Genomic DNA, 72,089 nt, shown 5'->3' on the forward strand with positions numbered 1-72,089 from the left:
AGGCTCCCACAAAGCCAGAACATGAAGTAGGATCAAAACCCTGTGCCATTGTCCTTGGCCTCTCGTCAGTTCTCATTGTCCGCCATGTTCAGAGAGTCCGGTTTTATCCCATGCTTTTTCAGTCGCAGTCCAGCTGGCCTTGGTGAGCTCCCAATAGATCGGCCCCACTGTCTCAGTGGGTGGGTGCACCCCTCGTGGTCCTGACTTCCTTGTTCATGTTCTCCCTCCTTCTGCTCCTCATTAGGACCTTGGGAGCTCAGTCCGGTGCTCCAGTGTGGGTCTCTGTCTCTATCTCCATCCATAGCTAGATGAAGGTTCAGCTTTTGTTGAGATGAACAAACTGATTCTGTCATTCGTGTGTAAATGTCAGATCAGAGTGATGCTTGACAGGGCTTACACAGCAGTGCCATGTAGAATCAACAGCTCCTTTACCTGGAGACTTTAATCCAGATCTTGAGACACACCTTTAATCTGGGCCACACTTTCTGCGAGAAGCCATTAAGGACATGACAGAAGGAAACTTTTGCTCTTTGCCTGCATACTTTCACCTTGATAGCTTTCAGGTCACAGCCATCCATTGTTGGATTAGCTGGAGCACAGCCTGTAAATCATTCTAATAAATCCCATATAAATATATGGGATCTTAGATATGTATTTGTACATACAAATATTTATATAATATAAATTACAAGCAATATTTATAGTATATAAATATAGTGTTTATAAATTACATATAAATATTTATATAAATATTTGTACATTTATACATTTTAGGTATAAACACAAATTTATATACAATATATCATGTTATATAAATATTTATATATAATATTTATGTTATATGTTAATATTATATATGTGTATTAATTCTCTCTAGAGAATGTTACTCTAGAGAACCATGACTAATACAGATTTTGGTACTAGACGTGGTTCTAGAACAACAGAAGTATAAGGATGAATCTTTTAAGTATCTAGAATAGGCTTTTCAATTCAACACCTACAACTACTGAAGCCTCTCCAGTCCCTCTCTTGGGAGCTCAGAGAGCTCTCATGGTGTAAACTATATCACAAATTTATGAGATAAATGTACTTGTTATTCTGATTTCACCAATTGTGAGTGACAATGGATTTGGTGAACCTGTATATGGAGCTCTTGACAGTTTGGGGGAAAATAAAGAAAGAGATGATACTGATTGGTTGCTCTTAGCATCTCTAGATAAATCAACAAAAGAAAGGGATGAACTCTGTGATAAAATTATCAGTTTCTAGCATCTCAGAATCCAGTGAAAGACAACAATGAGCTTAGTGATAAAATCGTTCAGCTCCAGATGCACATGAACATTCTAAAGCAGTGTTTCTTAACCTTCCTAATGATGAGATCCTTAAATACAGTTCCTCATATTGTAGTGACCCCCAACTATAAACTTATTTTTATTACTACTTCCTAACTGTAAATTTGCTATTGCTATGAACTGCAATGTACATATCTGTGCTTTCCCATGATCTTGAGGGTCTTGGTCCAAAGATTGAGAACCACTGATCTAAAGATTCCTAAGGGTCCTCTGGAAGAGAATATTCTCTCCAGCAGCCCAGAGCTCAAGTTGCAGAAAATCAAACTAAAGCCCTTATTAGAGTTTGGCTGAATGGCTGTGAAAATTCAAGTCCCAACCTGGGAGCATGTCAGTGACTAAAGTAAGCATACGAATTGGTACAGGATGAGATCCTGTAACTTGGGACAGGGATGTGTGGGAGGATCCTACTGAAGCTGAGAACTCAGCGTCTTCAGGTTCTCAAGGGTTTATCTCACCTGAGGAAGTAGTGTATCATCACTCCCACTCCTTGAAACGTTGCCCTTTTCACCTTTGACTGCAGAAATCAACCCCTCGTTATCTACTAAACCAGCTGTAACTTTCTCAGAAGGAAATTCCAGGAAGACAACACTGATGTCTTCATCAGTACCTATAGTTGCCTTTAGATCTCCATTCAGACTTAAGGCACAGCAGGCTCCTAGAAGGGACGTAGAAAGTGGAGTCATGAAGAGGTACAGTAGGCTACCGAAGAGCTTAATGAGTTTGCTAATTCATTCAAGTGGAAGTTTGGGGAAATGGGTGGGAATGCAATTTTAAGGGTATGGGGTAATGATGGAAGGAACATGAAACTAGATCAGTCTGAGTTTATTGATGCAGGACCTCTGAGTGGGGTTTCTGGGTTTAGCATGGAAACTCCCACAGTTTAAAAAAAGGTGTCAAAATGTTTTTGAATGGTTGACTGAAGCATTTGTCAAAAGATGGTCTACTGAAGAGGAATCCGCAATGCCTGATATCCCTCAGCTTGGTGTTGATGAAGGGATTTGAAAGCTCAGGGGACTGGCAATGCTAGAGAAGATGCACTATGTAAAATCTAGTCCTCCACAGTGGGAAGGTCCAGCAGACACGACCTTTAGTAATCCTATAAGATGCAAAATAGTGAGGGGACGCTAGTGCAGTTGAAGAGTTTTGTTGTGCCTCTTTTTCTTGTCCCAGATCTTAGGGTTGGTGATGCTGCTGTTCAGCTGGATGGATTTTAATTGGATGCTGAGGTAGCAGGAGTCAAGTGGCAGTACTAAAATGACAAACGCAAGGTGATTGTAGCTATCATAAAAGGTAACCTAGACAAAGTCATGTTCATAATGGCCTAACCAGTAATGGTCAGCACAGGCAAAGTGAATTTATAGTGTCATGACTCATCTGGTTCTTTAGAACCAGCTAATCAATCATGGTGTTTCCAAGCATGAAACAGATAAGAAGCCTACTGAATTTTTGTTTAATCTGCATAAGCGGAAAATTTCTGCAACAAATGAAAGAAAGGCTACATTGGATCATGGCAGAAGAGAATCTTGTCCCATGAATCAATTCCCAGACTTGAGTCAGTTTGCAGATCCAGAACCCTTCGAATGAAGGACAGCTAGGTTCTCCGGAGGAAGGGACCTTAGTAAACATCTAAAAGTTTTACACTTACTCTTTCTTCTATCCTTCCCCAGAGGAACCCGCAGCCTTTTACAAGAGTAACTGTACAGTGGGGTAAAGGAAACAATCAGACTTTCTGAGGTCATTGGATACTGGTTCTGAATTGATGCTGATTCCAGGAACCCCAAGAAATATGTGGCCCTCCATTAAAATAGGGGCTTATCAAGGTCAGGTAAATAATGAAGTTTTGGCTGAAGTCTGACTTATGGTAGGTCCAGTGTGTCCTCAGACTCATCCTGTTGCTTATTTCCCCAGTACCAAAATGTACAATTAGGGTAGATATACTTAGAAGTTGGCATAGTTCCCTGGTTGGTTTCCTGACATGTGAAGTAAGGGCTATTACAGTTGGAAAGGCTAAATAGAAGCCTGTTGAGTGGGCTCTGCCAAGGAAAATAGTGAATCAAAACCAGTATGGCATCCCTGGAGGAACTAAAAAAATCAGTCTTGAAATATGCATGGGTGGTGGTTACCACCACATCTCCCTTTAATTCTACTGGGCCAGTATGGAAGATGGATGGATCTTGGAGAGTGACAGTTGACTACTGAAAACTCAGTCAGGTAGTGACTCTGAGAAACTGCTCTACCAGATGTGATGACCTGTTGGAGAAGGCCACTTCTTGGTTCTTGGCTGTCCAGTTAGCTTAGACCCAAAATAATCACACAGAAACTGTATTAATTAAATCACTGCTTGGCCCATTAGCGCTAGCTTCTTATTGGCTAACTCTTATATTAATTTAACCCAATTCTATTAATCTGTATATCACCAGATGGCTGTGGCTTACCAGGTAAAGTTCCCAGCATGTGTCTCTGGTGGCTCCATGGCTTCTCTCTGACTTTGCCTTCCTCCTTCCATGCTATAAGCCAAGCCAGTTTTTTTATTCATTAACCAATAAAAGCAACACATAGACAGAAGGACCTCCCAGACCAATGTCCTTACTTGAACAGATTAACACATCTGGTATGTGGTATACAGCTATTGATCTAGCAAATGCCCTTTTCTCGGTTTCTGTCCATGGGGACCACCAGAAGCAATTTGCTTTCAGTTGGCAAGGCCAGCAGCGTATCTTTACTGTTTTGTCTCAGGGATATATTAACTCTCCATCCCTGTGTCACAACTTAGGGATCTCAATCATCTGTCTCTCCCGCAAAATGTCACACTGGTGCACTATATTGATGACATTATGCAGATTGGACTAAGTGAGCAGGATGTAGCTACCACTTTGACTTCATTGGTAACCAATATGCAAATCAGAGGATGAGAATCGAATCCCACCAAAACTCAAGGGCCTTTTACCTCAGTGAAATTCTTTGGAGCCCCGTGGTGTGGGGATATGCAAGGATACTCCTTTTGAAGAGAAGGACAAGTTATTGCACTGGACACTTCCACCACCAAGAAAGAAGCACAGCATTTAGTGGACCTATTTGGAGTCTGGAGGTAGCATATTCCTCACTAGGGTGTGTTACTTCAGACCATATGCCAAGAGACTCAGTAAGCTGCTAGCTTTGTGTGGGGTCTGGAATGGGAGAAGGCTCTTCAACAGGTCCAAGCTGCTGTGCAGGCTGCTCTACCATTGGAACATATGATCCAGAAGACCCAATGGTACTTGAGGTGTCAGTGGCAGACAAGGATGCTGTTTGAAGCCTTTAGCAGGCCTCTACAGATGACTCACAGAAGAGACCTTAGGATTTTGGAACAAGGTTCTACCATCATCTGCAGACAACTACTCTCCATTTGAAAGACAGCTGTTGGCCTGTTAATGGGCCTTAGAGGAAACTGAATATTTGGTAATGGGACACTAAGATATTATGTAGCTTGAGCTGCCCATCATGAGCTGGGTGTTATGTGACCTACTGTGATGGCTACTCTTGGTTGTCAACTTGACTATATCTGGAATGAATTACAATCTAGGAATGGACAACACACTTGTCCATTTTCTGTGTTGTTTGAAGTGGGTGAATCCATTTCTAGTCCAGACCTTTGGTGTAGGAAGATACACACCTTTAATTCAAATTGTGGCTCGGGAAGACAAACCTTTAATATGGACCATGTCTTCTGCTCGAAGTCTATATAAGGACATAGAAGGAAGATTTTGTTCTTTGCCTGCTTACCTTCATCTTGCTAGCACAACCACTCCTTCACTAAGATTGGAACCTACTTCTTTGGGATTCCAGCATAGACAGAAGACACATCTAGCCTTGTGGAGCTGACTACAACTAGATTCTTGAACTTTCTGTTCATAGCTAGTCATTGTAGTCATTAATTGGACTACAGCCTGGAAGTCATTCTAATACCCTCTCCCACAATCTATATATGTAGATCTATCTATCTATCTATCTATCTATCTATCTATCTATCTATCTATCTATCTATCTAATCTATACATGCACCTATAGCCTCATGAGGTGTTCTCTATGATCAGTTCACTGAGGAAGAGAAGACTAGGGCCTAGTTTATTAATGGTTCATATGTTATGCAGGCACCACCCAGAAGTGGACAGCTGCAGCATTAAAAATGCTTTCTGGGACAACTCTGAAAGACACGGGTGAAGGAAAATTTTCACAGTGGGTGGAACTTTGGGCAGTACACATGGTCCTACATTTTGTTTGGAAGAAAAAATGGCCAGATGTGAAATTGCTCAATTGATGTGGGAGTCCCCTATGTATGCTGTGAATATGTTTTATTATCATTTGTTAATAAAGAATCTGTTTTGGCCTGTGACAGGGCAGACTAGAGATAGGCAGAAAAGCTAAAGTCAATGCTGGGAGAAAGAAGGCAGAGCCAGAGAGATACCATGTAGCTACTAAAGCAAACAGATGCTCAGGTATTTTACTGGCAAACCACAAGCCTTGTGGTAAATTACAAGATAATAGCAATGGGTTAATTTGAGATGTAAGAGTTAGTTAATAAGAAGCTTAAGCCAAATGGCTGAGCAGTGCTTTAATTAATATAGTTTCTGTGTTATTATTTTGGGTCTGGGCAGCTGGGAAACAAACAAGCAGCCTCTGTCTACACTCAGTGACTAATGAGCTATAGCCAAAGGATTGACTGCACGATCAGGGACTTAGAAAGAGCATGGTTAGAAAACTGGTGAGAAAGACATCTGGGGAAGAAGCATGTGGATCTGTCCTAATGTTTGAAAGATGTGATGATACATTTGTTCCATGTAAACGCTCATCAAAAAATGACTCCAGGGGCTGGAGAGATGGCTCAGAGGATAAGAGCACTGGCTGCTCTTCCAGAGGTCCTGAGTTCAATTCCCAGCAACCACATGGTGGCTCACAACCATCTGTAATGTAATGAGATCTGGTGCCTTCCTTGCCAGCAGTACATTGTATGCTAAATAAATAAATAAATAAATAAATAAATAAATATATAGATGTAAAAAAAACTGCTTCAAAGGTGGAGTTTGACAAGCATCTCTTTAAAAAAAATGACTCCAGTTGAGGAGGAGCTCAAAAATCAAGCAGATAGGATGACTCTTTCTGTGGAGAGTGAGTTGTTTTCCCCGGCCGTTCCTACTGTCGCCCAGTGGGCCCACGAACAGGGACCACGATGGCAGAGATGGGGTTATTCATGGGCATAGCAAACAGATGAAATGGCCTTTTGGAGAAACAGCTACAATGTCAGTTAGGTGGCAGAAACCTGGAGAGTTGGTGCAGGGTTCTCCAGAAGGAGGTATACGCTTGGAATCAGCATCCAGTGTATGGCATGGTTTCTCCCATAGCCAGAATCCATGGCTCCAGAGATGACAGGGTGGAAAAGAGAATAATTCCACTCCTACTGACCCACTAGGAAAATTTTTGCTTTCTGTTCCTGTGACCTTAAGTTCTGCTTGCCTAAAAGTTTCCAGAGAGAGAAGAGCTTCTGCCAAGAGCCACAACAAGCATTCCATGGAACCAGAAGTTCAGACTTCCGCCTGGCTACTTAGGGCTTCTAATGCCCTTAAATCAGTAGGCTAAGAAAGAAATAACAGTATCAGAAGGGGTGATTGATCCAGATTACCATGGGGAAACTGGAATGCTTCTTCACACTGGAGGTAAGAAAGATTATGTCTGGAGTATAGGAGATCCTTTAGGGTTTCTCCTGGTGCTACTGTGTCCTGTGATTAAAATCAGTAGGGAACTACAACAGCCTAATCCAGGCACGATGACAAAGGGCACATACCCATCAGAAATGAAGGAAGGGTCAGTCCTCCAGGAAAAGAGTCAAGGCCTGCTGAGGTTCCTCCCAAGGGTGGAAAAAATACAGAATGGGTAGTAGAGGAAGGTAGTCATAAGTACCTGCTAAGGCCTGGCCACTTGCAGAAATGAGGATTATGGTTAACATGAGTGTTTCTGTTGTATTTTGTTAAGTATGTATTTGTACAGATATTTGTGTTTTTTCCCTCAATTTCTTTATCATGTGATGTAACATCATTTAAAAGAATAAAGTGGTTATATTTAAGTTTGAGATACTAAAATAATGTCCCTCAAGAGACTAAACCCTCAGATGAAGGATGCACCTGTGAGGGATTTTTTGCTTAATTTGAAGTAGGAAAAATCTACTTTTTTTTTGAGACAAGGTTTCTTTGTACACAAGACTACAGCCCTGGCTGTCATAGAACTAGCTCTGTAGACCAGCATGGAACTGAGACATCCGCCTGCCTCTGCCTCCTGGTGCTGGGATTAAAGGCGTGCACTGCCTGGCTGGAAAAATCCATTCTAATCTAGATTTTAGGAAGACACACACACACACACACACACACACACACACCCATCCACCATTTAATCCAGATCTTTCAAACTTGGAAAGGACATACCTTTAAAACAGTTCTTGAGGAGGGAGGACATACCTTCAATCAGGGTCACATCTTCTGCTGAATACCTACAAAGGACATGGCAGGAGGAAGCTTTTGCGCTTTTCTACTTGCCCTTACCTTACTCTGCGTTTATTCCTTCATTGGCATTAGAGCCTACTTCTTCTGGATTCCAGCATCTATTGGAGACCAGTTGTGACATCCAATCTTGTGAACTGAGCAATTGCTGAATTCTTAGACTTCCCATTCAAAGCAATCCATTGTTGGATTAGCTGGACCGTAGTCTGAAAGCTGTAAGTCATTATAATAAATTTCATATCTGTTTATCTATCTATCTATCTATCTATCTATCTATCTATCTATCTATCAAGAGTCAGTCTATAAATTCTGTTATTCTAGAGAACCCTGACCAATACCGTGTGTTTGGTTTATTAAAAGCTGAGTAAAAGTCCAGGGTCAGTGGTTCTCACCTGGATATTTTGCCTACTTGGCAAAATCTAGTAATATCTGGGCCCACTAATTGTTTTCATTGCTGGAATTCAAATTCAGGGCCTCTCGCTCTAGTCAGTACCCTACCTTTGGATAGTATCTTCCCTTATGGGGGAAGAGGATTGCTACTGGCACTTAGTGGGTAGAGCACAAGGATGACGTTAAAGGAACAGAACACTCCATCGTGACAGAAATTTGTCCAGTCCCAAATGTCAGCTGAGAAATTTGGCTCCAGTTTTCTCTACAAGGGGAATTTAGGTGGAGGTGGGGAATTTAGAGAAGGGGATTACTCTGGCGGTGACAAAAATCAAACGCTTTTTAGACACAACTCTGTCCTCTGTAAGGAGAATGGATGTGGGGATTTAGCAGCAGGAGAGGCCCTGGGCTCACTCTTGTATACTCTCTTGGGGAAGCAAAAGTCTCACAACTCATTTTACCAAAGCAGCTGCCTTAGTGTTCACAGACAAGGCCATGGATACACGGACTGTGAAACATAAAAGAAACGTGAGACCGAAGTGAGTCTCTCTCAGTGGACTAACTATATTTTATTAATTTTCCCAAGGTAGAACTATAAACACATTCTTGCAATCCTAGCAATTGGAAGGATGAATTAGGGGACTGGGAGTTGAAAACTGACATGGGATGCATAGAAAGACTTTTTCTTTAAAGTAGAAGAACCATACATTTTAGGGGGTGTATGAGCACCCAGTGTCTTCCCAGCTAACATGTGTACCCTGTAATCACCACACACAGGCTGTATGACTCCAAAAGAAGCCAAGGACTCCACCCAGGCCTCAGGGCCTTAGCCTCTTAAAACCGAGAATGGGTCTGTTCCTCCTGACTTCTTCAGAATTCAGATGTGCTCGGTCAAAAGAAAACAGTGTTGGAAGAGCAAGATGGGGGAATTCTGTCTCTGCAGTCTCTGCTTTAATGCTGTCAGCCTGAGGGAAAGGTGAGCTTGACTCACTCAGGGCCATTCGGGGAAGACTGAAGCACACAAGTACAGTACTGGAAAAGGCTACCCTGCAAACCAGGCTGGGGATTGAAGGGGAAAAATGGCCAAGCATTGTTGGATGGGTAGTCAAAAAGGTTGCCTCTAAGACATAACCCCCATCCTCAGTGAGGTCTGGAATCTACGGATTCAAGAAAGTTTGGGAATAGACTCTCCTTGGTTTCTGCATCTCCATCAGGTAAAACTCAGGCATAGGAAAAACCCAAACGTTAGAAACTGATTTTCTGGAGCTGTCTGAATTGCAGTAAATTAACGGGAGCTTGTAACTCTAGGCTTTATATATCCCCATTCTAAGTAGTTCTATGGTTTTCAGAATCGACAGGTAGTCTTTCAGACATGATATGGTTGATGTACACATTGACTCACAAGCAGCTGTGGTTGTCTGTATAAGAAGTGCAGAAGGCCAAACCAGTCAAAATTCCATCACAGAGAGAGGGATCTCCCAAAGCTTCATGAGTTACTGGCAGTTGATGGCTCCTGAGGGAGGAATTACTTTTCTTTAGAGCATGTGGGCCCAATGGATGATTCTCATATGGTAAACACTAACTGGCTGGATTCAGTAAGAAAAAAGAGGGCATTGAGTCAGAAAGAAAATGGATTGGTGGGTTCATAGGGGAATTGTCAGAAGGTAGTTTGGATGGATACAATCAAAATATGTTGCACATATATGATATTTTCAAAGAATTAATGAAATCCTTTGGTCTAAGCTTCTACAAGGGCATGTAGTGAATATTTTTTGGTCTGTCTGGCATCTAAGCCTTGCTTCTGTCTTGGTAACTTTCTAATTCATGAAAAGGTAGAGTTTGCCAGCCACCACAAAAGTAGAAGCTTCCAGAGAGTAAATTCGTAACCTCCTTTGGAGGTGTAAGATGAGGACATGTGAGCTAGGGTTGCCCATTCTGAAGCATCAAATTTTGAATTCTAAGCTAGCAATGAAAAGATGAAGGAGGGAGCAGTCATTCTGGTGGTGGACAATGCAGGAATAACAACTACTATGGTCATGTTGCTAGTGCAACAGAAGCAAAAGGCAGCAGGCTGAGCCCAGTGTCGTAGACAAAGGCTACGATAACAGTGGTGCCTTGCAATCCCTAGAGTAGCTTTGCAATTTTAGTTATGACCCTAACCACAGTCTAGTCTTCTTTTATCCTCTCACTTTTAAAGGAGGTGTGATGGCTATTCTTGGGTTTCAACTTGACCACAGCTGGACTGAATTACAATCCAGAAATGGAGGGCACGCCTGTGAGAGATTAATTTTGCTTGGGCGAATCCACTTCTGGTCCGGACCTTTGAGGTAGGAAGACACACACCTCTGAGGCAGATCTGAAGTGGGAAGACGCACGCCTTTGAACCAGATCTGGAGGTGGGAAGGTCACACCTTTTGCTGGAAGCCCGCATAAGAGCATGGCAGAAGGAAGCTTTTGCTCCTTGCCTGTTTATCCTCTCCTTGTTAGCAAGCCCATGCCTTCACTGGCATTATAGCCTACTTCTGTAGGCTACTGAAGTACAGCTGAGACATCTAATTTTGCAAACTGAGCAACTGCTGAGATCTTGTACTCTCTGTTCACAGCCAGTTCTTGCCGGATTAGCTGGATCACAGCCTGTAAGTCATTCTAATAAAACCCCCTTCTATGTATTTATTCTGTAAGTCCTGTTACTCTAGAGAACCCTAACTAATAAAGGTTTTTTCAGAATATCCTAGTAATTATTTAAAACCAACTGGAATATTTTCAACAGGTTTCCTTTTTACAAAAAATCTAAAGTTAGCTTTTGTTGATGAGCAATCTCTCTATAGAAGTTAGTACCACAAAGGAGGATACATGAAACAACAAGATTTACACTGTAAATTGTCTAAATGCAGGGCAATGGGACATCAGAGTTTCGAGCTGGGCAGTTGGTGTTCATTGTTACACAATGATATAATTGGCTTTTTTATGTGTAGGTGTGTGTATTGTGTGTGTGTGTGTGTGTGTGTGTGTGTGTGGTGTATGCATGTGAGTATGTAAGTGGTTATGCTTGAAAACATCACAGGAGGAAGCCACTGTCTTCCTCTGTCACTCTCAGGGGACTTGATATTCATGTCAGGCTGGGCCAGCTAACCAGAAAGGTCTTAGGGTCTGTCTGTCTCTGAAACATGCACACCCAGACACGCCTATCTTCTTACACAGGAGCTAGGAGTTTGAACCCAGATCCTATACTAGAATCCACTGATCCCTCCCCAGCTCCACAACAGTTATTTCTTAAAGTATTTGCCAAAGTTGTGTAAGAAGGACAAAAGGTTGACAACATGAAGATGGGACTTTACATAGAGAGACTCTTTCTGCATACAACTTTTATCTAAGCGATTGAACATCCAATCAATTGAAACTGTTTAATCAAAATAATTTAATTTTCTATCCGAAGATAAATTCAGTACAAGGAGGTATGCAGTAAATAGGAAGTGCCTGGTAGACCTGCAGTTCCTCAGTAGGCCTGGATGGTAAAATGGGTTCAGAACCAACTGAGGGGGAATCTTGAGGATCCAGGTTTTTTTCCCTCAAGGAAGTAAACAGAGAGCTTCTTTCAAAAGTCCTTTAAAGAAGTGAAAAACCTCCCTGGGGCAAGTTCCTCTAAGTATCCCAGGTTATTTTATAACAGTGTTCCCAAACACTTGCTACTTCGATTTAAACAGAATGCTGCTCGCTGAGGACGACACTTTATAGAATCTTGGATGGTTTCCAAATAACCTTGGATGGCTTCCATTCTATCACTCAAAACTTTAGACTCCACAGTCATCTTCAGCCTATTGACTTACAGCTAGCTTCAGTTTTGCAAATAAAATACTGGTTCTTTTATAGAATGACCTCCGGTCACAAAGAATTTCATCTTTCACACGTCGCTTCATTCCCTCCTCATCCGGAGAGTGAGAGGGAAACTGAGGCACAGAGCCTTGATCAGGTCTTGAGGTGACCAGGATCTGCTTCCGGAATAAAACACAGACAGCCAAAGCAACAACATCTCCAGACTTCGGGCCTTGCGCTCAGCCCTCTGAGCCAGGTGTTTCACATCCTGGCTTTTTGTCTCTGGGTTTTGTTTACCAGCACAGCATAGCGTGAGATTCTGAACTCACACTGTCTATTCGATCCGCTACAGCGAAGGTGGAACGCTATTCCAAGGGGTCTCTGCTCCGTGTCTGTGTCAGCGGCACAGCAGGCTGCCTGCTTGGGGAACCTCACTTCCTTGCTTACTTCACAGGTGGGCCTGTGCAAATCCATCACCGGGGAATTGATTGAAGAAGGGGACAGATGTGCGGTGTCTGTCACAGAGAACTCGGGACTGAGCACCAAATTCAGCGTGGATTTTGATTTTTCTATGTTCCTTCAAAAAGTCCTTTCCCTAGGTGTCTGGGGGTCAGCTCTCTGGTAACGTCACACTGGCATAAACTGTGGTGGGGTTTGATTCCTGCGGGCAAAGAAGACATTCATGAGAGAAGGAATGGAGGGACGAAGTTCACAGGCAGTGAGCAGAGCAGCCTTCCCTGGGAAAGAAGAGGCTTAGAGTTCCTGTAGTACATATAGCATGATGCTTCGAGTCTGTCACAGTCTGAACATGGCTAGGCCAGCACTCAGGTCTCCCAGTGCCTGCCTGCAAATGGAGCTCCATCTCCCTTCCAATCATAAGTGTGCCATTGGGGAGTGAGAGATTTGAAGACTGGCCTTGCCTTTGATCCCTCCTCTTCTCTTAAATCAGGACATTTGCCAGGTCATGCTATGTCTTCCCCACATGATAGGCTGAATCTTCCAAAATTGTAAGACCAAATATATCTCCCTTCAAGTTGTTCTCTTAGGTATTTTGGTCACAGCAATGTAAAAATAGGTAACAGACCTCCCATAGGGTAAAGAGAGTCAGAGAAAGAAAAAGACAAGCGAACTCACACCATGGTGGTTAGGAAACAGTAAAGAGGGATACCAAAGGAGATCAGAGCAACACATATCCTCTTTCAAGGACACAGTGGGTGGGCTTCCTCCAGCTGGGCCGCACTGCTTCCTAACGGTATGATTGTGTTATGAGCACATCATGGATCAGGAGCCTGTCAATCAGGTAAGAACCCTCACCATTTGTGACCCTGGGAATACCCTCACAGACACACCCACAGGTGTGCTTTATCAGTTTCTTAGATGCCTCTTACTCCCATCAAGCTGACAACCAAAATAACCATCACTGAATTCTTCAAGAATTCTTTTCTCCCTCTCCATCTTCCTTTTCTCCCACTTACTATCAGTCCTGGAGTACAGTTTGGGGAAGCCAAAAGAGGTCTAGATTATTGAGGTTTTAGAGGGGCTAGTGAGATCCAACTGTGGACTAGAGAAGTGGTACCTGTTTGCTGTTTTCAAAACAAGTATGTCAGGTATTTGTTGTCCTTTGACAACTCTCAGAGAAACACTAGTCAGTACGCAGTGGCTCACAGCCTATGAGCCCAGATGAAGGATTTTGTATAAGTCCTACCTAACCAAGACTACAGCTATTCCTTTCTGCATCTGGGATCTGGACCACTCTCACCAATATGATTCACTTCATCTCTCCTCTAAAATAAATCTACAACAAAAACCTTCTTCCCCTTCTTCTCAGCCTCTCACCAGACATTCAGTGAGGGGGGGGTGCAGAGATGCCTCACCTGAACAGGCTCTGGGACAGGCTCTGTGGCAGCCACATAAATGGTCGTGCAGGGACTCTGACCCGTCAGGGAATCATTGAATTTCTTCTCTGGAGGCTACAAGAGAAGCAAAGGAGACAGATTAGTTGAGCAGAAAGCTGGGCCCCATCCAACTGCTCAAATTAAAAAAACTCCTTAGTTGCTCGTTCTAACTTCCTCCCTGATGAGAATTCTCCCAAACTTCCCTGGAGTTCACTTTGCTAGTCATTCCCAGAGTGACATCTTGGGGCTTACAACCTCTCAAGGCAACTTCATCCCTTGTTAGTGCTTTAGAAAAGAGATTTTCATCTCAATTGCTGTTCATTTCTTAGATGCCATAGTTTGTAGAGATATTTAATTTAGTTTAATGACAAATGTTTGATTAGGGATGAGGGGGTGAGGGGCAAATGGAAGCAGGTTTTTAATCAGCTTTTGTTCACAGGTGCACTCTTTGCTTCTCTTCCTGGTTGGGAGAATTTTAGTGTGACCAGACCTAAATGTAGGGATGAGATGGTGTCAATAGCTTATATGTTCTGCATTCAGTTGGGGGATTTCACAAAGAAGTCTGTACTCAAAATAACCCCGAGCTGTCTTGGGACAATGGTATTGAATTTCCCTTTAAGATTTTTATCTAGGTAGAAGGAATTATTTTAAACACAATTTTAACAATGTAGCATGTTTTTGTTTCTTGTGTCTTCTGTTAGGGGCCCTGATTTTTACATCTCCAGGGATACCACATTGGAGCATTATCAGGGGTATAACTTATTTTTGCTATTTTTTTGAGAATGGGAGTCCTCGAAATGACAGTGTAAAGCAGAAACCACATAATAAGCCCTGGAGAGGTTCCTATCAGTTAACTAACACTTGTATAATTTCCCGTTATTATGTTCTGTTGTTGATTTTTTGAGACAGGGTCTCACTGTGTAGCCTTGGCTGTACTGGAACTCCCTATGTAGACCAAGATTTTGCCTCAAACTCAGAGATCCACCTGCCTCTGCCTTCTAAGTGCTGGGATTAAAGGTGTGCGCTATGACATCTGGATGCTATTATGCTTTATTTAAAGATATTTTATAGCTATTATGATGAAAACAAAAGAAATGCTGATTTTTGGATAATATCTGTTATTATCTTTGTAATGATATAATAGTATGATAAATAAAAATGAAGGAAATTGTAAGGATATAGGTAAGTCTGTACATATTGATATATAAAACAATAATGTCTTACATATTTAAAATACATATAAATTAAAAACCAATAAAAATAGAATATAAATCAAGAGGCAAAATTATAGTGTAGTTAAAATACTGTACTGGAGTACAAAGAATAAAAGGAACACATGCATGTTAGTAAGTCAGGGATATGCTGGGTGGTAGTGGGCATGCTTTTAATCCCAGCTTTTGGGAGACAGAGGCAGATGAAATCTCTGTGAGTTCGAGGCCAGCCTGGTCTACACAACTAGTTCTAGGACAGCCAAGGCTGGAAACCCTGTCTCAAAAAACAAAACGAAACAAAACTATAGCCTCCCCCCCTCACCAAAAAAAAAAAAAAAAAAAAAAACACAAAACAGACAAAGAAGTCAGGGGTGTAGTTTGTAATTTCTAGGATGGCCACTAAAAATAGAGAAAATAGTCGTTTAAATATTAATGCAATGTAGAATAAAGTTTAGTGATAAAAATATAATTGAAAATTCCTCCATCAAAGAAATGCCAATCTCAGAGACTCTCACCAATAAGTTCTGCTGAATATATAAGGGGAGGAATACGATCAATCCCACCCAAACATTTCCAGAGAGTCACAGGAAGAAAATGCATCTGTTGATGAGCTGAAAAGATGGGTGCCACCAGTGTCAGGGTGCCATTGTGTGGTGTACGGCCTAGGCAGAGATGTGGGTAAGAGAGGTAAGGTAAGAAGTTCAAGGCGAGGTCGCTGAGTCACAGTGGCCCACACTCAGGGCACGATGTCCTAAGAGATGGAAAGAAGGCAGAGTGCAGACAGGAAAGTTACCTAGAGATAGAGGCAGAAATTGTGGTACTACCACAAACCAAAGAGTGCTAAAGTTTGGAGCCATCAGATCATACTGAGATAAAGGCTTGTCCCAAGAGCTTTCAGAGGGTTTGGGGGTCCTGCTAATATGCCACTTTCCTTTTGGATTTATGTGGTCTCCAGAACTGTAGTAAGCTGAATTCTGGTCATTTAAACCACTGCGTTTGTTATGATTTGCTATGACAGTCTGACTGAAAGATTGTAAGCCTCATCCATTTGTACGGTTGACATAAGTATGATAGCAAAGCCTCACAGAGTTATTATGAGGAAGGAAGATGACAGACCAGTTTCACCCAGAAACTAAGTGCATGAGTGCGTGTGTGTGTGTGTGTGTGTGTGTGTGTGTGTGGTAGGGGTGGGAGGGGGAGCTTTTAACAAAATGTTAGAGAAACAAAATCCAGCAGAGTTTTAAAGGACCAAACTAAATTTGTTCTACTCCAGGACTGTAAAATAGATTTGACTCCTACAAAGGCAGATAAATGAGGGAAAGCCAGCCAGAAGGTTATCTCAACAGATGCCAGAAGAGTGTTGATAAATTAGGATGTCAGCTTGAGAAGGCTGGGGGTGGTGGTGTGGGGGATGAGGGTGTGTGGGGCGGGGGCAGACCGGTAGCCTAGTACTCCTAGTAGCCTGACAGAGATCAGGCCTTAGTTTCAGTTCACTAAAATGGGACAGCGCTAAACAGACAATCCTCAGGAAAACCGCAACTTAGGAGCAACCCGTCAGCAGGTGCCCCACAACCTTCTGCTAGCTTAGCAGACACCCCACAGCCCTGTCTGCCGGCTCAGCAACCCCCAAAGTCCCTTTGCTGGCTCAGCAGATGCCCCCTTCCAGTCTCCTGATAAAGATAGCTTTCCCTACCCCGCAGCTGGGAGGACTCTCACCAATCAGCCCTCAGACTAGTTGTTTCTCCACCAATCAGCTCTCAGACTCTCTCTCTCTCTCTCTCTCTCTCTCTCTCTCTCTCTCTCTCTCTCTCTCTCTCTCTCTCTCTCTCTCTCTCTGTTTTTCAAAACAGGATTTCTCTGTAGCTTTGGAGCCTGTCCTGGAATTATCTCTTCTAGACCAGGCTGGCCTCGAACTCATAGAGATCCGCTTGTCTCTGCCTTCCAAGTGCTGGGATTAAAGGTGGCGTGCGCCACCACCGCTCGGCTAATAAAGCACTCTTGTTATTGCAAATGTGGCTGTTGGTCTTCTTTGGGGGGCTTCTCTTGGACCTTAACAAAACTTATAAATTGCCTAGCCAACCAGGACTAGAAGATGATAGTGCCCCACCCCTCTCTTCCAGTGGTGGAATTGAAGCCAGGTCTTTGTGCATGCTAGCAAGTACTTTATCACTGAGTTATATCTCTAGCTCCAGATAATATTCTCTCTCTCTCTCTCTCTCTCTCTCTCTCTCTCTCTCTCTCTCTTCATTTAATTTTTGAGACAGGCAGGTAGCCCGTGTTGGTTACTTTTTACGTAGACCAGGCTAGCCTTGAATTTGCCATCCTCTTGCTACTGCCTCCTGAGTGCTAGGATTACAGGCATGGACTTACATACTTAGCCTGACAAAATTTTTCAAAATTTATCTAATGTGTGTTGGGGGTTGCTAGCTTACTGTGTGCAGTTTCATGTACACGAGAGCAAGTGCCTGCAGAGGCCAGCAGAGGGTACCACATGCCCTGGAGCTGGGGTTGCCGGTGGGTGTAAACTGTCAGACTGAGACTTGAACCCAAGTCCTCTACAAAAACAGTGTACACTCCTAACCCCTGAGTAATCTCTAGGCCCCGACAATATGTTTCTTATGGTAAAAAGCTCACTAGGAATACTCCAGCAAAATGTATGCTCAATGATGGTGTAGCAAAGTCTTTCCTTCCAAATCTGGAACTCTGTGGGAATGTCAGCGTTACTGCTTCTGTTCACCATCGTGTGCGAACAGGACGTTGTCAGTGAAAGCAGGTGGGGCTATGCGATCTAGAAACAAAATGGAGAACTAACTCTTTGGAGATGCTACAGCGGGGTAGGAAAACCCAGAAAAGCCGTCTGCAAACAAAGGCAGGAACGTGCGGATCAGCTCAGCGGTGTTTCAAATACAAGGTCAGTATAAGAAGAGGATATATATATATATATATATATATATAGTCTTATTTGAAAAACTTTGAAACGTCATTTTGAGAAACTAAATAAGACTTACAGAATGGCTAGAGAAAGAGTCAAAACAATAAAGATATTCACTCTCCTCATTGGCCTATTTGGTGCTAATTAACATTCTAGCAAGATTTGGTGAGAAGGGGTTTAACAAACTAATTGTGAACTATGTATCAGAGCACAAGAATTGGCCAAGAACTCTTGAAGGAAAAGAACAAGTGGGAAGATTCGCTTTTATCAGACATCACAATTTATGTCCCTAATTAAGACAGTTTAGTCAATGGACAATGGAACAGAGTACAGAGCATCAAACAGAACCACGCATACACGTACCCTCAAATCATAACCAATAGGACAGGGCAGTCAGGGAACAGTCTGTGCGACAATGACCGGTAAATATGTGCCAAAAATGACACCTGGCTTCTCTTAAACCAAACTCAAAAATATTTCCCAAGTATCGAATAAATGTGAAAGAGGATGCCAGAAGAGAATTTTTATTACCTAGGACTGAGAAAAATTTCTCAAATAGGTTAGAAGTGATAACCGTAAAGGAAGAGGTTACCAAATTGCTCTAGCCTGACATTAAGAAGTGTTCTATTTCAGTAGGGTTTACTGAGAAATCACAAAGGCAAGCCACACATGATATGGATCTAACCTCTAAAGGACTCACCTCTAAAACGGATTTTTTGTTTATACTAACTTGTTTTAAAAAGGGCCTAAAACTCAAAGGTAAATGGGTATGAAAGTTGGGTGATTTTAATATGGCAATAAACATATGAAAAGTTATTACTTATCAGAAAAACAAAGCCATAATAAGACCGCCTACTGGTATGGATAAAATAAAAGGGCTGATGGTAACAAGTTTTGGCCAGCACATACAGCTTTTAAAACTTATTTATTGGAAAAGTAAATTGGCACCTACTTCAAAGAACAATTTGGTCCTAACCAGTCAATTGGAGAAACCATACGCCCTATCATTCAGCAAATCTACTTCTAGGTACGTGCAGCAACAATATGTAGACATATTCACCAGAAGACAGTCACACAAATTTCATTACTGTAACTTTCATAATGACCTCAAATTGGAAATAACCAGATGCTCATTAATAGTCATCTGATAAATATATTCCCAAACAGCACATACACACATTGCTAAACCCATGAGAATGTATACAACCTGAGTTCAAAGACACACATGAATTTTAACCAGATACAAGAATAAATGCTGACAGATTTTATTTTTATGAGGTTCCTGAAAAGAAATATATAATTCTTATTTCTAGAAGCCAGGATAGTGGCTGTGGTACAGAGGTGTTCTGGAAGAACTGGCCGTGTTCTGTTGCTTCCTGAGTGGTATTTTACAGTGGAAGACTCAAACTGAAAGATGTAATTTCTTCTCAAGTCGGTCAATAGGTTTGATGTAACCCTAACTCTTTTCGTTTTCTAATACTTGAGAAACTGATTCTGAAAGACATGCTCAGCCTCCGCTAAGCAAACATTTAGGTGAGAGGGTACCATTGGGGCTCTCATTTCTTTAAATGGAAGTTTGTCCTTAATAGGCATTTATGGTGATTGTGGTAGTTTGAAATAAAATGCCCCCATAGGGAGTGGCACTATGAGGAAGTGTGGCCTTGTTGGAAGAAGTTTGTTACTGTGGGGTTGGGCTTTGAGATCTCATACATGCTCAAGCCATGCCCAGTGAGACAGTTCACTTCCTGATGCCTGCCCATCAAGACGTAGAACCCTTGGTTCCTTCTCCTGCACCATGTCTGCCGCGTGTCACCCACTATGATGTTAATAGACTAAACCTCTGAACTATAAACTAGCCCCAGAGAAATGTTTTCCTTTATAAGAGTTGCTGAGTCATGGTCTTCACAGCAATAGAAACCCTAACTAAGACAATGATGTAATAAACCCACCAGACCATTACAGGGAGCAGAAAGAGATCTGCCCAGTACTGTCTTCCTGGTCCTCAGGAATGAATTTATTGTATTAGTATGCAATTATCTTCACTCTCATAATATTTGTCCAAAAATATGTGCCCCCCCCACTGTCCTAAATGGACAAATTATGAGCTAAAAAAATCCTCTAGAATTAACTGTGTCTGGGAAATAGCAGCATCTACTGAGGATCTTGTAGACTTCCTATCCCTTACTGCTAACATATCTGTTCCCCGACTCCATCATGCCTCATATTTCCCCATCACTCCTACTTAGTTCAGTGGTCACTCTACCTCAGTTTTGTTTTTCTCTCCTCTCCCCTTTCGTTTGAACCGCGCACTGACTGGAATTCTCAAGATCCTCCTTTTCTCAGTCCAACTGTATTGTGCACATGCCTTCATTTGAATCAGGCCAGCATGCCACAACAGCCTTCTCACACCTCCCCGTTTCCCAAGGTTGTACCATTCAAGAAGGAAGTCTGAGGAGACGCATTATAGACTCTTAGAATGCCAGCGCTGGACAAGTGTCCCCTGTCGTGTGTTTACAACTTCATCTCCTTCTATGAAGAAGCAGGTTACTAGACTGCCCAGTGTTTCCCATTATTTCAAACAGTAGGAGTTCCAGGGACACAGGTTCAACGACTTTTAGGGGAGCTCTTATTCTTGACTTCTGCTTCCCTAATTTCATCTACTCTAGAACCCCTATGGAACCATGGTCGTGTGCCAGGTGGCCCAATCAGGAATCCCGCAGGAAATATGACAGACATGCCCCAAGAAGAGCATAGAACTTACCCCTGATTTCTGCACTTGGGCATAAATAGTCAGACCTTTTTCTTCCACTTGTGCCTGGCAGTGGCTTCTTTCACCTGCAAAGAATCACAGCAGTTACCTTCCTCAAGTCCTCAGCATGAGGCCCCTCCCCGAGTCCTGTCTGGCCTTTACTCTCCACTCTCTCCTCCTTTCCTGTGACAGGAGCCCAGCCTCTACTCATTTGTCGGTAGCATTGGATGGGTTGGTTACTCCATCTGTCTAGACCTGTGTTCCTAATGTCAAATGGAATTTGAAATGCCTGTCTCACAGTACTATTGTGGGAATTAAATGAGAAAATACCTGGAAAGTATTTATACCAGTTACATTAGCAGGCAGCAAATGTCCAATATGTGCTGCCCCCCAGCCTTGGATGCTATTTGACCTCTGTACAATTCAGCTACTTTAATCTCTATGTCTGTGTGTATCTGCTCTCCTCGTAGGGTTCTAGGTCTTCCGAGGCCACAGCGGGCTATTTATAGCCTGTCTCTTATTCTCCAGCTGGTAACATGTCGCTTCGCTCACAGTTTTCTCATGCCCCTATTTCTGGAGGGCTTGCTAGTGTGTGGGGTGGGGGTAGAGGTGGGTGATTCACTTGGAAGTATCTGGAAAACAGGCCAACAGTGTCATTTCTTTGTTCCCCATCTAGAAAACCAGCCTGGAGCCGGGGGTCTCTGTCAATTAGTAAGTTGTGAAACATTTTAATTTTTAGATGACATTTAAATTTTCCTTTTTAAATTGTACAGAAACTCCTAACATTATAAAAATTCAAGTTGGCTAGAAATTCTCCCTCATTAACCAACCCCATTATATTCCCAGAAGTAACCAATTTAAAAAGTTTCCTGTATGTCCATCTCTGGTCAATCTAGTACTTTCTGTGAAGACATAAATGTTCCCTCTGCATAGACTAATAGCCACAAGTAGTGAGCACTCGAATGTGTGACTAGTGAAATTGAGAAACCGCTACTTAATAGAAGTTCAATTAAATATTGGATGACACAGTTTTAGATTATCGGTGCTATAGTTTATAGGCTTTTTTTAAAACACAAACAATGCCATTCTACTCCCTTATCTCTATAACATGACCTTGTCATTTAAAAATCTCTCAGAGGCTCTTTTGGGATGCTGCAGTGGCCCCTCTTTACTTTTCATAACACTGAACCATTTCCTTTGTAGGTGCCATGCATGGGTGAGGATATGGAAAGGAAGGCACTGATCTACCCTCCCTCCCTTCTCGTCTCCTTTTTTTTTTTTTTTTTTTTTTTTTTTCCGTTTCACAAACAGATTTTCAGGAACCAGCTCAACTTGACTCCAAGTCATTCAAGTCTTTGGATGCAATGAAAAAGACCTGAGTCCTAGATCTTAGCCTTAGGACTAGTGCCAGCATTTGCTGTGTGGCATTGAACAGATTAAGTCACCTCAATGGGGCTCTTTACATACTGTAGTTGTAAAACCAGAGCATAGACCATTATTGGTTTTTTAGCTCTCACACGAAGCAATAAATTGTCTTATGTGATCATAACTTCAAGTACTTTAAACCTGCTATAAGTACTGTTTCTAGAATCTCCTTAAGACTTAAACATTGACCCACTCACATCAAGAGATATGTTTGTCTACAGATGCATGTGTATACATGTTTATCATTCAGAAAAACCACTGTGTGTTTTCTGAACATTGGTTTGTCAGTCTCCACAGCAATACCACAAAGGGTTTAGTATCCTCACTTTGCAGATGGTGGCCAGTTTGCTTGGTTACACAGATCCCTGGTGCTAAAGTCTGCCTTTGGGTGCTATCTAAGGCCAAAGTCCCACGTGCTCATTTGTTTATTTGGGGATGGGGTCTCGCTATGCAGCTCTGGGCTGATCTAGAAACCACGGACTGGAGTGATCCTCCTGCCTCAGACTTGCAAGCAGCTGTTACTACAGACTTGTCTCATTATACACTGCCCAGTGCCTACGCTCATAACTAGTGTATTCTCCTGGAGACAAACTTGCCAGAACCACCTTAAAATTCTTCAGAGTCAGGAGGCATTCTTGAGATGACACTGTTATACATTGCCAGCAGAATCTCTTGAGCAATGTTTAGTGGAAGGCATAGCAACTAAATGCAGATCTTGGCATAGATTTGTATAGCACTGAGTTACAAGGCATAACTGATGTGGGATGTGTGTTGAGGGTGGGGGAAGTGGGCTTCGGTAGGAAGGGAAGTGCTGCTCCCTGAGTGCTTAGTCGTGTGCTGAGCAGAATGTAGGGAGGAAGGTGTGTGGAAGGAAGGGTAGCATCCCTTTACTAGCCAGGTTAACGTGGGACACTTGCCTGCTTCCTTAGCCTCTGACTCTCACTGTTTTTTTTTTTTTTTCTTTTTCAAGACAGGGTTTCTCTGTAGCTTTGGTGCCTGTCCCGGAACTAGCTCTTGTAGACCAGGCTGGCCTCGAACTCCCAGAGATCCGCCTGCCTCTGCCTCCCGAGTGCTGGGATTAAAGGCGTGCGCCACCACTGCCTGGCTCTCACTGGTTTTTGATGATGAAAACTAAGTGGATCCACTCCCAGACCCTTTGCTCTCAACAGAAGCTTTATCTGTATAACACACCCCTCCCCCACTGTCTCGGAGAACTCTTCGATGGAGGAAATGAGGCAGAGGTAGGCCTCTGTGCTGTGCTCGACACCTTCTTATATAAGCAAAACCGACCTCAATGTGCTGAGGTAAGGGCATTTTCTAAGAAGACCGTGTGTGGATCACACTGACCTCTTTGAGCACGACATGAGCCCTCAGCTTGGTGAGGAGACCAAAAGTGTTCTGTGCTCCTCAAGGAAGGCCAGCCAGGGCATCTGAGTCAGGATGCTCTGATCCAGATGGGCGAGTGGGAGTCAATACGGCTGAGGGGGCACATGGCCCTAAGATAGCGAATCATAAGACAATTTGGAAGAAAGATCGAGCATTTAAACTTGGAATCACAGCCTTACTGCTTTTAGTCTACCCTGGGACCTGTTTCACAGATCCAAGACTTCTCTGAATTCTCTTCTTTAGCAAATATCAGTTGAGTGTGCCTCCTGTTTCTATTCCTTTAGCCTTCCGTACAAGCCAAACCTCACTGCTGCATTTAAATTATCTGCACTGTGCCTTCTTTATTAGACACTTGTGACTCTGTCCTCTACTGATTCCCTTAACCTGGTAGTGGGGCTCAACAGACAAGAACGGACTGAACTAAGCAGGGATGGGTTGATTCAGTCTTTTTCCCAGGGGGTCCCAGGCAGAAAGCTGTAGCGAGAATGAGTCTGTGCTCGTATTAAGATCTATTCTGCTTACCACTGGGAGCCCAGCAAGAACCCCTTCTTGCCGGACCTACCTTGTCTTTTCAGCAGTATGACTGCTATGGGGACCAGAACGATGAGGAGTAGTAGAACGAACCCTAACGATCCAGCAGTGTGTGTTATCCATGAGCTTGTGTCTGAAAGAAGAGCAAGGACAATATGAAATGCACCACAGGTTTAAAGATACCTGATCCAGAAGTGAGAAGACTGAGCTTCATGCTCCGTTTCCGTACCTCCCTCCCCAGAGAGAGACATTTGTTTACGTGGTATTAGAGACCAGCCTGTGACCACTAAGATTTCCATGTCCACCTTCTTACCCCCACTCCACTCACTATCCCTGAATTCACATTTCTGATTTCATAAAGATACTTCTAAGTAAAATGCTTTATTTTGTCTTTACCACTTGTCTAAAATTAACTTGTCTTCTCTCTCCTGCCAATCTCTTGCCCCGCTTCTCCATTTCTAAATTTCTAAAGTATTGTGTGTCCATTTTTGGTAAAGGGGATGTGACGGTCCCGTGTGCTTATCCCCGTGTCCCCAAACTACTCCCATGAGACAACCGGGAGGAAGAAATCAGCTTTTCTTCTTAAAAAGGTAAACACAATAGTGCTATTATTGCCCTTAAATGCAAATGACTGTGTGGAACCCAGCAGACCCAGCTAAGAGAAAAGCATGTTGTTTTTCCTGTAAATTATCATAGTTCAAATTAGTAAAGCTAACTGAGGCTTGAAATCATAGAGCCAAATTTTGGAGCTTTCTCAAGAACACTACCTCGGAAAAGAGTGAATATGACCGTTGTCTCAATCAACAAGGTACATGGCTCACTAACAGAATAGTGGCCAGTTGCTAAGTTCTTACAGTCAGATGCTTTAATAGTGAATCTTGTACACCGCTGTATGTAATCAGAAAAATCCTAAGGGGTGGGTACTTTTATCCTTTCCATTTTATAAGTAAGGAAATGGCATGAAGAATATCAAGAACTAGAACTAGGAATGGGAGAAGAAACATGGCTGAACCTAAAGACAGGCTCCCTGGGAGTCAGAGAGCCTTCTGGAGCAAGCAGTGAGGTCCCATCTGAAGCACCAGGTTTTTAAGTAATGACACCAAGTTCTAGTGTTACTGAAGAAACAAAGACAGTATCAGGTACTAACAGCGTGGAGGGACACTTTATAAAAAATGATTGTGAGAGAAAAGTGGTTTTAAAAACATCCTACCCCAAAGTATAAACACAAACAAATAAATAAGCTTCCTGGTTATACTTCAGAAGTTGAAAGGAAGAACCAAGTGGGTTAGAAAGGAACAGAGTAATGGCAGACACAATTCAGATGTTTCTAGAACCGATGAAAATATAGACAGAAGTCCCACAGAACTGGTAAGACGCTCCAGTCCAGCAGCTACTCAGAAGTTTCCTTCTGGTCTTGAAAGAGTTCTTCTTCCCAGACTCTCCATATAGCTAATCACAAGGAACCTCACAGCAACGACAGATTCTCTTCCTCAAGCAAACTATGTTTTAACCCTGCCAAATAGCAACTTTAATCATCTTGAGCAAAAAAGGATAGACTCATGCCTCTAGTCCCACCACTCGGAAGCCTGAAACAGAAGGCTGAAAGGTCAAGGGCAGCCTGAGTTGTGGAGGGAGACCCTGCCTTGAAAATGAATGAATGAATGAATGAATGAATGAACAAGCAGAGAGTTGGCTTTGTATAACATAAAATGTGAAGGCAGCTGTGAGCTGCTCTGCATGACATCCTGAGTGGTATATGATGGTTGAGAACCCTCTGTGTTTGTATGTGTAGTATGTATGTATGTATGTGCATGTATATCTGACTGGGAGTCTAATTGACTCAGATTTTCGATGTCAGTACCAGGGACATACAGAGAAACTCCCAGGAGAGAAGCAGGGGCAGCAGCCTGAGCTTCTTTCGTGAACCGTGGTACTGGTCCAGCGAATCATGATAGTGGTGCTTACTATTTTGAGAGAGTTCCTCTTTCTTCTTCTAACATATGTATCTTGAGAAAGTCTATAACAGAAGCTAATTTAAGAACAAACACCTCAACCATTTACATCATTTCCAAAGGTAATATTTCTTCTAAATTTCATATGAGATTTACAAAAAGACCAAAACCCAAGGTGATGCCTCTGAAACGGGAAAACAACAGCTGATGGACTTTTTCGGGGACTTGCCTGCCAAATCCGCCTTTCTCACCTCCCTGGGCCTTCTGCTGGCAGCCCCACTGGCCACCTACTCACATAAGTCAACAGCGACAGGTACGTGAAAGTGACTGAGACTCTCCGTGTGGTAACACCAGGCCCGTGTCGTCCCAGAATCTCAGGAGGATGAAATCAATGGGCTGCTTATATCTCATGACATAAATGGCCAGCTTCTGCCAGACATGAGGCAATCTGGCCATCAGCTTGAAAGATATTTTTATCAACTCTAATTTTTCTCTTTGCCTCTTAAAATATATATGAGTATATTGATAAATTTTTTTAAAAATCAAACCATTGGTTTAAAAAATCTTAAAGGAACTATTTTGATGTTTAGTTTATCCAACCTACTCACTTCACAATGAGGAAACAAATATGTATGGTGTTCTCGAAGAGTCAGTGGCACAACTGGGAAGGTGAGAGCTGTAGATTTTGAGGTTTGTGAGCCTCTGGAGATTGAAGTCCCATGAGGAAAGTAGCCACTAACGCTGATGCCTGGGAGAGCTAAGGCCTTCAAGGTGGCCAACCCATTTCTTTGCCATCTTCCTTCCACTGTTTATTCCCCTTCCTGATGATGTTCCGGCTGTCCACCACCCCTGCTCACGCTCTTGGCTCAGGCCCCTCTTTTTTCCTCAGCGTCACCTTTCCTGAACATTCCAGCCTCACTCTGCCCTCTTCTGCAGACTTCACATGTAGTTTATGTCATATAGGTTAGAACCTGTGTTTTCCCACCATTGTCTTTGCAATGCAAACCATTTTAACTGATGCTAATAGAAACCAGACAGGTGAATTCAACTCCATCTAATTAATAACGGTGTGGACTATCTAAAAACTGTGTGCCTCGGAGTCTTTCATACCATCCAAGGCCTGTTTCATCATCAATAAAGTGAGCATAAAATATTTAATCCACAGGGTTGTTCTGACAAACATGTACATAAAGCGTCCAGAGCTATAGCTAAAAGTCATGACATGATCAATGAATGTCACCTGTTTCCACTAGGCTCAGCTCCCCAGTGAACCTCTAAGAGGCCAAAGGTCACCTCTTGGCAGACATTCTTTTTCAGTCCTTTCAGTCCTTGGCACATACATCCTCAGTAAGTTCTTAATGGTTGATTGGAACAAGAAAATGAGTTTGCTCTTAAGCACAAAAGTGTTCTTGTCATTGAAGCCCAGAGGTGCCAAGTCCCATCCCGTCGTTTGCTTATGACTTAGTTTTCCCATTGGAGAAGCAGGCCCCAAGGCGCCTCTATTTAATGCTCACCCCCTTGGTGCTATTTGCTAATCATGGTACTTACACAGAAACTGTCAAGGACTTGAAGGCTCGAGGAATTCAGACAAATATGGACACAGTGCTGCTTATTTAGCTTGTGCATGGGGGATCAGGTTACACACAGTTTCCAAAGTTTCTGGAAATATTCTCCATGTGGTCCTCTTAGGCCTTGTTCCTATTGCTCTACCTGTTCTTCTCTGTGCTGTTCTTGTGTGAGGATCAATCCCTTCCTCAGTTTCTACACCAAGAATCTATGTGTTTCAGTCTCCTGTGGAGGATCTGAAGGGACTCAAGGAGAGACTCCAGTGTGAGATGGGAGCTTCCGTCCATCACCTGATAGGCTCAGACCTCTCTCTCTGTGTGTCTCTGTCTCTGTCTCCTCTCTCTGTCTCTCTCTCTCTCTGTTTTGATTTGTTTGTTTTATTTTGTTGAGAGGCTAGGCTGGCCAGAACCTGTGATGTAGTCTTGTGACCCTCCTGTCCCAGCTTCCCCAGTGACAGGATTAGAGGCCTGTGCCTACTCCCTCAGCCGCTCTGTTTCCATATGAACGATATCTTCCCCTTCCGCAGAGCATCCAGGTCACATCTATATTCCTTGGGGGAAAGTCTCACTGTCTGTCTTCTGGCAGCTATTAAAGCATGTCTTTAAGTCCTGTGTATCCTTCAAAGAGAAATTTTAGTAGTACTCTTTTAAAATGATGGTTTTTTTTCCATCTAGTAAATACAGAAATCTCACTTAGGTTGGCATCTCTAAAGGTGCTCTCTGTGCCTAGTATGTTCTTAAATACTCGTTCATTTCATCAGATGCAGGACGTGACGTCACACCATATACATTTGCTGAACCTAAATTACTGCAGATGAATGAATCTTAGAGAACTATCATGTCTTCTTCTGTTAAAAATGATCAGAGTGCTAAATACACGAAGGTCTCGGAAAGCATGCTGGGTCACTTCCTGAGTGCCCCGGGACAGGAGTCAGAGGAGGCACCAATGACCTATTTGACACAGCTTTGCAGTAACGGCACAAAGCCAGGAGAGTTGCTTGTCTGCAACACATCACCTGGGCTGCTGTTTCCAGACTGGAAGATCCCACTCTCTCTCCTTTTGTTCATTTGTGTAGTGAGGCCATTCAGGATGGTGGTTCTCAGAAATCAGATAAAACTGACCTTTGGCTCCACCGGCCCTTCATCCACAGAGAAACATTACCTCAACTTTTTTTCTCTTTCTTTTTTCCCTTTTTTTTTTTCTTTTGAACCAGAGTTATGATGCTCCCTCCCCTCACCCCCGAGAGAAACCTCCTTAGAGGCAGCTAATTGGGCTGACTGAAAACACCTGTTCTATTTAGCGGCAACAGTACTTTGTATGACTGTCCATCCTCTAGTCCTCCGCTTTTAGCTGTGAGTTAACTGTAAGAAAACTTTTAGCTGTGAGAAAACCTACACAGAGCCACGCCTCCAAGGAAAACGATGCTGGCCATCTTCTTTCCCTTTGTGTCTCTGAAAAAAATCTGTCGTCACAGCGACACAGAAGCTTCTCTCCCTTCCAGTCCTCAAATCATGTTGTTTAAAGAAGATAAAAAAGAAAACAAAACAGAACCCAAGAAATAAATGTTGATCATCCAGGAGCCTCAAAGATGCTCGCATAACGGTCTGAGAGTACCGGATCTCTTTCCTGCCTTTCATGTGGTTTTGTCAGCAAGGTTACCAGCATGGAGCAGGGCTCCTTGAAGAAGTCGGCAGTCTTCAAGAGATGCCTTCTTAGTGGTAGTTTCCAGTGAGAAATGGGGGTGGGGAGAAGATACTAACAAGTCTGGGAGCACCCATAATTTTTTTTTTTTTTTATGGAACCCACAACTTTTGGAAATACTGTTTACACCAGCCTGTCTTCCCCAGATAGTGTTGCAGAGGGAACTAGAATGTGCCTGAGGCCATTTCTCCCGTTCTTTCATGGCCAGTATAACCTGGCTCTGGATGGATACACAACTGCCCAGCTAATAACTGTATTTCCTAGCTTTCCTTGTATCGTGTTTGGCCACATAATGAGTTGTAGCCTATGAGAGGCATCTGAACTCCACCCTTTTGCCATTACTGTCAGGTTGGCTGGCCGGGGAGTACATTGGAGAGGACCGTAGTCATGGAACATCTAGGTGACTATGAAAATGAGGCTTTGCTCGACTGGGGTGGGGGACACTCTGGAGCTCACGTGGCAGCCCTTTCTTCCACTGAGCCAGCATTCTACTAATTTCTTGAGAAAGTTTTCCCTTTGAGTGTGGGCTTCCAGGGGCATTCCCTTCTAGCTGAATTTTTAAGATTCTGAATCAACCGTCCTTGCACAGACATAATACTTTCAAAACAGAGTGATTAAGGACAGCAGGAAGTCCCACACAGTATCTACTGTCAAACCACATTAATGTGCTTCACATGACCTAGATAAAAGACTTTGAGGGGCCCTAGCACTTAGGCCTTGCATACGAGACTTCTTTATGATGGACACTGAAGATACATGAAATTCTTAAATGGCAGCTGGAACTTGGATGATTATATGACTGAGAATCTAGACAGATGTCATCAAAACTTCTTTTCAAGGCACACATGTGTTCATGCACGTATTTTCATTAATTAAAGTGAAAAACTGTCTTCAAAATGACTCTTCTGACTTACTGATGGCAATATCTGATGAACCCTCAGTCTATCGCACAGTTTTGTTCCAGGGCGGAGGTTTCCCTTGGTACACACTATGTAAGGAGTCTTTGTCGCAGTAACAGTTGCTACTTTGACCCAGGTCTCAGCACATTTTGGTGCATTACTGTCCTAAGGTTCTCCTATAACTCATTTCTTTCTCTCTGTCTCTTGCTGGCCCCAGTATTTTCTCTTTGCAATGCAAAGACGGTGGAGCCGTTTCCCATCTAGAACTGCCACTTCCTATCTCCCTATTACCTGCAAGGCGGTGGGGAATGTGGCCTGTGCCTTCTTCTCTGGTTCTCCCTCTGCTCAGGTTGCCTTTTGTCAGTGAGTCTGGGTAACTTCTGCTCATCCCTCGAGTCTCCATCTTTGAGGAGCCAGTGCTGTTCGTTCCCCCTCTTTTTTACCTTGCACACGCTTTGGTTTTATAACCCCTCTCCACACCGAGTGATGTAGGATCATTGTCTATCTATTTACAGAATTCCCTCCTTCAGGACAAAGATTGCACTCTTTCTTTTTTTAATCTTTGTGTGCTCAGTCCCTTGCATGATGGTGGAACATCATAGAACCTCAATAGATGTTTTGTCGAAGCAAACACAGCACTTTTAAAATTAGCAACTTCCATTTGCAAACACAAAGTGATAGACCAGTGGCTTTCACCCTGTGACCCCTACACAGGGGCACCTAAGACCACGGGAAAACACAGACAGTTACATTGCAATTCATAACAGTAGCAAAATTACAGTTATGAAGTAGCAACAAAAATAATTTTATGGTCGGGGGTCACCACAACATGAGGAACTGTATTAAAAAAGGGTCACAGAGTTAGGAAAGTTGAGAACCACTGTGATAGACCAATGAAAGTGGGTTTTCAGTAATTTAGGTAATTTCCTCTACAGCCCTGTGAAGAAGAAAGGTCATGCTGCAAAATGTCTGTGTATCTGGCTTAGATTTGGTGAAGACCTCCTCCTCTTTGGAGGTGGAGAAATCATTACTTGAACTATGCGTTAAATTGTGTTCTCTTAAAATATATATTTGGACGTCCTTAGGATGTGACTTCAATTGGATATGGGAGCTTTACAGAGATAATGAAGTTGCAACTAGGGTGTGAGTGTGGTGGTATGGTTTAATTACTACACCTGCTCCCTCATATGTTGAAGCTTTAAGCCTCACCAGAGTGATATTTGGAAACAAGTTGTTAAGAAGGTAATTAAGTTCAAATGAGGTCACTAGGGTGGCTCTTATCTAACCTGACTCTTGTCCATATCAAATGAGGGAAGGGAGAAAGGCACCAGGGATGCACAGACAGAGAAGGAGAAAGGCCATCTGCAAGTCAAGGAGAGGTCTCAGGAGAAATCAAACCAGACAACACCTTGATCTTGAATTTCTGGACTCCAGGACATTGAGACAATAATTTCCAAGTTTATGACATCAATATCCCCAGAAAACTAAGACTCACTAGCATCTCTTATTAATAGTTCTTGTTGACATACTCATGAGCTGAATCACAAATGTCACCTCTGGAAGGAACATCAGTAATTTACCCTTTGGTTTGCAGATGGTGAAACAGAGGCCCAAGAGAGGAAAGTGGCTGCCTCGTGTCTAGTATCTTTACTAAAACCGAATGAGTGTCATGGTCCAGCCATGATGGGTTCGTACATTCCAGGGTAGGAGCATGTAGGTTAGAAATGTTAGGCAGAACACAAAGAGATACAAAAGAAATACAGAGACATAGGATCGTACTGGGAGGGCAATTCAGTGAATACTGAATACTGAATCTGCCTGCATTTACTTTTTATACACTTATATACCCTAATATGGAAGGGGGGAAGCAAAAGACTACTTTAACATGACACAAAGGCGACTAGAACAGTTACTTGCTTTAATACTTGAGACATCAAGCCACTGTTTTCTGGGTTAAGCATTCTGACATTTTGGGCAGGATATACAGTGAATACACCCTAGACCAAGTATCCTGTAGGCAGCCTCTCCCTATGTCAAGCCTCCTATTTTAAAATAAAAGAGCAGCAATAGGCTTGAATTCTCTGACCTTTGGTCAGGGTGGAGCAGATCCACCTCTATGGGCCATCTTAATGTCCAAAACACCAAGTAACCACACCTTAGGTTAGAATACCCTGTTTGTAACCACTCCTGTTGTCAACAGCTTTGAAAGAGTGAAAACAAGCTCAAACTCTCTGACCTTTAATCAAGGTGAAACAGACTCGCAGCTGTGTCCTCACCCCCCCCACCGGAGACGAGGCCTTGATAGAGTTCTACACAGAGCACCCTGTCTTGTCACTTCATGTCCCTCCCTACCTCACAGAAGCCTGCTTGCACACTTGGTCACACCAGTGTATACTTCATCCTCAGGATGCCTTAAACAGGTAAAACCATCTTCAATGTTCACTTAGAATGTCCTGTTCTGAGTGCTATTAGGTGTAAACTTCATGAATTCCCACGATTTTATTATGCGCTAGTTAGAGGCTTGTCAAGCTTGTCTTGGAGCATGGAAGGAATTCCCATCCCAGCATCCCATTTTGAGATAGGCCAAGGAAAAATGTGTTGCCTGCCCCTAAACAGGCTTTTACAACCAAAGAGAGCTGGGCTAGCATAATGGGTATTTCTCCTTCATCTTCAAGGAAAACAACTTGTTTTTCATTATAATTTCTAAGGCATTTTAAGTGAATTCACTCTTCCATGAATACCTATGAGAATTCCAGCACCAGACAGCTCAGTTCTCTCACTGGCTCTGTGTTTGACCTTACTCCAACCTTTTGATTTCTTTCTTCACTTCATCTGTAGGGTGAAGATGTTAGCACTATCTCTATCATCTGATTGATGGCTGTGAGGGTTAGTGACTTGCCAAGTAGCCAGTAGTCAAGGCCAAGCCATCACTTACAGATGAAAAATAAAGTCTCAGAGAAAGTTGAGCTTTTTACTCCAATAATTAGAAAGAGCTCCTTGGGACCACATTCTGGAAGCTTCCCACTATACGGCACTGTTTTTTTGTTTTTTTCCAGGATGCCTGAATGACTGTGGGCAGAGAGATACCTGGAGAATAGTATACACATCGTTTGTGGGCCACATTTAGAAAGTAGAGATGGCTGACTCTTTCCTTGACACGACGACATTAAGTTCATAAAAAAGAAGTCAAAGGAATATGTTGGGGTACAGCAGGGGTATTTCCTCTCTGAGAACACTTCGGGGGGTGGGGAGTCTCTCTTACAGGAAGTACTATGCTCATAGCTTAACGCATGTACAGTCCCCTTCCTCTGTCCCTGTCCATCTGTGTGTCACACAGATACCAAGTCTGTGTGGATGTCAGGGTGTTAAGTAATGCCCTTCAGGGCTTTCCCAGAACCTTCCTGTGACAGAGGCACAGTATGGCACAAGAGGGAGGTGGTCTGTTTCTTGGTGAGACGGGCTTACTTCATCATCTTTCTCTCCCAAAAGAACAACCATGTTTTCTACCTCAGAAAAGAGAAGACCTACTCAAAAGATTTAGGCATTAACTCCACTATTTGATGTTGAAGAAACTTGAGGAAAATACGTAAATTCTGTGAACTCCAGTTCCTCCTATGTAAAATGAAGCTGGTAATAGCACCCACCGGACAAATGTATTGCGAGCCAAAGAGACGATAGAGTTAACAGTGACTTGCTCTTAAGAGAGTGCTACCATTTCAACACTGACTTCAGGCTCTGGAACTCAGCTCACCTCTCACTCTGATCCTTTGGTCCTCTCACTGGCTCTAGGATTCACAGCACAAGCCCCACCCTTACAGCCTTAACCTCATTATCAAACACACGTCTCTTGTTTGCATTTACAGCGCGTTGCTGCAGTGCAGAGATGGCGCATAGTACTAACTCCCTTCTCTTGTAGGATAAGTACCAGGGAAATACTGACGGCATAGAACTATCTCACCACAACGGAGCACGGCTTTGGGACTGAGCACTTGCAACCTGCTTTCTCCTTCCCAGACATCATTTTACGCTCATGACGATCCAGGGCAGAAGGCCTGGAAAAAGGTTTTCTCTTGGAAACCTGAGTTCTGGGCCTGATTCTTTTTTTTCCTTCCCTATTTGTTCCTCAGCTGTGAACCAAATGGAATAGAGTGCCACCTAGGGCCGACATGAAAGCACCTTTGTTGGATGCGCCTGGAGGCCTGACAACATATAGATAACAAGTGCCGCTGGCAAGTTGGCAAGGCTTGGCTATGGAAGCAGAGCTATTGGACCGGTTAGTATTGGATTTGCCACTGATGATGTACCCAGGCTGCCCCCAGAGTACCCACCTGAGGATTCTCGCCTGCACTCCTGTGATAGGTCGAAGCTCTGAGAGCGACTGCTGACAGGGTTGCTTGCCGTGCAGTTGTAGATGTTGTCATGATCCTGGCTGCTAAGACTGATGTTCAGGAGGTGGGAGTGGTTGGCCAGGCTCAGCAGATGTTTGCCCGCCTCACCACTCCAGCTGTAAGTCACATGATCGCCTTTCTTCACTGTGCAGACTACCGTCAAACTGCAGGTCCCATTCCCGTTCTCCTGGGTTTTGTTTAACACTTTAATCTCTGGAGTGGAGACCTGCTCTGTCAGGAGGAGGAACAAGGGAGCCATCACTGAAACACAACTCCTGGAACTCAATTTGACTGTCTCATTTGCCAAAACAATGTCTAGACAATTGGCATTTCCCCCTCACTGAGGAGTCTTAAGTGCGAGTTGTCTCTTGGAAAACTGCCACTCACAGCAACCCTCATGGCTCTCTGCTCTTTCCAGGACCCTCGAGATAAGATAGAAAAGCATTTGGTATTTAGTTCTTTCCTGCTAATACTGTTAGGGTACTGCGTGCCTCATCCGGACTGCTCTGTCGGTTCTGTCAGGAATAAGAGGAGTTTTAATTGACTTCAGGTACAACTTCCTAGAGTTTGAAGCATGAACTTTCAGTGATAGAATTTCATCATGCTTGTGTGTGTGGTGTGTATGTATGTGTGTGGTATGCGTGGTGTGGAATGTGGGGTGTGTGTGTGGTATGTGGTGTATATGGTATATGTGTTGTGTGTGTAGGTGGTGTGTGTATGGTGTATGTACGGTGTGTGTGGTGTATTTGTGGTGTGTGTGGTGTATTTGTGGTGTGTGTGTATGCGTGTGTGTGGTATATGGTGTGTATGGTATATGTGTGGTGTGTGTGTGTATGTGGAATGTGATGTGTGTGTGGTGTGTGTGATGTATGTGGTGTGTGGTATGTATGGTATATGCGTGTGGTGTGTGTAGGTGGTGCGTTTGTGGTGTATGTGAGGTGTGTGTGGTGTATTTGTGGTGTGTGTGTATGTGTGTGTGTGTAGCAAGTGCTTAGTGGGTCTGAGGTACTGGTAGGTTTTCAATCATAGCCACAGGCCCTATTGATCTGTACAATTCTAAAGCCATGAGACATGCAAGGCAAAAAGGGAGGTCATGCTTATTACAGCCACTATAAGACCAGCACATTGCTGGCATTTCATATTCATCTTTTTAATTCTCTCAATAATCATAGCTAAAAATAATTATTCCCATTTTGTGGATGAGAAAACTGAGTCCCAGAGAAATGGCATGTCTTGTTCAACATTATGCAGCTTCTAAGTGGCCAGGCTGAGATAAGCAGCTTAGTCAGATTCTGAAATCAGCCCAACCGCCTCTCTCAGCAAAGCGAGTTGTGGTGGTAGAGACCACAGTTCCCAAAGTACCCAACTGACAACATAAGGTTTGACAAAATCAGTAAATTTATAAAAACAAAGGGACAGATTATATGACATATATGTTTTTTAAAAAAAAACAAAAACACTTGATGTACGGCCTCCGTATACACTCAGCAGAGGGCTATGAGAATTCAGCTTTCTCTATTTGTAGAAAAGAAACACTGGGGCAGGAGAGAGTCCAGATGTTTCTGTTTCTCTCCTAGATAACTGTTGGTTCCAATGAAATGCTGGCTGTGGGCTTCCTATCCCATCCTTCGCGGTGCAAGAGATCCCTTTGAAAAACCAGGGAAGCCCCACGAAGACGTCAGGAAGCCTTGGGAAGCAGATGACCCTCTGGGCCTAAGAGATAGGAATTCTAGCTGTCTTCAAGGACAGGAGCAGAAGTTAGAGGGGCTCAGAAAACACTGGACTCAGGTTCTACAATCCCTCAACTAAACAACTACTTAACCAGATTCTGGTTCAAATGAGAAAAAAGAAAAGAAAAGAAAAAAAAAAAGGCGTTTCTTTCCCCACGTAGGTGGAAGCCTCCCCCAGGGCTCCGGGCTTGGTGACCTGTTGTGGGTGGAATGTCAGCTTTCTTTACTCAGAACTTCTACTGCAGCAAACATCCCACACAAGTAGCTAAGCACGTGCAAAACCACTTGCCCCTGGAGTCAGGGTCCCTGGCAATGAAGGAGAAGGTAGGTTTGTTCAGTTATGTTCAAACTTTGTACTTCTGGGCTTGATAGAAAAAAATCCTTTTATTAAAAACTTGGTATGCAAACTAAGCTCTGTAAGAGATAAAAGCCAGCCCTTCAGCTCCCACACAGTGGGCTCCCTTCCTTTCAAAAACAGGAATCAAATCAGCCTCCACTGACGAGCAGTTTGGGAGATAAACAAACAAATGTCCGCCTGTCAAAGTGCTTCCCTTAAGCTTAAATACTCGTTGGACCAGATCTTTCAAGTTGCTTCCAATTCCAGACACTCTGCTTCTGAGAAAGGCCCTCCCCCCGTGCAAAGTGTGAAAACTCCCATTTTTACCATAGAGCTTCAGCTGAATGCAGAATTGCTGAACTTGCACGTTTTCCTCCAAACTCACGATGTACCACCCTTCACTCTCCCTCCTGTTTCCCAGGATGCCCAGGCTCAGGTTTTCCCATTGAAACTGGTAGCCGTTCTCCAGGTGCTCTAGATAGTAGCCCTTTTTATCGACATTAAAAGACACTATTTTCTTAGTGATTTTGCTTTCTAGAGACATTGTCGTTGCCTTCGTGACAAGGATGCGGATGCTTTTGTTAACTCTCTCTTTCATCAGGGGCAGCCACGTGGTATCATTTCCCAACTGCTGGATAATCACTGGGCAGTTTATCAGACCTCCACCTGTGGGAAGGAAGGGACAGTAATTCCTCATGATGGAAGACCTGGAGAACACACGGTGTACAGAGCAGAGAATGACAGGCTTGAGGCTCGCCTCTCCTCCCGAACTAGGTCGATACACCAGGTGGTGGTCTACGAGAACAATCACCGGGCTCCTAACCATACCTTCAGTATTTCAAAGTGTCCATTGGAAATCCTAGACTGACTTACACCAGGGTCCTGTCAATTCAGACATAACAGGATAGGCGCAGAATGCAGAAGTAGGTAAATGACTCCCTGGATGTCACAGAGTAAGTGGCAGTGCCGGGACAAGAACCTCAGTCTACAATTTCCCTGCCAATGTCTTTCCCAGCACTCAGTGTGCAAGGCGAAGAGTGGGTAACAGTGAAAAGGAGCCCAGAGGACCATAGTTCCAGAAACACCAAGTCAGGTGATAAGCAGAGAAGGGTCTGAGGACTGTGGAAATTAGGGAGGTCGTGCATTTTGTGTCCAAACTGGAATCCTAGTTCTCCAAAAATCTCAGAGATAACTAATAACGGTAATGGTAAGAGATTATTTTATTTCCCTTTTGAAAAAAAGCTGAACCAACAAAAATGGGAGGGGTGTAAAAAAAAACCCACAAAAACCAAAATAAGGGATACTAATGCTGACTATTTAATACCTCCGCTGTGCTCAAACCCACAGCCTTCCCTCTGCCGCCCCTCGCAGGGGTGACCGCCCTTTCTGTTTCACTGAAAAAATATAGAAGAAATGGAAAGCAAATTTCAGTTTATGGAAATCCCAGTTGATCTATCTCCCTGGAGGAATGACCTGTGTTCCCATCCAAGGCTAGTCTCACCCCTCAAGGACTACTCATGTACTTCCAAGTTTTGCCTCTGTAATCCATGCCCCCTGCGTTATCAGCTGCCTTCTGGATTTCTTTCACCAACGCACACATACAAACATTTAATTGCCATCATTAAAAAAAAATTGTCCTCTAATCCCAGGTTCATCTTCAGCCACTTGGCCATTTCATTTTCTTTTGGAAAGTTCTTGCCTGTCTGTTTATGTTTTCTGCTTTTACTTCTTGGTCCAATTTCCCCCATGCCCACTCCAAACAAGTATTCTTCCCCAAATCTCATTGAATCTCACTTGTCAAGATTAGTCTGTTGTACAGGGCCAACTCAATTAATTCTCCATCATCATCTTAAGTGTTCCTCAGGAACACTCGACGTAGTTCATCTTCCCTCCTTTGAACACTGCCTGCATTGGTCCCCGAGATACTACACTTCCCTGACTTGCAATTTTGCTTTTTTATCATTCTTAGTTTCCTTGGGGGAACTTCTGTTTTTTTCAGATATCTAAATATCAGACTATGCCTGGGCTCAGGCTTCCTTCTCTCCCTTATTTACACCTCTTTGGCTTTCATGTTGCTGCACAGTTTGACATATCTCGGCAGTATTTACAGTTGTGAATTGTGACTGATCCGCTCACTGCCTAATATCTACTGCCTACATAGATGTGCGCTTAGAGGTTTAAATGGCATCTGACTTTAGCAAAGAACTTTCTGCCCAAGCATGACCATTTGTCCAGTTTCTCAGGCCAGAACACTGGAGAGTCCTTGAGTCTGCCCTTTGTCACACTCCACATTTGGTCTTGACAGACCATCCTGCTGGTTCTAATTTCCATGTAGGTCTGACATAGAAGCACTCCCCATGCCATTTCTTTCTACCACCGCCAGCACAGGCCCAGCTGCTACCCCTGTCTCCCAACTAATCTCCCAGCATTTGTACCATGGACAGAGAGATCCTTTAAAACCATGTCTGATTTATTTTCTTTTCTTCTATCACTTTTAATCTTCCAGGGCTTTCTAGCACTCATAAGTTCAGTTTCTGACTCTGCTCACTGAAAACCCCGTGTTGCTCCTAATACATCCCCTGCTCACTCTCTGGTTTTCACAGCGCTATGATCAGGTAACTTCCCGTTCCTTGACCTCATCAAGCACATTACTGCCCCTGGGACTTGGTATGTGCTGCTTCTCTCTGGAAAGCTCTTCCCTTATGTACTGGAATAGCTCAGTTCCTCACTTGATTTTGGGTGCCTGCTCAGAGAATTCTTTCTTAGGAGAGGCCTCCTCTGACAGAGTATCCAGGATAGCCCCCATACCCGTTGCTCTTGCTGTTGCTGCCTGGTGTTTCAGTGCCCATTTGTTCATTTTATTGCTATCTGCCCCACTTGAATACAGTCTTCTCCAGAGAAAGAACCTTTCTCCACTGTGTATGTCTGACAGCCTGACACAGTGTTTGACACAGAGAGACTCTGAAATATCTGTTTGAATGACAAGGAGGGTCATATTACCCTGGCAGACCTCTTAACTTAGCCTAATATGTATATAACTGAATTTAACCATGAGTTAGTGTTCATGATAGGAGCACATGACTCAATGAGCATAGATTGTTCTAGCTGATAAGAGATTCAAAAGGGTAAAATAAAAACACCTGCTTCTGCCACGGGTCGATCTAAAAGAGACCCCCTCTCAATTGTGGTGAAGCTGAGCTACTGGAAAATTGGGTAAATAAGCTAAAATTGTCTTGACATCAATGTGCTCTGAAATCCCTACACTGCCTGCTAAATGGCCCAGCGCAAATTAATTAAAGACTAGGGATATGGGGTAGGGGTAAAAGAAGACGCAGTCTACATGGGCTAAAGTCAGGCTGAGAATGGTTGATGCATGGTTGCTACAGGAAAGTAGGTTAGGTGACAAGGAAGTTGGTCTTTGGGGCATTGCTAATATTTCCTCTAACAACAGAGTGTTCACCCTGTTGCTCAGTTAGACGAAGCCTCCTTCTCACTGTGGTTGCTTAGTGCTACTTTTACAGGGGTATGTTGGGAAGCTCATTGGACTTCCTTCGGGCCACACTGAGAAATGCCTGACAATTCCAGACTACACAGCTCCTCTGATGCTTCACACCTGAACTGTAAAAATGTATCCAGAATAGTGATGTCCTGAGTCCTAAATATATGAACAGCAAAGAGGGAAGACTGAGAGCCATCCACGGACCTCTGAATGTATGTCCATTTCGGGGAAGAGATCCTAAATGCTATTTCTGAAAAAGATATGAGATTTTAAAAAAACAGAATCGCTACCATACTGTTGACATTTTAAACTAATTTTGATATGGAGAAGAAGGGGAAAATGGGGAAATTTACCCATAAGACCGTTGCTGACACTTCACTATCCAAACCACTCCTATACAACCTTTCCTAGCATATGACCTGGTAGGGTTTTGTGTGTGTGTGTGTATGTGTGTGTGTTTTCAGAATATAGAAGTGGTAGAAAGAAGAGAAAAGTAGTGTAAAGCCGAAGTAGAAAATAGCCAAATAAACAAATAAACGAAGGAGGTAAGAGGAGAGAGGGTGAAAGGAAAGAAGCGGGGCAGATGAAGACAGACTTCATGATTTGCATGCACAGTGAGTGGAACCAAAACCTCACCAGGAGACCCTAACATCCAAACACACAGAGAGTAATGATGTAATTGCTCCCATGACTGCTGAGTCTGGAGGGTGCTTGAGGTCATCCCCACCTCGCACAAGTGGAAACACAGTGGGGCTGTAGAACCTTTCACGTCGAGTCTCTGTTCCTGAAACATCCTACTGCCTGATGAAGGTTTTCCAGCGAGCCCGTGATTCAGTCAGTCCTGTTTATTAGAAGAGGCTGGGAGGAAACATTTGTGCTCTTCACACCGACTCACTTTCCTTCACCGGTAACTCTGCTTTGATGGTGGAGTGATTCACATAGGCAGGTGAACTGTGGCCTGAAATTTGCCGGACTGAGCTAATCCATTTACAAGGTGGTATTCTACCCCAAAACTTTATTTTTGACTTTATTATAATATTTTATGGATGTTTTTAGCATCTTGCTACATTCTCTTTCTTTCTTTCTTTCTTTCTTTCTTTCTTTCTTTCTTTCTTTCTTTCTTTCTTTCTTTCTTTCTTTCTTTCTTTCTTTCTTTCTTTCTTTCATTTTTTCTTTCTGTCTGTCTTTCTGTCTGTCTTTCTTTCTTTTTCTTTCTCTTTTTTGTATAAAAGTGACAGGCTTTGCAGTTCTAGCTGTAAATGCAGACTCAGAAAGGAAAAAATAGCTTGTTGAAGGTTTGATTTTAAACCTAGATATCAGGTAAATATCCCTATCCCACGGTGCTGAGAGTGCTGGGTCTTTGTTGCTCAGACTATCAGTACCCATCATTTCTCAGCCTGAAAGTCTGATTACCTTTTGCCCGACCAGTTCCTTCCACCCTTCAGGTCTTCACCTTGACTCCTTTTAATAAGGGAAGACTTCCTGGACTCGGGGCTTCGGGTAGCTTTCCTGCCACCTGCTTCCATCTCACTTTACATCACCCCTTCACTCAGATTTAACTAGTTTTAACTGCATCACAGTTTTAGCAAGTTTAGCACTTGTCATCTTCACACACTTAGAATCTTTCCAGAAGAGGGATTGTATCTTTGATTTACTGTGGTGTCTAAGAGGTACCTGGGACACAGTGGAAGCCCAGAAAATCCTTGTTGTCAAAGTGAATGAATAAAATGAAGTGGACTGACTGACTGACTGAATGAATGAATGAATGACAAGACGAGTCTAAGTGCTTCTCTTTTTACAACCAAAATGAAATCCATTTCATGTCTTTAGCATCCTTATGTGGGAGGAGAGACAGGATTTGTCTCCACTTTCCAGGTGAGGATTTAGAAGCTCCTCAGTCACACACTGCTGGCTTTGGGCTATGACAGACCCATTGCCGTTCCCCCAAGCACTTGAATTTCTCTAGCTCTGTGTTTGGATCTCTGTCTAAAACACTCTTCCCCAACCCTAGTAGAAACCAACTTCTCTATTTGAAAGAGAACGCAAAAACTGGCAGGAGTGTTGTCTGCAGCAAGGGTTATAGAAAGAAGGCGTCTTCATTCTAATCTCTTGTGTTCTGTTGAAGTTTTAGGGGCACACATGCAACTGCAACTCTTGCCTAAATAAACGGAAGGATTCAAACAAAAACCTGTGTGCCAAAAACAGTTTCTATCTACTTTCCAGATTTCACTTCGTATATGTACTTTCTACATTCTCCTGTAACCTATTGATTCCTCTCACCTTTTGACATTTGCTATGCTTCAGTTAGTTTTAATTCAACACATACCCTTTAATTATAGATATTGTATTCTAGTTTTCCTCTCGGGACCTAGATACACTGTATCATTCTTCCCACTTCTCATTCCCTGACATACAGAGTATACAGAGACTGTTAATCTACTCTGCTCATCTTTCCTCATTTATAAAGTTGTAGTAGTACTAATGACGGTGATGATAATCTCACTGTTGGTGATGGCGGTGGGTTGGTGTGATACTTCAATGATAAAACACAGCATAATGTCTTGTATAAAGCAAATGTGTAGTATTTTCTACTATTATTTATTCAACAATAATTTTTAAAATGGGCTTTCACATACTGAGCCTCATGTCAGGTGCCTGTCCGAGGCTGTGATTGCTCATTTTCCTCCTCCCCCTACACCTTGTCTGGTAATGTCAGATACACTCAGTAGATCAGTGCTGAATAGAATCTTTAAAAGTCAGTCTATAAATAACTGAATCTCTTTTGCTTTGAACTCTGTTTCAGTGTTACAGATAAAGAAAGGTGAGGTTTTATATCATGGGATTAATTTTTTGAAGAAATATCTAGATCCATACACTGGCATGGAATAGCTGCATTAGGTTGGGTCAAGCCTAGAACCCAGTCATTTGTCCCATATCTCTTACTCAACATGTATGGAGAATGTGGGAAAGACCCACATGGAAGACAAAAGCACCTTATTTTGGGAGAGTCATCAATCATGATTCATATATCCCCATAGTGGCCAATACTGACAACGAGGCTATGCAAATACAGGGTAAGGGGTGTAAGAAATCTCTGTTCAACATGGATATGACCCAAAATTGCTCTATAAATGAGGTATAGTTTGAGATATTATTGATACATTAAAGAATCTGAGCCAACTGATTTCTAGATACGATGTGACTGCATATTTGGTCTTTGGCGTGGATTCTTCTGAACATGAACTTGGCATTTGTATCCAATTCAAGCATTCATGGAAACATTAGGCACGTATGAAAATGTCTGTGAATTGGAGTTAATGGCCTATGTGGATGAGAATCATAATGTTCTGGCAGGAACGATGAGGGGGAGAGCAGCATCAGAGATCAACAAAAATGATATTGTTAGACAAATTAATGTGCACAATGAAGAAGAAACCTGGGGCTGGCTTTGCAGAAACCACAGCCTGGGCTCTCTCCATTGTAAAGACTATAAGGCTTCCTGAGAGCCTAATAAATACTAACATTGTGACATATGCACAATATATCTGTCTTCTTTAAGGGAAAGAAATTAAAAATGACTCCCAGGAAACTATAGAAGAAAAAGGCAGAAAAGTTTACCTTGCTGTTATTTACTCGAATACTCTTCGCTATGGCTCTTGAATGTAAGTCAAGATGCTATATAGACATTGTATAAAATAAGCAGGCGATGTTTGATGTGGATGAATAAGTCAACTGTCATTTGGGAGAATTTGTTATACCTGGGAAGGGACATGTGGGCTTTTTGCTTTCTACAGTTCTCACTGGGAACTGAAAATTGAGCTGGAGTGAGAAGGTGCTGATTTTTACAAGAGTCAAGCGTCTTCGCTGGGTTGCTCTGACGTGACTGATATGTCTCATTTGCAAAACACTTCTATTTGAGTTTTATTGGGGTTTCACAAAAGAGTACACATTTAAAAATAGAAGACTGACAAAAATTGAACCAATTTCAGAAGACAGAATGGAAGGAAAGAATAGTTGCCAAGTGGGGTGACACGTGTGTGTTCTGGGACTGGACTGCCACTCACCAACAAGTGAGCTCCCACCCTTCAGCAGAACACTTGCTAGCTGCACCTGAGCTGTCACAGGCAAGGCTATCCACGCAGAAAAACAAATATTCATCCCATAGTTATTAGTCACCAAGTATGGTGGGGTCCAGACAGGATACAGTGAGGAAGGCTTAGCTCTACCTACGGAGATGCTTGGTTTGGTGATCTAAGCTCTCGAAATGAGTCTAAGCAAGGGCCCCCTCATCTGAGACTTGAACAAGAGATTCCACTTACAGCACCCCCACATCCCTGGCACATGCCAGGGCTTTTCTCAGAAAAGTCCATAATGGATTTGCAGTTATGAAAACGCCAAGACCCAAACGCTAAGGCCAAACGCTTTAGGCCTCAGGATTTTCCCATCTCCTCCCTAAAGCCATCCCCATGCCAGGCTGTCTCCCACAGTCTGATCAAATCCTAACATTGGGTTGCCCATTCCACTAACATGGTCAGTCCAGTATCCCTCTTAGCTCTGGTGCTCCCAATACTTCTCCTTATAGCTTCGACCCACTCAGCAGGAAACTGTATCTCGCCTTGGAAGGAATCAGCGGGATGGGAGAGAAGTCTGACTCCTTTAACTTAGCTGTCCACTGGGCCCCACTGCAGGAGCTTCTTTGACCAGAAGTTTCTCGATTTGCATATAACCAGCCCTGGGCTCCAAAACTCCCAACCTCTTCCCTTCTTGCTGCTTTGGAATCATCTCTTATAGGAAAGTGTGACCACACTGCAGCCGCTGACTCTGTCAGCCCGAGGTCTGAGGTTTCTCACTTGTACCTGTTTCCCTCTGCCACCATCGCTCTACGCTGGACCATGTTCTCTTTTGTCTGCTGGTGTATGTGTGAGAATCACAGCAGGGATGGAAGACAAGTCTTCCAGAATTCCATTCCATAGCCTGTGTCTTTGCCAGAAGAGTACCCACCCCAAATTAGCCACTAGGAACTTCAGCCTGAGTCCCTTACACCAAGAGGCTGATTGTGGATGTAGCCGGTAACTTTGGCTTCTGGTTTCCTTAGAAACTAGTGTTGGTGGGGCTAATCCTTGGAACCAGAGGCTCAAGGAACACGCAAGTTTCTTCCTCTTTGAAAGACACAGTAGAAACCCAGAGGTACTCCTTAAGGAAGAGGCAACTGAACCGTACTCCCCAGCCTATGTCTCCTCTATCCCTGAAGCTCTGTTGATTCCAAATTGCTAAACACAGGACTCAAATCCTTAAACAAATGGACACTCACCTGTTCCGTAGCTCAATTCAAAAGCCAGAGGAAGAAGCAGAAGTATGCCCAAGGAGAGGGACCTGTTGGGCTTCATTAGCCAGCCAAGAGAGGGACGCGGTGCCTGTCTGGGAGCCGGGCAGCTGCTCATGGTTGCCCCGGTGGAGGCTCTGATCAGATAGTGCTGCCTCTGCTGTCAACTCTACACATCAGGAACCACCGAGTTCCTGAGCCAGCTTCCTGTCTTAACTAAGCGGGTTTTTTTTTTCTTCTTCTTCTTTTTTTTTTTGCTTGAGTCTCAAGGATTGCTCATATCTGATCAGGCTTAAATCACTTCGTTGTTCTTGAGAAACCTGTCAGGTGTCTAGACCTCTGGGAGCCAGGAAAGGAGCTGTGTAGTCACTTCAGTCAAACTCTGGTTTGGGGCAGAAATGTGATCCCTCCCCAACCTCCTCTTTCTAAACTGTTTCCAGGAAATGGGTGTCACAAGTTCTCTGAGTAGATCTGACTGGTAACTCTTCTTGGGTCCTAAGGAAAGAGACTTTAGGCAGACTACCTACAGATGAGATAATTCAGAGCTCAAGTTCTGTAACTAGCCTTCAATGAAATAATAGATCGTCTGTGTCCCACGGCCTCATTGAACACCCCTGCAAGTCAAACCAGGAGCTACAGTCACAGACTGATGGGGTGGGCAGTAGTGGACCAGAGCGAGTTTTAGGACAGGCTCCAAAACTACAGAGAAACCCTGTCTCAAAAAAACAAAGCGGGGTGGGGGGGGGAGAGAAGAGTGGACCACTGGCTAACAGCCCATTTCTCTGATGGGCACAATCTAGCAGGATCAAGCTAGTTTGGTGCTGTCTTCAATTTAGAGCTTACATATAAGTTTCTGCTATGAAAGAACTTACTGTATGAACAGAACACTAGAAAATGCTATGATCGGGGCTCACAAGGAGATTTTGAAAGAGTGTGTGTGTGTGTGTGTGTGTGTGCCTGCCACATTTGTGCATGTGGAGGTCTAAGAACAATCCTTAGGAATCAGTTCTCTCCTTCCATTATGTGGGCTCCAGGCCTGGACAAGGTCCCTTATCCACTGAGCCATCTTGCTGGTCCTCAGGCTGATGCTTTTAGAATCCATTGTCATAATCACAGGTGCTCTACTTTGGCCTCTCCAAAGGCCTGAAGGCAGAAAGAGCTGGGGATAGAGGAAAAGTGGTTCTTTGCTCTCTTTGCTTTCCCCCTCCTTCCTCCAGTACGCCAACTTCACAGTGGCGAATGAGGTACGGCACGTTCCCAACTCAACACTCAGTGTCATCACTGAGGAAGCTAGAAATTGGCCACATGTGAAATTGATACCATAGAAATCAGCAAATGACATGGATTAGTTTCCTTCCTTCTTTTCCTCCTTTTCCATTTGTCTTGTTTTTTGTTTGTTTTGGTTTGGTTTTTGAGACAGGGTCTTACTATATAGTTCTGGCTGACCTGGAACTCACTATGTAGACCAGGCTGGTCTCAAATTTACCTAGTTCTGCTTCTTGAGGGCTGAGATTAAAGGTGTGCACCGCCATTAAATCAGAGTTCTCAAAAATGATCTTGGTCCTTGAGTTGCACAGCTACTGGAATGTGTGCCCCATCCGTGTGCTTCTGCCAAGCCCTGCCTCCTCTTCAAATGTTTGCTTCATGTTTACTTCATCCTTCCAGAATGAACCTTCTTCTTCTTTCTTTAAAAAAATTATTAGTTCTTTGTGAACTTTTTCTAAAATCATATTTATGCTTCCCCATTCTTCCAAGGACATTCACCCAAATTTGCATCCTTTCTTCTTCAACCCATTGAAACTGTTTTGTGCTGCTCAAATATTCTTGGATATGTGGTCTTCCACTGGAACCCGGTTGATTTACCAGGGACAACAGTCTCAGAGAAGATTGTCCCCCCTCTTCCAGAAGCTGACAACTGTTAACACGCCCATGGCTAGTGGTGGGATTTTGTGCCCCGCTCTCATCTCCCAGTTGAGACTTGGCCTTGCCTGTGTTTACACAGATTCCATGTATGATGCTACAATCCCTATGAGTTCGTACGTGCAGCTGCCCTCTGTCTCAAAGACAGGTTCCTTGCTGTTGTTTAGCACCTCTGGCTCTTACACTCTTTCATCAGGAAGCTAATAAGGTCTTGGGCAATGTGTTGGTAGAAAATGACACCCCCAACAGGCTCATAGGGAGTGACATTATTTGAAAGGACTAGAACATGTGGCCTTGCTGGAGAAAGTGTGTTTGAGGCTTCAGAAGCTCAGGTGGCTCACTCTGTCTTCCCGCTGCCTGCCAATCTGAAGGAAGAACTCTCGGCTCCTTCTCTAGCACCATGACTGCCTGCATGCCTCTCTGCTTCCTGCTGTGATAATAATGGACTAAACCTCTGAACCTATAAGACAGTCCCAATGAAATGTTTTCCTTTATAAGAACTGCCATGCTCATGGTGTCTCGTCACGGCAATAGAAATCATAATTAAGATAGACAATGTAGCTAATTCCAAGTTTTCCAGATTTTTGCAGCTCTGTACAGAGCATCTCCTTTCAGTGATAGGGAGCACACGCGAGAGATCTGACCAACGTGGAAAGACACACAGTTGGGGACACCTTGTATTCACAAAGCCACTTTTCTGAAGCCAACACATTTACTATGTTATTTTATCCACAAGACAGTCTTGGGAGCAGACAGAGCTAGTGGGGGTATAAAACTGGATCTAGGCCAAATCCGAATATCCAGACTCTAGGTAAAGGGTGTTTTCTCTTTTTCTGGAGTATACTTATTATTCTTTGAAGATTTAAGAAGTTAGAAAGGAAAGAAATGCCACTAACTGAAGTTCCTGCAGGTTCAGGGCCTCCATATTTGTTATTCCATATGACAATAAGAAGCAGGTATGATTTTCCTGTTTTATAGATGGAGGTATAAGAGTTGTTACACATGCACATGCGCACACACGTGAGAGAGAGTCAGAGAGAGACATACACAGAGAGACAGACACACAGAGAGAGAGACAGAGAGACAGAGAGAGATGAGAGATCCTGGATCATCTAGCCCTACATCTATGTTTTCTCTATTCACCGATACCATTTTCAGTAGAGTACGCTAGGCAAGAATGGGCTAGTCAATTATTGGGATCATAATGGTCAATAACTTATTGTCTATTGACTATGTCTTCTAGGAAGAACAGCAGGAGAATCCTGGGAATGTATGGTTTCTCATTTCTAGACTCCCTTGTCTGTGGTACAATATCACTTCCTTCCCTTTGGCTACACAATGCCTTACCCCCAAAACAAGGAGGACTGTACAGAGAACAGCTTCTCCCACAATTAAAATGGGCTTTGCAATGAGGTTATTTCTAATTCTTTATTTTTGATTAGGTGTGTGTGTGTGTGCGTGTGTGCGTGCGTGCTGTACATGTGTGTATGAAGGTGCAGTCACATACATACACAAGTGGAGTCCAGACATCGATGTCAGGTGTATTCATCTATCATCTAAGTTTATCTACTTTATATATTTTTAGACAGGGTTTCTCACTGAACCAGGAGTTAATTGTTTCAGCTAGACTGGCTAGTTGGCAAGGCTCTAGGATCTGTTTGTCTCTGTTCCCTTGCTGCTTGCACTGGGGTTATAGGCACACTGCACCTGGCTTTGATGTGGGTGTCAGGGATCCAAACTCAGGCTCACAAGCTTGCATGACAAGCACTCTATTGTTTGAGCCATCTTCCCAATCCCAATTTCCAACTCTTAAATGCAAAGACAGTCTGACTTCTAAGACTTGCTACTCTTCTCTCTTTCTCTTGAGAGTTCATGGCTGCCAGTGGCTAAGTTGCCTGGCTGCCAGTCAGTATCTGGGGCTGATGCCTCTGTCCATCTTGGTTTCCCAGTCAATGACTATCTTCAACATGACTTCTAACTAAAAGCCCTCTATTACACAAGCTATCCAGGCAGAAAAGAGTTACTGAGGGATGGACCAGATCATCAAATGGGGCACATGATGAGTGCATTTATCTGGATAAGAAAAAAAAAAACCCCACAGAAACAAAATGAAAGTACAAAATTTCCCCAATTCTGAGCATCTCCTAGGAGACCTAGTTGCAGAGTCTAAAACTGGTTTGGGGAAAACACTGGGAAAAAATACCCCTGTGTCTACCCTGCTGGGAAAGATGAGGAAGCCTCGAGGGATGGAGGTGGAGGGGGCAGGTATCTGATACAGGAACTGAGCAGGTCAGCTGATCAGAAAGTCTTTTTGTTGGGGTGTGTGTGTGTGTGTGTGTGTGTGTGTGTGGTGGGGCCCAGAGGGTTGTGATAAAAAGAGAACTGTTAAGAAACTGGATGAGAGGAGACCTGGCTCAGATTCAGGCCTAGGCTTTCCTCAGTTCTTACCTCATCTGCTGGGGCGAGATTACCCACTCCAAGGTCCTCACCACACACCAGTACCTCCCCCTTCAGAATCACCTCAGAGCAATGACATTTGGGAATTGAGAGATGCTGTGGACTTCCTCTTTAAGCATCTTTTTTTTTTTACTTGATACTCCTGCCATCAGACCCCAGAGCCAATGTGGTGTGGAGATCCTCCTCTTTGGTGGCCAGTCTGCACTGACTGGCCTCTCCCTGTCCATCAAAGAGTACTTTTACTGAGAGCCCCTACCTCACAGACTCCCCCCACAGCACTTTTGAAATCATTCTTGTTGGGGTTACAGTGCTTCCTACTACTCCTTACCACACAGTTTTCTGATCTGCTCGTTACTGGCAATTGTCCTTAGAGAAAGGGAAATGCCGATGTCATGTTACTCCTTCTAGGGAAGAACGGCATCCAGGAACCAGGGACAGTGAATGCTGAGTCACCAGCCTCAGATCATTGCTGAACACCCTACACTGCTTCCTAGATTCCCCCTTTTAGACCAAGTGGTGGTCATGGTGATAGTTGCAAAGTACTCTGGACAACCACTGCCCGCCTCGTTCTTCCCTCTACACTGAGTTCGAACTTCTGTTTCCTTTTCTCTAACAAACCCACCGAGTGTTCCTCCAGCAAGTGCTGGTGAGGAGCAGAACTCAGTCCTTTCTCTCTGAAAAGTTCAGGTCTTTACTCACCCAGCTGCTTCTCGAGAGAGATGTCAGGGGAAATGGTGGTTGCACGCCCTGTGAAGTCGGAGATACTTATTGGTCATTTATGAGGTCTGAACTCCTGCATGCTGATGAGGTGGTCAGACCTGAAGTGAGTCCACGCAAGGGAGAAATGTTTGGACACTCCAGTGGTTTGGCAAGCTTACCTGTAGTCTGTGAAATTTCTGTGAGGAATTCTAAGTGGGGTCTCTACAGGGCAAGACAAACTGTGGAAAGTAACCACAGAGAAGGTGAAACGGTAGGAATCCATTAACCTCCCCCTTTCCAGCCACAGGCACGCTCCAGCATTAACTGTGGGGTGGGGAGAGCTTAAAATTGGTTTAAAATATCTTGGTTTTATCTCTAGTAATATAGTTTTAAATATAGCATTTCGAAATAATTTATTATCAGCTTGGATGACTTTATCAGAGGACATTTCCAGTTAAAAGAAAACTATTCAGGAATTGAAGCTTTAGGGGGGTGTGTGCGTGAGTGTATGTGTGCGTGAGTGTCTGTGTGTGTGTGCCGTGCCATGTATGTGGAGGTCAAAGGATAACTTGCTGGCATTGGTTCTCCCTATCTACATGTGAGTTCTAGGGCTTGATGTTGGGTACCCTTACATGTTGACCTGCCTCAGCAGGTAAGATTTTAGGGGTTTTAAAGATTAGAGTTCCATCCTGTGATGTTTCTTTTTATCTCAGTTTGATGGCATGGGGAACATGGCTTACTTTTTTTTTTTTTTTTTTAACTCGGAAGGTGTTATGAGCGTTGCTGGAAGAGATTGACGGCATTGGACTCTGTGTAGTCAGCAAAGCACGTGATTCCCCACAGAGTGACTGTCATCATCCCTTGCAGGATTATAGAGGACAAAAGGAGGAAGGCAGGATTTAGCCCTGTAGCTCCTGACTGGCTGCTTGAGTTAAGACATCTGTTCTTGCAAGCTCTCAGACTGGATTTCTACCACCAGATTCCTTGATTTTTCGGTATCAGAATGAACGAAACTACCCTACTGGCTTATTCATTGAGCTCAAAGGAGTTTTCAGCTTCCAAAAGTCAGTGTATATTTCTATTCTAAATATTTCTGTAGAATGTTGTTTGGCTCTGGAGAGTCCTGGTGGATACTACTTTTAAAACTGAAAATATAATCTAGCTTAGAAGAAACTTTTGAAAGATAATGTTATCCTCCATCTTTCCCAACTTTTCCGTGACCTGTTTCCAAGTTTGTACCTTCTCCAAATCCACTTTACTGGTCCAGCATCTGGCTTCACTCGTACATTTAGAAATGAGGTCGCCTTCTGAAAACTCTGTAATCATTCTAAGCCATGGTTTTCTTGTGAGCAGCAGAGTTAAATTGTAGAGCCACACCAGAGCTTATAGGAAAACACAAGAACATTAATGCAAACAAGAGGTTTGGTGTGCAGGAACCATTTTGTATTTGACATCCATTAGATTTATTGTTTCCTAAAAGAAAGCACAAGGGAGAAAATAAACATCCCAAGTAGCAGATGTACAGGAAGTACTTCTCTGAGGTCAAGACAGGGAAAAATCTCAGAGAAGTGGCAAAATGCTTCAGGTATCTTTCAGATAAAGGCCATCTTCCCTATAAGAAGGCACGACAAACTGGCAGCAGAAATCTAAAACAAAAGTACACTAAGTGTTAGGAATATTTCCTAGAAAGGTGAGCGTCCCTTTCTGGACGTAGATAGAAGGACCTTGGTCTTCCCGCAGGGCAGGGAATTTGGACTGCTCTTCAGTAACGAGAGGGAGGGGGAATGGAGTGGGGGGAGGAGAAGAGGAGTGGGGATAGGGGGAGGGAAGTGGGGGGAGGGCAATATTTGGGAGGAGGGGAGGGAAATGGGAAATGGGGAGCAGGTGGAAATTTTAATTAAAAAAGAATAAAAATAAATAAATAAGAAAAAAAAAAAGGAATATTTCCTAATGTGAGCTCTCCTCCAGCACAAATTCCCAATCAAGCTAAATCAAAACAAGCCAAGTTAAGAGATATCCAGGTTTAATGAGAGTTCTGTGGCTCAAGGGAGGAGTCAGGACCTGGCCTGCTGGGATTTGGAGTCCAGAGTGCTAACACTCAGGGTCAGGGGGCTAGGATAGATGCAAGGGGCTGGAGCCTAAGCACTAAGGACCCTCAAGAACTTTTAACAGTTGAACATAGGGAGATAGAATTTATGGATTATATGTTTAAAATTTCAATTATAAAAAATTCCAACTTTTCTAAAAGATTATCGTATTTTTTTTAAAAAGTAACAGTAGAGAACAGGAACAGAAAAGTTTATATCATAGCTGAAAATTAAAAGTAGAATGAAAATATGAACTTAAATTTTGAGCATGCTTGGTTCAATTTCACAGAATTCACATGAGGAAGAATTTGGAGTCCACACCAAAATCACAAGGGTAAAAACTGCAAGGGTAGTTTAACTGTAAAACACCTGTATGATTCTTTTCTGTGGAATGGGTTTGTTCACTTCCATGCAGTGGCTGCTCCATAGTATGGTTCAAGGGAAGGTTTTTGTTGTAGTTAAAGAGAAAATATGCAGACCAAAGAGTATTTTTAAAAGCATATTGGACAGGGCTAGGGCTATCTGTGGAAGAAGGGAGAATAGTCAGAGAACATGAGATAGCAAGACGGAGAGAATAGAGGAATAGAACAGGGAGGAGAGAGAGAGAGGGAGGGAGAGAGAATAGTGGCTATCTGGGATGAAGGGAGCCTGAGGAAGCTGGTATGAGCTGGGAAACATGTAACAATACTCGTGAGTAGGAACTGAGGGAGCCTGGAGACCAGCGAGGACTTTAATATGTAGCCACAGGTACATGTCAATTGAGTTATAAGTCCCTTTTGCCAGTGATAATGGAGATGACTCCTTTTGGCAGATGAGAACCAATTTCATAAGTTCCTGAGGAATGCTGACTTTTATCTAACCACCAGAAACCTTCCAATAGTCCAGATTGAGCTGGGCCTAAACTCAATTTTGGATGGAGTCAGTGGGCCTCCCCTTTTCTGAGCGGGGTAGGGTAACTTTTGGATGTGACATGTATTACTATAACTAAGTGCCTAATAGATATTCTATCATTAAATAATATTTATAGTCAAAATACAAGTGCTAAGGTAAAAGGTTTTGCAAGAACTAACCCTGACTGAGGAGTATTTGAGGGGTGGGGGACCTCACTGTACTACTCATTACAGAAACACATTTGTGTCAGGGCCAAAGGAAACTCCAATTCCCCAAACTCCAGAAGGAAGTCCAACTTCCCCCACCTAAACTTCCTCCAGTTTGCAGGCTTTCCTCCTCCCGGTTACTCCTCCTCTTTATAACCCTGCTATTTTCACCGTGTTCTCTCAGCTCTACTCCTGCTTCTCTTAGTGTGTTTTCTTATGGGAGGTCCTTCTGTCTATGTGTTGCTTTTATTGGTTAATGAATAAAGAAAACTTGACTTGGCCTGATAGGGTAGGACAGAGCTTGGTGGGGAAAACTAAACTGAATGCTGGGAGAAAGAAGGGCAGAGTCAGAGAGAAACCATGGAGCTGCTGGAGACAGATGCTCTGAAACTTTGCTGGTAGGCCATGACCTCATGGTAAAATATAAAATAATGGAGATGGGTTAATTCTAGATGTAAGAGCTAGCTAGCAAAACACTTAAGTAATTGGCCAAGCAGTGATTTAATTAATATAGTTTCTATGTGATTATTTCAGGGCTGAGCAGCCGGGAAAATAACAAGTGATCTCTAACAACAAATTGGTGCCCAACGTGGCCAACTAAAATCCATTTAAAAACCTGAGAGAGTTTGAAAAGGAATTCTAGACACACACACACACACACACACACACACACACACACACACACACAGAGTTTAATGCAGCCTCTTGCTCTGTTTGCTAGAAGCAAACAGAGACATGGCTCCTTTAAGAGAGGTTTTCCTCACTCAGCAGTAGCAGAAAGAAAAAAACCATGTGGCTTTGAAATGCCAGCTTTTTGGGCCATACTTCCAGTGCAACCTCTGGTTCTTTAAGGAAACCGAGCATTGAATGGGGTTTGTAAGTAGCATGTTACAAACTGCTTAATGGCTCAACATAGAACTGCTGTATACTTGGAACTGGGGCACTGTGCATGGCTTGCAGAGGCAGTGAACCGACTTCCACCATGTTGGGCTCTGCAGAGCAAGCAGTCAAGGCTGTATGTACCTTAGTGATGCTGCAGCTTAAGTTTTTAAGAAGTGCTTAGCATATTAAGAAGTGCTTCTGGACAGTAAATAATTATAAATATAAAATAAAGATAAATCCAGATGGAAAAGACCTCTGTTACAAGGAGAGCTAGGGGTGGGGAGCTTTGTTCTATCCCGGCTGCCTGGCTAGCTTACACCTGAAATAATCACACAGAAACTGTATTCATTTAAACACTGCCTGGCCCATTAGCTCTAACTTTTTATTGGCTAATTCTTACATCTTAATTTAACCCATTTCTGTTAATCTGTGTATAGCCACATGACTGTGGCTTACTGCAAGATTCCAACCAGCGTCAGTCTCAGGCAGGAGATCCATGGCATCTGCCACTCTGCCCTCCTTCCCAGCATTCATTTCTGTCTTCTCTGCCTACCTAAGTTCTGCCCTATCAGGCCAAGCAGTTTCTTTATTGATTAACCAATGAAAGCAACAGATAAACCGAAGGATCTCCTACACCAGACCTCTAAATGAGTTACAGTGTTGGATAAATGTACTTAGACTTGGGAGAAAGAAGAAAAAGAATATAGACAGTTAAAAAAGAAGTAAATTGTTTTAAAAATGTAAAGTCTTTAAAGAGACAGTACAGACAGTCATAGATTAAAGGAGTAAAAACAATAAGCCATTTACTTATTCCACAAATGGAATATACACAGTGAGTCTAGATTGTGTATATTATTGTGTTTTCTTTGAATTTTTTGACTGTAAAGGAGCTAAGTAACCAACATATATACGTTAAAGATATCTTGGCTTCAGAGTTTGAGTCTAAGGATATATTCCTTTAGAAAAGAGGTTCTTCTTTTGTTTCCACAGAGGATGAGAACCTATGGATTGCTTCTAGACTAATATAGTTTGATGTACCAAGACCCACTGAAAGGTTGCCATGAACAACCCCCCAAAATACTTCACCCAACAAAAAGCAGGAGGTAGCATGGAAAGAACTTTGCCCATATTCCCATATATTGTTTATAAATGTTTGTTTACTTAAAGGGGATATGCTATAGAGATGAATACTTTGCATTGATATGGATCTTGCTTTATTGATACAAATTTAAGGTCAACTTTGTTATACTGTGTATATGTATTTCTGATCTTGATTAAGGTATTGTGTTTGTCCAGCTCATTTAAAAATGTAATGTATAATTAAGAAATATAGGTTAATAGATAGTCATCTATAATAGTCAAGCTTGTAGTCATGTTAGTTAGATTTTCTAGATATATAGAGATATATTTCAGTTAGATAGCTATTCTTCAAATCTTTCAGAGACTTTCAGATTATGGCATTTAAAATGTTTAAGAATTTAGTACTTTTCATGACAGTGAAACACATCTGATCCTGGAAGCACCAGTCTACTTCAAGAGGAAGATGGGCATCAAAGAGGCTCCTATGGAGTTGGTTAGCCATTTGGGCAAGAAACTGCTCTTGCCAGAACTGCTTGATGGTATGCTATGTGAACTGGACATGCAGGACCCACAGAAAAATGACTGCTGAACTTGCCTAGAGGTGAGATGGCTCTTCAGAGTTCCTGCTTCATGAAAGAGTCTGCTAGACATTCTGCAGGACACAGAAAAATATGACTGACAGACTACCAATATAGGTGAAACTGTCTTTGAAATTTCCTGCTTCATGGAAAAGTCTGCTGGATACTTTGGGCCTGTAGGCTGAAGAGGGATGCCCCAAAGGTACAGAAGAACTTTGGGTGACTGTCCATGCAGTGAGATGTCTCTGTCATTTCTAGAGTTTTGGAAGTTGCTTACAATGCACTTCCTGTTTACTTTGGTAATATTATATCCTTCTGGAGTCTTTGATGGAGTTTAAAAATTTATAGTTATAGTTTTCCTTAGTTATGATAAAAGATAAAGTAGATATAAATATTGGAACTGTAATTCTTGCTTGGTACCTGCTTTGTTATATGTAATTTACTATGTTAAAGTTAAAGCCTTACTTTTTGTTTAAATAGAAAAGGGAAAGTGGTGTGGGAGGTCCTTCTGTTTATGTCTTGCTTTTATTGGTTAATGAATAAAGAAAACTAGCTTGGTCTGATAGGGTAGAACAGAGCTAGCTGGGGAAAACTAAACTGAATGCTGGGAGAAAAAAGGGCGGAGTCAGAAAGAAGCCATGGAGCTACTGGAGACAGACACTGAAACTTTGCTGGTTGGCTACAACCTCATGGTAAAATATAAAACAATGGAGATGGGTTAATTCTAGATGTAAGAACTAGCTAGCAATATGCTTAAGTAATTGGCTAAGCAGTGATTTAATTAATATAATTTCTGTGTGATTATTTTGGGGCTGAGCAATTGGGGAAACAAAAAGCAACCTCTAACAACATTTTCTGTTTATTCTCTATGTCCTGTTGTTCTCCCCTCTCTCACACTCTCACAGAAAGCCCTGGCCATGTCCAGTCTGGTGGTCTTTTTCAGTATACTTCTTTCTTTTTTCTAGACTCTTCCAGATACCTCTAGCTGTCCTCTCTCTCTCTCTCTCTCTCTTTCTCTCTCTCTCTCTCTCTCTCTCTCTCTCTCTCTCTCTCTCATTTGTGCAATAAAAACCTTCCCCTTAAACTGAGGGGCTCTGGGCCCACAGACAATGATTAAATTATCAGTAGATTCATGTGTGCAGTTGCTAAGTCAACAGAAAAAAAAATAAAAACCCTACTTGAGGTCTTTGATATAGCTTTAATTGTTCCTCAAATGATTAATGTGTATGAAACTTACACTGCCACTCAAGCACCCGAAAGTCCAGGTTTGTGCTCATTGTAATGAAAAAAGGTACACTACTAAAGTTTCTATTTTAGAGGTAAGTGTGGCCAACAAAACATGCAGACTATGACAAATTAGAAATGCAGGAACTTGTGTGAGCAAGGGTAAGTCACAAAGTCAGTGAGACTGCTTTCTTAGTCATAAAATGCTGCACATGTTAGCTCATGAAGTAGATGTGCTACTCAGAACCCCACTCAGGACCAAAGCAATTGTCCCCTGATGCTGCAAGTCTTAGTGACTGACAGTTGTCAGCTGAGTCCTTCTCTAGGGATGCCTTCAAGTAGTTCTTTATTGAGATCAACCCACATCCAGAAACTAGTCAGTTGGTGAATAAAACAAGTTTAGTTCTCTCAATTCGGAGAAGACATGTGGAAGTGAACTGAAGCCTTTACTGGGACTGAATCCAAAATCCCACTTCTGCTCAGGCCTTTCTTCTTGCCTCACAGACAGTGATTGGTTTTCAGCAATCCCTCAATAGATTTTTCTGCAAACTGTCATGTAGGGATAAATGGCATTAACTTACCAACCTGAGGCACTGGCCTCAGGTTCTCTCAGCACAGCAAGTACCTGATACAGAGCGCAAGCTGCTGACATCCTGTCTCCTCTCTGCCCTCCTCATCCACCCCCACTACCCTAAACCTCTCCAGCCCAGGCACTTCCCTCCCCTCAGCTTCTCATTCCTATACAACCCTGACATTTCAGCCTAAAGCTCTCTTGGCTCTTGGTTCTCTTCGCTTGGTCTGCTTGTCCCCATCACTCTTACCCTCTCTCTTGGTCTTTCTCTCTTGCTCTTCCTTCCCTCTCTTCTCTCGTGGCTCAGTTCAGTCTGCTAGTCATGTTTAGTTTCTCTCCCTGCTCTGGACTCTTCCAGATGCCTCTGATTGTCCAGATGTACTTTTTATCTACAATAAAAACCTTCTCCTCAACCACACCCTGGAACAGTCATATTTTCACATCATTCACAAGCAAATCTTTATTCCAGAGTCTATTGCTTGAGAGCCTGGCCTAAGGTATCTTACATAGTTTGAGAGCCTGGCCTTACATTGTTTGGGGATAGAGGTATTATTGCATAAAATACATCATTTTATTGCTAGTTTCCTTGTCCCCCTTTTTGATGAAAGCATTCCCCTGGCAAGCAGTATCTTTTTCTTACACCAGATCAAAACTCTCTCTCTCTCTCTCTCTCTCTCTCTCTCTCTCTCTCTCTCTCTCTCTCTCCTTTAAATAAATAGTTCAACACATTCTTAATAAAAATTCATTCATTTCTTGATGGGAACCATCGAAAATGTTAAGCAGGTGAGTGACTTATTCATATTTTTGTATAAGCTGAAGGTTTCTGTCCCAAGGTATGGTTAAGTGAAAGTTTTTTTTTTATTGTAGATATGAGGGAATAAACAGAGGCATCTGGAAGAGTCCAGAGCAGAGAGAGAAGGTGGTAGATTGTACATGGCCAGCAGATTGGGCTTGGCCAGGAGGGGAGAGAGAGAAGGGGAGATTGAGAGAGAAAGATAAAGAGAGAAGAGGACCAATAGAAAAGAGCAAGAGAGAGAGAGAGAGGAGAGTTGAAATAGCAGGGTTATAAGAAGTGAGTAGTTGAGTGGGAGGGCAGTCCCTGAGCTGGAGAAGTTTACAGCAGAAAGGAGGTGAGAAGAGCTAGGTACTTGTGATATTGTAGGAGCCAGGAGGCCAGCACGTGCTTTGATGTGCTAATAGGCACCACAGGTTGCCATTTGTCTCTTCTCCCATTGATAAGGGAACTATGTCTTTTGTTAGAGGGGAATGAGCTTCATGAGTTCTTGAGAAATGCTGGATTTTGTCTATCCACTGGAATTTGGAGAAGTAGAGTTTCCTTTGGATCTGGCTTTGCTTTAGAGAAATTACTTTGGTCACAATGGTAGAGATTTACATAGAACTAAAATCTGGGTGGAAATAATGGTTTCTCATTATCTTCACTGGAAGAATTAAAGACCTAACTCAAAAAGTGGCCATTGGATGGGAGAACCTGTCCACAAGAGAGTTATTAAGTATGTAGTCTTGACAGTTGTATGCAAGAGAGCACAGAAAAGAAACTGCAGGTGTAAACAGAGATGGCTCATTTGTTTCCCGGTCACCTAGACCTGAATAATCACACAGAAACTAAATTAATTACAAAACTGTTTGGCCAATAGCTTAGGCATATTCCTAGCTAGCCCTTACATCTTAAATTAATCCATTTCTATTAATCTGTGTATTGCCACTAGGCTGTGACTTACCGGTGCAGGCATGTTACTCCTTTAGCAGCTACATGGGGTCTCTCTGGCTCCACCTACTCTTCCTCTATATCTTTGTTCAGATCTCCCACCTAACTTGACTTTACTAAGTCATTGAGCTTTATTCATTAACCAAAAAGGCAACACATATACAGAAGGATATCCCGGATCAAGGAGGCATGACCACTTCATGGTATGGTTAGGGTGAAGGCTTTCATTGTGTATAAGAGGGAGAAAATAGCTAGAGGCATCTAGAAGAGTTCAGAGCAGAGAGAGAATAAAGTAGAATGAACATGGCCAGCAGACTGGTCATGGGGGTTGTCTATGAGAGAGGGAAAAAGAGTAGGGTATTGAGAGTAGAGAGCATAGTGAGATAGGCAGTAACAGAACATAGAGAAAACAGTGAGAATATTAGGGTTATAAGAAGAATGAGCCATTGTGGGGAATGAAAGGCCAGGAGACTAGTGTGGGGGCTTTGAAATCTATAACAAGTACTTGTGAGTAGGGACTGGGGGAGCCTGGAAGCCAGCATGGACCTTGATATTCTGATAGATGCTGTAAGTATATGTTAATTGGAGAGCCATATATCCCCTTTACCAGAGGTAAGGGAAATGATTCCCTTTGGCTGATGGGAATCAGCTTCACAAGTTCTTGAGGAATGCTGACTTTTATCTAACCACCAGAAATCCTCCTATTATCTAATCACCAGAATTCCTCCTATAGTCCAGGTTGGGCTCATTTTTGGATATTTGAACTGCCTCCTAGAGTTTGGAAAACAGGAGATTCCTTTGGATCTGACAGCAGGATTTAATGTCTATTTGGATGTTGGATATGAAGAACAATATAATAACCTGAATACTATGACCTTTAGATGCAAGGTTTAGTATCCTGGCAATTAGGAGCAAGGAGTGCAAGGCTAGTTGTTAGTTTGAGATATGTTTAGTTGAAGTGTTTAGTTTATCTAGATGGAAATTTCCAGGAAATATTTGAATATATAGACTGACTTTAAGAAGAGAAGTGTAGTAATATTCCATTTGTATTTTTACAAATAAAGCTTGCCTGAAGATCAGAGAGTAAAGCAGCCCCACTGGTCAGCCTTACAGACCAGGCAGTGGTTTTTAATCCTAGTAGCCACACTAGTTTGTCATAGAAACTGGGCAGTAGTGCTGAGAAAATATAATCTAGAAGCAAACCCCCAAATACAATGATCTTATAATTCACTATTTTTAGGTCTCCTACCTCATTTTGAAAAAACTAAAACTTAGAAGCTAACACCTTTAAGGGACTTACCATGAGGTCCATTTATTTTTTTGCAAAGATGTGACCAGAAACCAGATCTCTTGGGTTTAAACCAGTGTACCCAGCTTCTAGTTAAGTTCCTTTTTCTCTGTCTTCTTTTTTCCCCAATGTAACAATGTCTGATATGGAATATTGCTAAATCTGTGTGTTAAATGAACACAATAATTATACCTATTCTTTGGGGAATAAGGTTGGTCCCTTCTATAAACATCATCAGTGGAATTATATTTTAGCTGCATCTTGGAAGTCATCAGACCCTGGGAAATCCAATTTAGCCTCCAAATTTGCATTTTACCTCTCTCTACTTCCTCTAAGAGAAATGCCTTTGTTGTTCAGGTCACAGCCATGGGTCCTCTGATATGACTGGGAAGATTGATCAAAGCAAAAATACTAAAAGAATGATTTGGGGGCACAGAAATCATGCAATCAATCCTGACTTACTTTTCACTGGGAGGAACTTGAGCTAAAAGCTCTTGTCTTGAGTTAGTCACGTTAAAGTCCTGCACCAAGAAGAAAGAAAGCAGCAGGAGGGGACAGAAGAAGGCAACATACTAGTTAAGCACTTACTGTAGGTTAGACTTTGTATTGCATGTTTTAGTGGGATTTTCCCACTTAATATCCAGAAAAAGATCATCCATAGGTTTTCCACACAAGGAAAGCTTATTTCCTTAGAGTTTTTCAATTGGTAAATGGTAGTTTTGGAAGATAAACCCCAAACTCCAGAGCTCACACCTTATACTCTATGCCACAGAATCTACAGTATGCAACCTCATAGAGGTTTCTAGTGTAATTCAAAGCATTAGGCACGTAAGCCTGGGGACCAAAGTCCATATTCTGGTGCTTTCTCTGGAAGCCAGTGAATTTGCTAATCTTATCATCCTAGCAAGCCCTGTAAAGTTCTAGGATTTAAGAGAATTCAGGATATTCCTGTGATTCAGGGGATGCCCAGTGGGTGTCAGTAAAAGGAGGAATTATCCTCAACCTCTAGTCTCAACTCTGCTGGTAACTAGTCTAACGGCCTTGGGCAAGCCACTTCTCTGTCAAGGTTTTCCAAGATTGAAGTAAATATACGTAAACACTGTGGACTTTCCTGTTGATTTCCTAGCCTTGTCTTCGATAGTCATCTTGGTGACACTGTAGGTGGAAAAGCTGATGTATGGGGAAAGTGGAGCCTCTTTGTCCTAAGACGTGTTGCTTGGCTTTGGAGAACAACTGCTTTGAATCTTAACAAATGAGTAAGAGTTTATCGGCTCAGTGATGAGGAGGAGGGGATTCCAGGAAGTGCAAAAGCTTGAACAAAGGCACATGTGAGTTCTAAGGAATTGCAAATACAGGAAAGTTGCAGCATTTGGTGAAAGGGAGGGTCTAAACTAGAAATGAGAGAGGAGAAATCCACAGAGAGCAAGTCATGCAAGGAGCCGTCAGAAGATTAGGGCTTTCTGAAGAGCTTATGTCTCAAAGCATGACAGTGTGGTCAGCAAACTTGTGCTTTAGAAAGGTCCTTCTGCTCTGTTCCTGTTCTCTGCCAGAGATGGCAAGGCTGAGAGCGGAGCTCCTGCTCTTCAGAAGGTGGAGATGGGGGAGAGCCTTGTCTATTTGATAATACTCGTGGTTAATCTTGACCCTCAACTTGATGGGATCTGCAATCAATCAACACTCTGGGCCAATATCTGAGGCATCTCCAGGAAGAAATAACTGAAAGAAAACCACCTTTCCCTTGAATGGGTGGGACCTTCCAGGGAGTGGTTCAAATATTTAAACGTCCAGCAAAAATCCTGGGGCATGCTGGCTTGCCTGGCACTGCTCCTTGCTGGTGTCTGTCCTCCTTGCAGCTGCCACCATCCTCCACTAATACCCGACTTCAGCTCCTTCAGCTTCCCAGTATAAGCAGAAGACTAGGACAACCCAGAAATCGTCCAAGACTTCAGCAACAGATTGGAACTGCTGAGGAGTCCAGACTCCTGGGCTGAACAGTTACTGGCTGCCTCTCCAGCATGCAGACAGCACCATTATTGAACAACCCAGCCCCTATTTTGAAGTCATTCTACGATAAGTTCATACTCTAGACAACCCTGCTAGCACACTACTCTGCATGTTTTGTTGTGTTTCCCTACTCTTCCCTTTCTACCCTTGTTCCAGCCCCCAACTTCTCCCCACAGAGGAAGACCCTCTCTATGTTATCTAGGTGGCACAAGCCTGTAACTCTTTTGCCCGAACACCTTGAACCGCTGAGAGCACAGACTCATGCCACCATGCCTGGACTTTGCTTGACTGAATCAATAGAAAACTAACCTGTCTTCTCCTAGTTGATAGTTTAATGGGTGTTCAGTTGAAAATGATTATTTGTGCTGAGAGCCCAAGGCTCTATAAAAGGAGAGTTCTGTGAGGGTAAAGAAGAGGACATGGTGCATGCAAACCCAGCCTCATTTTAAAGGCTCATCAGTGAGAACGATCAAGGCAGATCATTCATAGGTTTATCTTTCCACCTTTTGACTTAAAAATAATGTCAAACTTTGAGACTATTAAGAAAGTTATATGGAAAACATCCTTACACCAAGACTTGGTGACATACACATGTAATCCTAGGAGGCTCAGAAGTTGAAGACCAGCTTCAGCTACTGTAAATTCAAAGTTAGCTGAAGCTACATAAGACCCTATTTCAATATCCCATTTTAAGCAACGACAACAAAAAGCAATCAGCAGCAACAACAATTCACCTTTATAACCCATCTAAAAATCTGTGAGTTGGCTATGACGGAATTCCTGTTCTTTAATGTGTTGTTGCATTTTAATTGTCTCTCTGTGTGTGTTATATAATATGCATGTAGGTGTATATGCATATGTTTTATATTACAAATTATATATGTTTGTAATATAAAACATATGCATATAGTTACTTTTCCCTTTGCTATGACAAAAATACTTGACAAAAGCAACTTATTTGGGCTTATAATTTAAGGGTACAGTCCATCCTAGTGGGGCAGGCATGGTGGCAGGAGTGGCTCAGCTTCAAGCTGTAGCATGAAGGAGTTGGTTGTATTGTATCCACAGCCTGGAAGCAGAGAGAGATGAAGACTGAAGCCGCATTTACTGTCTCTTCCTGGTTTAGTCCAGGATCCCACACCATGGGATGTTGCTGCCCAATCTAGGCTAGGTCTTCCTTCTTCAGTTAAGTCTTTCTGGTCAATCCCTCATAGACACAGTGGTTTGTTTCCTGATGCCATAATTCTAAATACCATAAAGTTGATAATCAAGATTGAACACTATAATGCATATGTGTATTTTTCCCTAAGATATGGGACTTTATGTATATCATGGCCATTTATCTTTAACTTTTGTGTGAAAACTTAGGATAGTCTCTAAATTGAAAGAAAAAAATAGGCAGTTTCACGTTGGTAAGGGTGTGCATTTTAGTACTGTAATAAGTTGCAGCCACCTTTGGACATTCTAGACGCTTCCACCCCTGCACCCGTGGCACCGGCACATTAGGTTTATGTTGTTTTCTCTTCGCCAACTGTTTCCCCCTTGCCGTGGAAGCTAACTGTAAGACTTTGTTTGTATAAGCCCTCCTAGACTCATTCTCTGCCCTCTTCCCTGCTTCAACTGTTTAACTTACGTGTATGAAAGAATTCAAGTATATACAAGCGAGTATGTTCAGCAGTCAAGGAGCCTGAGGTGAACACTCACCAATTTACTTGTTCTTACCTCTTTCTCAGAAAAGCGTCACGATAGAGTTCCCTTCTATTGATCAAAATTTATCAATCAATGTTAACTTTCTTAATCTGGGAGTTAGTAACAGAAATATCAACTTACTTTTCATTCAGCATGAAATGTTATAGACCAAAAACACAAAGAGACCAAAGACTCAGTTTAAATGGGAATGAACTGAACTTTAAGCTACAGCTGTCCTCAGTTCCCATGGCTGGATTTGGAACTGATGCCCAGCTAAGAGAGAATGAGGGATTTTAAAGGTAGGCCACAATTACTCCATTCCTGTGGGATCCTGAAGCTGCTTGAGGAGCTGCCCCGCTGGCCCCTGCGCACAGCGGAAAGTGGAGTTTTCAGAGACCAGAGCAGGTCGTTAATCATTTCATACTGGGTTTATAATCCTGGGCAGGGGGCAAGGAGTCAGAGTTGTTAAGAGACTGTCTTTTAGGAATTTAGAATGGGTGCCTAGCACAAAATGGAGTTTTCTGTCGCCATCACAACATATAGTATATGAATAAAGAGCGATCGTAATGGGCACCACAATCTGGGCTTGATAATGTATAGGTTTTGTTAGCATGTTTATTTACATATCCTGTGTGGGAATTTGAATATAATTGGCCTTCATAGTCTTATAGGGAATGGCACAACTAGGTGATGTGGCTCTGTTGGAGGAAGTGTGTTGCTATAGGGGTGGGCTTTGAGGTCTCCTATGCTCAAGCTACTCCCAGTGAGACAGATCACTTCCTGTTGCCTGCAGATCAAGATGTATTAACTCTCAGCTCCTGCTCCAGCATCATGTCTGCCTGCATGCTGCCATGTCTCATCATGATAATGAACCAGATCTCTGAAAATGTAAGACACCCAATTACATGTTTTCCTTTATAAGAGTTGCCATATTGTCTTTTTATAGCAGTAGAAACCCTAACCAAGACATCCTGTCTATGTTTTCATTTGTCCCAGAAAAACACTCTTTATTGTTTCCTCCTTTATACTCTTGCTAGAAGGTTCTCCTTGCAAGGGCTCTTCCTCTTGATTCCTTTCTGATTTAAGGAGTAGTGGGTATCTGCCAGTTAAGAGCCCTTAATAGAATTAAAACCTGGTAGGTATCTGTTTGCATTAGTTAAATAAGTGATTCTGGGTTGTATAAGAAAGCTAGCTGAGCATGAGCCTAGAGTTAGGCAGGAAGCAGCAAATGCTGGGATTGCCAGTGTGTGCCAGCATGCCCACCCAGCTTTTAGGTGGCCCTGTGGTCTGAATGCAGGGCTTTGTGCAGGCTGGGCAAGTACTTGTTGATTGACAGGTTCCTCTGGAATTAAAACATTCCATCCTACAGGGAGGCTCCTTAAACACGAAGGTAAAAAACTCAGAATAGCTTCAGAAAGTCCCTGAAACTGACCAGATTCACTAGGTCCCTCCCTGTCAAGGGTAAACAGTGAAAACGGAGAGACTCTCTCAGAGGAATGGAGCCCAGCAAAAAAAAAAATAAATAAAAATAAGTTCAGACCAGGTGACCTAGTTTGGGTTTCTATTGCGACGAAACACCATGACCAAAAGGCAAGTTGGGGAGGAAAATGTTTATTTGGCTCACACTTCTAGATCATAGTCCATCATTAGAAGAAGTCAGAACAGGAACTCAGGCAGGGCTGGAACGTGGAGGCAGGAGCTGATGCAGAGGCCATGGAAGGAAGCTGCTTATTTGCTTACTTCCCATAGTTTGCTCAGCCTGCTTTCTTGTAGAACCTAGTACCTCCAGCCCAGGGGTGGCACCACCCACAATGGGTTGGGCCCTCCCCCACTGGTCACTAATTAAGAAAATGCTTACAGCTGGATCTATCTCATGGAGGCATTTCCTTAGCTGAGTCTCCTTCCTCTGTAATGACTCTAGCCCATGTCCAGTTGACACACAAAACCAGCCAGTACACAAGCCAAGCTGCAAAGAAGACCCTTGAGATCAAACCACCCACTTGCTGGAAGAAACAACCTAAATGAGCTACCTGGAAGAGGCTTAGACCAACTGAGTCCCTTGAAAAGGGCATTCTCTAACCCGTTAAACTTCCTGTAGGTTGTGCAGTGTGATCCAGGTTCCCAGCTTTGGTGAGTCGTCCCCCATGCTGGTGGACTTCGGTGATGCAACTGTCTTTGAGTCATTTCTGCTCCTGTAACTAACCCCTCCCCCATATTCCCGTAAGTAACACCGAGAGTTGGTCTGTTGTGGATTCCCTATGTGGGGTGAGTAGACATGCGTATTACATCTCCTCAGGGAAAGTTTTGACACACAGAGCATTCTTCTAACAGAGCTACACTCCCAGGTTTCTCCATCATGAGAGGAACACTGTGACCAGCCACCTCACCCTCACCATTACAGCTAGAGATGATCTTGCCGCCATTGCTTTCTCTTCGTGAAGCTAGGCGCCTAAGTGCACCTTCCCTGCTTTAACTCCCTCTGTCAGGTGTTGTCGTGCAGCATGGGAAGAGCATCTAGTAGGGAGGGCACCCCTTGCATCATCTTCCTTCCTTTTCCTTGAAGACTCCTCCTCACACAGGCCTCTGACCCGCCCATCACCTTTCAGTTTTCAGTCTTTAGTTTCAAAGGAAGACTCTCTCTGACTTTACAGTCAGATCCAATCCTTGTTGCCCTGTCCTCAATCCTCAGTAGCTTGTCTGTACAGTAGTTGTCAAATCTGACATGTGCAGCTGTTGCCATGATGAAACACGTTAGTGATATCCTCATGGGTATCTTCATTTGCATGAAGAACTCTCTCTCTCTCTCTCTCTCTCTCTCTCTCTCTCTCTCTCTCTCTCTGTTAAATGTAGAAGGAAGTTCAACTCATAGCAAATGCCCAGTAAATACATCTAACCAAATTTTTGAGAAGCCAAATTATTGGATTTGGTTGGCTGGAAGTTAGCATGGGGGAGCTTCTTGTTCTCTGCACAGAAGACCCTGTCACATCTGCATTAATTGTTTAAGAATATTTGGGGGCAAATCCCTCAGTTTCACTTTTATCGTTTCCAGTAATTTAACAGTTCAGTATAAAACTCCCCCATGCCTCTTCCTGTCACTTCTGTTTAAGCTTACCTCATGGTCTAATAACTGTAATAGGGAAGAGGGTGTGATTTGGTCTCCTACCTCATCGTCCTGAACCTTCTCATATGACGTAGGGCATGAGGTGAGGACCAGATCATTTTTCGTTGTCTGACTGTGAATGGTGGTCTCAGTCCCTCTGCACAGTGCGGTTCCACTGTGGTTGCTCCCCGAGGCAGACGTATACTACTTGCTCATTTGCAGGGTATCTGTGATAAAGGAGCAGAAACACAGCTCCCCTCTGTGATCCTCAACACCTACGGAGTTCCCTTAATCTTTTAGGAAACTTGATTCAGGTCAGACTAGGACTTGGGGCTTCAATGCATAAAATAATTTCAGATCTAACCAGTATGAAGCACAATTGGATATTTTTCTTAAAGATATTTTAATAGGAAAACACTCAAGAAGAGAATAAAAGCTCACCCAAGAGCAGGGATATGGACTTCTCAAAGAACAGCTGTTGAAAGTAAGATATTCTCAAATGCAGTTATGGGCTCCTCAAAGGGAGAACAGTTAATTGTCTTGCCTTGGTGGTTGTCAAGTTATAGCATTAAAGGTTGCTAAGAAATCTTTTCCTCTCTCATTCTCTCTCTCACTTTTTTAGTTATTGTTTTTTCGAGACAGAGTTTCTCTGTGTATCAGCCATGAATGTCCTGGAACTCACTTTGTAGACCAGGCTGGTCTTGAACTCAGAGATCCTCCTGCCACTGCTTCCCAAGTTCTGGATCAAAGGCATGAGCCACCACACCTGGCTCTCTCTCTTTTTTAGTAAGTGAGATTATAGGGTGTCCTGGATGGGCCTTGGATGGGATTGTAACTGGATAAAGCAAAACCTGGAGGCACGAGAGTTGCACAGGGGGTTCAGAACATTACCTTTCTTATAGATGGGGCTTCTGTTGAGATTCCTCAGATGTAGGGTTTTGGAAGTCTGAACAGTGAGAATGTCCTCAAGTAATTTGTTAATTGTGCTGGGATTCTTGCTTCTCTGCCAGAAAGAGTCTTCAACATAATTCCTGGGTGAGGTGCTACTCTCTCATGTCACAGTTCTCTTGGCTTTTTAATCCAGCCTCCGTGAGCACAGGTGAAAGCACCTCAGGCACCTCTGAAAGAGTAAGGGGATGGGAAGCTTTCTACTGAAAAATGGAAGCTCTTCTCTGTCTTAGCCTTTTCTGGTCTTCCTTTATTCAGCTTCCACTGATGTTATACTCTGTCTTATACTGCTGGTATCTGCCTACCTCGTGGTAGAGGGGGCAAGACAACCAAAGCCTGGCTATCAGGAAGTGAGGTCTTAGTCTCCCTTTCATTGGTGTATCTGGAGGCTCTTGGGAGTGCCTTTCATTTGTCATTGTATGAAGAGGATTTCATCCTGGAAGAGTAGGATGAAATCATGCAGCTCTCTGATTCCAAGAAATAATTTCGGCCCCAAGAATTCCCTTTTCTCTCTAGCCCTCTGTTTATATTCAGCGGGAGTGAGGAGTGATGTCATAGGAGAACCGGTTCAACCACCCCTTTGTAGGTCCAAGAGCTGACCCTGCCCCCATTACTTAGCAGCTCTCCTTAGAATGTGAAGTCTCTTGGTTCTGGTCCCAGAGAAGTAGCATTAAGAACAAACACCAGCTAAGAGATCCAACCACCATGCTTTATGTGTTGTCTGTGCCTTAGGGAGCCTCAGCTCAAGCTGGGCTCCAGGTCTCAAAGATCATCAGTCAGGAAGGCACTTGTTAAAAAGACCCCATTTCCTATTTCACTCAGGGAGGAAAGAAACCAACCAAGGCAGTACTAGCAGACACTGTATATGCCTAAGTGAGCATCTCCTGAGATTATGCTATGAATGCTAAATCCCAGAGTCTCCCTCAGAATTATTGATTCATGGTGGGAGAACAGAGGTCTTTGTGCTTGCAGATAAGAGTAGGAAAACCAGGAATATTAAACACACAGAGTTGTCTCTTCAAAGGAAGAGATGTATAGCTTGTTTTCAGTCCATAAGTCTGGGAATGGAGGTGTTTAATAGTCTAAGTGATCTATGTACTATCTGTAGGGCCAAGCCACATTTGGCTCCCCGAGGCTCCCATAAGCAGGACCAGAGGTAGTTAACAGTCTAGGTGACTTTTGTGCTATCTGTATGGCTAGGGACTCCCCCAGGTTCTTGCTAACAGGACCAGGGGTGTCCTCTGCTCTACCTGCATGACCAAGAATATACCAAATCCTCCCCCGAATCCCTAAGACAACACATGAAGTCTACCTATAGAACCCATCTTCACGGAGGCAGTGACATGAACTTTGTAGAGAGTTTTGATGTAATTATACCTTAATATGCACATGGGATTGCGTTACACCAGAAACTTTTTTCCAAATTAATTAAGTAATTCTACTTAATTATGTCCACGATAAACTGCCCAGTGTGCAACTCTAGAAGTTTGAACCAACACGGGCTATTGAGTTGTGTTGAATTGGACTTTCTTCTTGTCTCACACAAACTGTTACTCTGCCAGTCCTGGTATTTACAGAGACCCCTGCAAATCCAGAGTCTGCATTGTCAGCATGATCAGCAAGTGATCTCTCAGTGAGTGACTGAGGAGCATGGGTCCAACCCCAAGATTTTACATTATTTGTATGAGCTTGTCACAATGGAGCCACCAGAGGGCAGTATTACAGAGTTCTTATTGGAGCCTGGTGAGGAACTTCAGGTTGGTGAGGTTTCTTGGTAAAGATTTTGAGCGAATGCTGGTCTATCCTCTTTGCACATAGGTCAGCTGCTTCAGTTCATTACTGAGTGATTTGAGGGTTGGTTACCTTGCAGTACCGAGAACTGTACCCAGTGTAAATCCCAGTCCACTCCCGCTCTTGCCAAACTTTGACCCCTCCCCTGAGGAGCTTCAGTGGAGGCCTGCCAAACCTTGACCCCTTCCCAAAGGAGGTCAGGGTGGCTCCCCCCCCCCCCCCCCCCCCCCGTCTATTTAAACTGCTCCCTGGAAAGTCCCTTCATGGTCTTTGGTCTTCCCTCTTTCCACCTGGTGGTCACGTTGGCAGCTTCTTGGTTTCCTGGGGGGGGGGGGGGGGGGCCGCAGGAATCCCATTAAACCTGGATATCCTTTAATTCGACTTGTTGTGATTTGACTTGATTGGGATTTTTGCGTTGGCCGAGAGCTCGCGTTATGAAACAACCAGGGCTTCACATCTGCTGTGTGTGAGTGCTCCACCACTGAGATATCCCTCCAGCCTAATCTACTGTTTTGTTTTGTTTTACTTTTTTAATTTAAAAAATTTTAAATTTTACGTGCTAGCCCCAGTGCTCCCTCCCTCCTCGCCTCCCACCTCCTCCTCTCCAGTTCCACCCCTCCCATCCATTCCTTCAAGGAGGTAAGGCCTCCCGTGGGGAGTTAACAAAATCTGGTATACTAAGTTGAGGCAGGACTAACCCCCTCCCCCCTGTATCAAGGTTGAGCAAGGTATCCCACCAGAGGGGATGGGCTCCAAAAAGCCAGTTCATACACCTAGGATAAGTCCTAATCCCACTGCCAGTACCCGCCCAAGAGATCAGGCCACATAACTGTCACCCACATTCAGAGGGCTTAGTTCAGTCCCATGTAGGATCCCCAGCTGTCAGTCCAGAGTCCGTGAGCTCCCATTACCTCGGGTCAGTAGTTTCTGTGGTTTTCCCAGTCATGATCTTGACCCCCCCTTGTTTATATGATCCCTCCTGCCTCTCTTCAACTTCAGGTTCCAGGAGCTCAGCCCAGTGCTTGGCTGTGGATCACTGCATCTGCTTCTATCAGTTACTGGACGCAGGTTCTATGATGACAATTAGGGTAATCACTAATCTGATTATAAGGGAAGGCCAGTTCAGGTACCCTTTCCACTATTGCTAGGGAGTCTTTGCTGGTGCCATTCTTGTGGATTCCTGGGAATTTCCCCAGCATCTGGTTTCTCTCTAACCACATAATGGCTCCCTCTATCAAGGTATCTCTTTCATTGCTCCTGCTCTCTGTCCGTCCCCAAACTCAGCCATCTTGAGTCCTCATGTCCCATTCCTTATCCTCTTGCTTCTGCTCCCCTTCCCAGTTTG

General features: G+C 43.1%; 1 protein-coding gene across 2 annotated transcripts; it reads right to left on the reverse strand.

Moving 5' to 3' along the window:
* Positions 1 to 12,356: 12,356 nt before the first annotated feature.
* On the reverse strand, positions 12,357 to 45,716 carry Slamf1 (signaling lymphocytic activation molecule family member 1). 2 transcript variants are annotated; one of them, XM_057770537.1, is made up of 8 exons: positions 45,592 to 45,716; positions 37,109 to 37,447; positions 34,655 to 34,945; positions 34,323 to 34,332; positions 24,240 to 24,334; positions 20,879 to 20,952; positions 13,954 to 14,049; positions 12,357 to 12,740 (listed from the first exon to the last, which is right to left on the reverse strand). In XM_057770537.1, exons 1-8 carry the CDS (start codon positions 45,665 to 45,667, stop codon positions 12,690 to 12,692), a joined length of 1,032 nt encoding a protein of 343 aa, XP_057626520.1. In that variant the 5' UTR covers positions 45,668 to 45,716; the 3' UTR covers positions 12,357 to 12,689. The 2 variants fall into 2 exon arrangements, with proteins under 2 accessions (XP_057626520.1, XP_057626519.1); XM_057770536.1 differs by lacking the exon at positions 34,323 to 34,332 and having other exon boundaries at positions 24,240 to 24,341.
* Positions 45,717 to 72,089: the final 26,373 nt, after the last annotated feature.

This window comes from Chionomys nivalis, chromosome 5 (genome assembly GCF_950005125.1).
Source record: "Chionomys nivalis chromosome 5, mChiNiv1.1, whole genome shotgun sequence".
In the NCBI taxonomy this organism is placed as follows: Eukaryota; Metazoa; Chordata; class Mammalia; order Rodentia; family Cricetidae; genus Chionomys; species Chionomys nivalis.

Bases quoted from the DNA above. Each gene is read 5' to 3' on its own strand.
- Slamf1 (XM_057770537.1), bottom strand. From the start codon at position 45,667: ATGAAGCCCAACAGGTCCCTCTCCTTGGGCATACTTCTGCTTCTTCCT. The intron at 20,953-24,239 runs GTAGGTCCGGCA...GATTCTTTGCAG, and splicing joins CATACTGCTGAAAAGACAAG to GTGAAAGAAGCCACTGCCAG. The intron at 12,741-13,953 runs GTGAGGCATCTC...CTTTGCCCGCAG, and splicing joins CTGTCCCAGAGCCTGTTCAG to GAATCAAACCCCACCACAGT.